The sequence below is a fragment of the Phlebotomus papatasi genome, chromosome 1, assembly GCF_024763615.1.
Source record: "Phlebotomus papatasi isolate M1 chromosome 1, Ppap_2.1, whole genome shotgun sequence".
NCBI lineage: Eukaryota > Metazoa > Arthropoda > Insecta > Diptera > Psychodidae > Phlebotomus > Phlebotomus papatasi.
In genome coordinates, this window is record NC_077222.1 from 110056410 (window position 1) to 110128498 (window position 72089).

At 34.6% G+C, this 72089-nt stretch overlaps 5 protein-coding genes across 7 annotated transcripts; 4 read left to right on the forward strand and 1 right to left on the reverse strand.

Moving 5' to 3' along the window:
- Positions 1-1802: 1802 nt before the first annotated feature.
- LOC129799249 (required for meiotic nuclear division protein 1 homolog) lies at positions 1803-3264 on the forward strand. The gene is made up of 2 exons (XM_055842968.1): positions 1803-2931; positions 2992-3264. Exons 1-2 carry the CDS (start codon positions 1960-1962, stop codon positions 3211-3213), a joined length of 1194 nt encoding a protein of 397 aa, XP_055698943.1. The 5' UTR covers positions 1803-1959; the 3' UTR covers positions 3214-3264.
- Position 3265: 1 nt separating this feature from the next.
- LOC129799247 (chromatin-remodeling complex ATPase chain Iswi-like) lies at positions 3266-8202 on the forward strand. The gene is made up of 4 exons (XM_055842963.1): positions 3266-3458; positions 3523-3668; positions 3737-5639; positions 7648-8202. The coding sequence occupies exons 1-4, from the start codon at positions 3360-3362 to the stop codon at positions 8065-8067; spliced, it is 2568 nt and encodes an 855-aa protein (XP_055698938.1). The 5' UTR covers positions 3266-3359; the 3' UTR covers positions 8068-8202.
- A 142-nt stretch (positions 8203-8344) lies between these two features.
- On the forward strand, positions 8345-13680 carry LOC129799246 (chromatin-remodeling complex ATPase chain Iswi-like). Its single transcript, XM_055842962.1, has 4 exons — positions 8345-8540; positions 8601-8746; positions 8821-10741; positions 13078-13680. Exons 1-4 carry the CDS (start codon positions 8433-8435, stop codon positions 13507-13509), a joined length of 2607 nt encoding a protein of 868 aa, XP_055698937.1. The 5' UTR covers positions 8345-8432; the 3' UTR covers positions 13510-13680.
- On the reverse strand, positions 13532-54899 carry LOC129799248 (proton-coupled amino acid transporter-like protein CG1139). Of its 3 annotated transcripts, XM_055842965.1 has the most exons (9): positions 54740-54899; positions 54582-54667; positions 32335-32405; positions 29698-29781; positions 26350-26500; positions 25771-25892; positions 18537-18863; positions 16888-17100; positions 13532-14561 (listed from the first exon to the last, which is right to left on the reverse strand). In XM_055842965.1, exons 2-9 carry the CDS (start codon positions 54588-54590, stop codon positions 14138-14140), a joined length of 1401 nt encoding a protein of 466 aa, XP_055698940.1. In that variant the 5' UTR covers positions 54591-54667; positions 54740-54899; the 3' UTR covers positions 13532-14137. The 3 variants fall into 3 exon arrangements, with proteins under 3 accessions (XP_055698940.1, XP_055698939.1, XP_055698941.1); XM_055842964.1 differs by having other exon boundaries at positions 54582-54899; XM_055842966.1 differs by lacking the exons at positions 54582-54667; positions 54740-54899 and adding an exon at positions 32487-33080.
- Positions 54900-58760: 3861 nt separating this feature from the next.
- LOC129799250 (proton-coupled zinc antiporter SLC30A9, mitochondrial) lies at positions 58761-68770 on the forward strand. The gene is made up of 7 exons (XM_055842969.1): positions 58761-58903; positions 59063-59249; positions 59323-59610; positions 59671-59938; positions 60009-60135; positions 63831-64755; positions 68465-68770. Exons 2-7 carry the CDS (start codon positions 59172-59174, stop codon positions 68507-68509), a joined length of 1731 nt encoding a protein of 576 aa, XP_055698944.1. The 5' UTR covers positions 58761-58903; positions 59063-59171; the 3' UTR covers positions 68510-68770.
- The last annotated feature ends 3319 nt before the right edge of the window (positions 68771-72089 follow it).

The following is a 72089-nucleotide window of genomic DNA, read 5'->3' on the forward strand; positions in this document are numbered from 1 at the left end:
ACTAAGTCGCCTCTTGGCTTAAGTCGTAAGTATGTCTAGGGCATAAGATTTCTACAGCAATTCTAGGACTTAGTAAATTTATTTTCCAATAAATATTTTCCAATTTTCTTGTAATTTTTATATAAATCTTGTGAAAATTGACAAGAAATGCCAAAGTGAATTTTTACAGATTTTCGTAGCAAAAAGCCAATTTCCATTGAATTTCCTTTTTCCCAGCAATTTGGCAAGGATTTTAAGACTCATATCAATATATTTCCCTCTTTTAAATTCTCATATATATTTTGCGTTTTATTTTTAAGAAAATTTTATGTGAAATTCCAACAGGAATTCGAAAAAGAAAAACAAGGCGTAAATTGTATTTTCACTTTATTTTTCTCCACAGTACCATTTAACAACAATTCCAGGTCTTATATTATTTAATTTTTAATCATTATTTAAACGTTTTCACGTATTTTTTGCGATTTTTTAAAATCGTGAGAAAACTCAAAAAATGTAACATTTTTTAACACTTAAAAACCCAAAGTGGCATTTTACTCCAATTTTGACTTCATAGCTTCATAGTAAGAATTCTATCCAATATCATGCTAAAGCGATAACACGAATGTATAAAGAATTTAATTAGCTTTCTTTTTGTGCAAAAAAATTGTTAATAACTGTTCTAAAAAATAAAAAAAAATTAGCCAAAAACCACAAAATCGGTCTAGAATACCAAATTGGTGTAAAATGCCATCTTATTTTTACATGGAGTTTGGCATCAGAATTGGACATTTGAATGGCTTATACCACATAACCTAAAATGTGTTAACTTTTATCGAGTTTTGTTATGATTTGAAAAAATCGCACAAAATACGCGAAAATGTAAAAATAATGAATAAATATTAAAAAATATTATGACTTACATAATTGTTCTAGAGTGGTATTGTAAAGATATATAAGGTGAGAATTAACTTTACGCATAGTTTTTCTTTTTCGCATTCCTTTTTGGAACTTCATATAAAAAATTTTCTAAAAAGAGCGCAAAATTATATAATAAAAATATAATTTTTTTTTACAGAAAAATATATTGATATAAGTCTTAAACTCTTGCCAAAATGCTAGGAAAAAGGGAAATTGATTGTAATTTGGCATTTTACAAGGCATTTTATTACGAAAACATGTGAAACTTATACAAGAATCACAAGAAAATAAGAAAATATTTACAGGAAAATAAATTTATGAGTCCTAGAACATCTGTAGAAGTCTTACGGAACGAAAAGCTATTGAAAAATTGCATTTTTGTTGAGAATATCTGCACTTGCATTTTATACCAATTTGGTGTTCTACGTGATTTTTTGGCTCGTGTTTTAAAAAGTGTTAAGTAATGTAATGTAAGCCTTAGAGAACTCTGAAGTTTTTAAAAGAGCGTCAATTTTACATATGCGGATGTCTCCGACTATTTTAGAAATTCTACAAATATCATTTCAAAAAATTATGAAAAATTGTGTAAAGCAGATAATACTATTTGAGTCTGAATTTACAAATTGGTTCTGTTGAAAGTAGTTTTCTTTTGTTTTTCAGACTATATAATCCAGATTCTGTTAATGAATTCTCAATTAGAAAACTTTTAAAAGCCCCAATTGCTTGCTCATATCGGAAAACTCAAACCAGTCTGACCAGGAAACAGCGAAATCTACATTTCTCTGATTGATAATAAATTACCCACTGCACTGGGTTACTTCTCTAATCAGGAAATGTAATAGAAACTAATTTCCAAACCACCAACCATTTCATGACATACATTTGTCAGCGATAGTGTCATGCATGAAGTAGCCACTGGGTAATCCCTTCACATGTTTTTGTTACACCTGTAAATGACTTTCGTGACCAGAATTTCCCAGTGATTTTCATAGTGTTCCAAGAAGTTTTCTGTGCATCTATGCAGTGAAACTGACGAACTGAACATAGTAGAACCAGGATACAATGAATACAGTAAAATTCTTACTTACCAAGTGCGTAATTTCGGGCATTTCCACGGGCTTGCATCAGCCGGCCAGGATAGCCGTTGCTGGACAATTTGTGAGATTCTCCTCAACACTTGCACCCAAAGTCAGTTCACTGAAGATTCCCACTATCCGGGCGGGAAGTATTTTGGGAAGTAAGTCCATCGGCAACATCTCCACGCTGCAGATGAAGAAGAGGCCAGTGCGAAAGAAGCGTCCGGAAGAGGCAGAAGTGAGTGAGGATGGGCATTTCACCGTGACAGCTTATGCTACAGCTGAGGAGTATGATCTGGAGAAGCTTCTCAGTGGATTGGTGCAGCAGGAACTGTACGAACCGAAGAAATTCATCTGCACAGATGACAACGGAGTGGAACCGGATGTTCTCTATGTTTCGGCCAAATACCAAGTGGACAAGGAGCCGAGAGATATTTTTTTCTTCAGAGAAGGCACAGTGATCCTGTGGAACATTGGGGAGCTGGAATGCAGCAATGTCCTGTCTTTCCTGAAGCAGTACGAGCAGGATAGCTACGATGAGAATGTCGTGACGGGAGAGAGTGAGCAGATGGTTTACAATTATGTTTCCACAGAGCAGGCTTCAGCTCACCTAAAGCGAGGGCTATTCTTGCTGACGAGAGATGAAGACAGCTACCTGGAAAAGTACACATTTTCCAATGCAATGTCCCTGTCTGTGAAGCTGGGCATTTGGGAAGCATCCCTGGATAAATATATCGAATCAATTGCTTTCGTGACGGACAATCTTAAGCGAGGGACAAAGATTAAAATATCCAGGGCGGATATGTTGCGCAAAACCGGTGAATTATTTGCTCTGAGGCATCTGATCAATCTCAGTTCGGATCTCTTGGACACTCCGGACTTCTACTGGGACAGGGAACACCTTGAAAATCTCTATGCTCAGACTTGTGGGTACTTCAGTATATCCCGGAGAACAAAGGTAAATTGATTTTAAACTCATCCATCAACCGGAAATCCTGAGAATTCTGCAATCTTTCAGGTGATGAATGAGAAGCTGAATCATTGCGTGGAACTGGCTGATTTGATCACGTCAAATCTCAATGATGCACATCATATACGGCTGGAATGGATGATCATCATCCTGATTATGGTGGAAGTTGTCTTTGAGTTCATTCACTACTTTGAAAGGTACATGGCTGCCCAGGAAACTGAGGCTCTTCCTGCCGTTTCAGCAATTGAAGTTATCCAATCGGTAGAGTGACCATAACCTCAATTATTTCAATAAAGTTTTGGCGCCTTTTTTTCCTCAAAACCCCGTTTTTTCTGAACAAAGCCCTTTGGAAAATTTTGTTGAGTACCTGTGGATATGTTTTCTCTGTGATTTTTCCAGTGATTTTGTTTGTGAAAATGGCAGAGGGCGGGTTTGAGATCATACCGGATCCAGAGAATAAAGAAAATGAAGTGCCAATTGAGATGGGGCCCAGTGAAAAAGAGCTGAAAAGACTGGTAAGTAAATTGCACAATTTTTTCTATTGTTTCCTTGGGCACTGGAAAGCCTACTTGTGTTCAGGAAAAAGCCCAGACTACGGCTCTGTTCAATGAAAATGCCACCCGGAACATGGAGAGGCGCTTGGAGTACCTCATCAAAGAGTCTCAGCTGTATGATCATTTCATCACAAACAGCAAGAGACGCGAAGGAAGAAGCCCAGACAAAAAGTAAGGTTATCTAATGTGGGGCTTTCTCCCTGAAATTTTGGTCAAATTTAGGGGTTTATGTATTTCAGTATGGATCTTCCCAAACGGAAGGCCAGGGAAACCAATGAGTCTAAAGATGTTTTCAAATTCCATTCCACTCCGGACTTCATCCAGAATGGAGTAATGAGGGATTATCAGATAGAGGGACTCAATTGGATGATATCTCTTTATGAGAATGGAATCAGTGGGATTCTTGCCGATGAGATGGGGCTGGGAAAAACCCTGCAGACAATTTCATTCCTGGGCTACCTTAAGCATACCAAGGAGCTGTCCTCGAAACTGAAGTATCTTGTAGTTGTCCCCAAGTCGACCATGCAGAACTGGCTGAATGAGTTTAAACGCTGGTGCCCGACTATTAAAGTCTTGGCTCTTCAGGGGGAGAAATATGCCCGAAAGAGGCTGATCAAGACGGTCCTCAAGAGAAAGCAGTGGGATGTCCTTTTGACATCTTATCAGATGGTTTTCATAGAGTTCAATGCCTTACTGAAAACCAAGTATCACACAGTTATCCTGGATGAGGGCCATTCGATTAAAAATGAGGAAAGTCTGACAGCCCGGCAGATCAGGAAGGTCAAAACGAATCATAAGATGATCCTCACAGGAACTCCCATTCACAACAAAATCCACGAATTTTGGGCCTTGATGAACTTCCTCATGCCGGATATCTTCAACAGTGGAGAGGACTTTGACAGATGGTTCGAAGACATGGAAGTTCTCAACAATGCCGAACTGACGGACCGTCTGAAGGCAATAATAAAGCCCTTCCTCCTGCGCAGAATTAAGTCGGATGTGGAAAAGGGACTGAAACCCAAACAAGAACTTAAAATTTACGTAGGAATGACGGATATGCAGGAGGAGTGGTACAGAAAGGTCCTCCTAAAGGATGTCGAATTAATAAATGAACAAGGCTACAAATACAAGATGAAAATCGATTACCTTATCATGCATCTCCGGAAAGTCACAAATCATCCCTATCTCTTCGAAGGAGCCGAAGAAGGGCCACCATTCATCGAGGGGGATCACGTGATCGAGAATAGCGCGAAAATGGTTGTCCTGGACAAACTTCTGTCTAAATTTAAGGCTGAAGGATCCAGAGTTCTGATCTTCAGTCAAATGACTCGAATGCTAGACATTATCGAGGATTACTGTCAATACCGGAAATATTCCTATTCCCGCCTGGATGGTTCTTTGTTGGGGGATGATCGAACGAAGCAAATTGATGATTTCTCGAAGAGTGGCAGCGATAAATTTATCTTCCTCCTGTCCACTAGAGCTGGAGGCCTGGGAATCAATCTGGCGTCAGCAGACATTGTCATCCTCTACGACAGCGACTGGAATCCTCAGATGGATCTCCAAGCGATGGACAGAGCTCACAGGATTGGCCAGACCAAGCAGGTAAAAGTGTTCCGGCTGATAGTGGAAAAGTCCGTGGATGAGAGAATTGTGGAGTGTGCCGAGATGAAATTTGCCCTGGACCAGAAATTGATCAAAGGTAATCATGGTGCAAGGTCAAATATGCTAAAAAGAATCGTCACCATGGATATGGAACAACACATTCAAGGGAAGGCTGTGAAACTGGTGGATGAGGATCTGGACACTCTGCTGACGCGCTGTCAAGAAAGGCAGAAGAAGGAGGATGCAGAAAAAGCTGATGTGATGGTTCTAAAGCACAAATATGAAAGTCTCTACAAATTCAACGGGGAGGATTACAAGGAGAAGAAGAAAATTCACCAAGCAACGAAAATTGTAGAAGATATTCCTCGCTGGACCAGACGTGCTCGATCTCTAACTATTGGTCCTTCTCTGAATGCTAATATTCCTCAACTTCCTTTTTATGTTCAAACGTATTACGCCTTCTGGTTCTTTCCCAAACCTCTCCAAGATTACATTCAGAGAGAAAAGTACTTTTACATGAAGGCGAAGGGCATTCAGGTGAGTTGTAAGTTTGGAATAACTCAGCTCGAAAAATTTGGTTAATTATGCTAACCTCGTCGCTACATATTCCGTCCGTTCTCCGTTCTTGATCTTGCGATATTGCTTCCTCTTTTTCTTTTATTATTTATTTACCTAAAATTGGGTGATTATTAATATCCCAGTCTCGTTGTCAATCCCAGGATTACATGGAGTTCGAAATGCACGTGTGTGTTCTGTTCTGTTTGGATTTTGTTCCAAGGACAAAATTGACATTTCCTTTTCCCGACTGAACTTACGACCTTTTCTCGAAACCCGGCAAACCTCATACAGTACCAATTTCTTTATTTCCTTAGGGGAAGTGCTGATAATTTTGGACAGCTTTTAATTTTGGACACTGAGGGTAGAATTGGACACTGAAAATAAATTGATCAAAATTATGGATTTTTATTCCAATATTTGATAAATAATGAATTTTATCTAAATATTTGTTATTTTTGAGTTAAAATTGTGAGCAGTTTCTTACGAGAAATATGACAGAACTTCGTGTTTACTTCAGTGTTTTTTAGCTGTTGCAGAGCACTAACAATTTTTTCTCGTTTTTTTTTTAGTGATATTATTTTATTAAATATTCATTGAATAATGTGTTAATTCACGTTAATAGTGATTTGTACATTTGACCTGAAGTGAGATTTGCTTTGTGAATTATGTTTTTTGTCTGAAAAATAGACAATGAAAAGTGATACTTGCTATTTTGTAACAGGTGTATTTTTCTCGAAATTTTGTAAAGTTTTAGCTTTTGTGATAACTATGTAGTAGAAATACCTGAAGAAACAAAGAAGCATCATCTCTATGCACGAGATGTAGTGAGAAAAACCTTGAAAGGCTCCCGAAAAGGCCAGGGAATGCGCGAATCCGCGCGCACTTGGAATGCCAAAGTCATCTCACTTTAATGAATTATATGGAAAGCCTGCTAAGATAGGCTCTTGAAATGGAGAACAATGGGAATCCTATATTCGAGGCTGATTATTAGTTGTCCAAAATTACAAGCAATGTGTCCAAAATTAGATTCAAAGTATTCTCTACAATCAAATAATTTTTAAACGTATTAAGATTAATTTTACTAAAAGAAAAGACGACAAATAGCTTGTCAAGTTTCCAAACAACATTTCTGAAAAGACAGTAACAAAAACTTGAATTTCTATTGAGAAATATTGCACTTAAAAGTTAGAACATTGGTGCTTATTTGCACCCTCCTGCCCCAATTATGAGCACTTCTCCTAGTGACCTGGTGGTTTTTGACGTTAGCTCGCTGTGCGAATGTCGAGGAACGTCCAGCCTCTACTCTACATAAATAACTATAAAGCTAGGGAGAAGAAGATATCACAGTACCGCCACGTTTTTGATTTTAAAGTAACATTTCGAAAAGTACCAAACACACCCAATTGTAAGATCATTTTCACCCATCACCACAGACTATGGTGCTATTCTCTGAACGGCAAATTTGATTTAAAAAAAAATCCCCGCTTAAATCATATCTTTTTGTGCGAATGAGCTTACTTCGGCTATTAAAGCGATGGAAAACAGGAAGGCTGCAAGCATTAATGCATTTTTACAGGTTAAAGACAAAGATCAGCCTGCGTCTATTTGAACTCATAATCCTCATTAATTTAATTTAATCCTTAAGTCGATGGCAGTGTTTATCTACTAAGGGTTATCAGTGGGTTTATGTCTGATACCCAGTCCTTACCATTAATGAATCTTTGAATAAATCTTTAAATTACATTGTGGGAAGTTAAAAGGAATCCTAAAAAATCATAATTCCGACTCTTTTGTGGAGTTTGTTTTAGTCGAATTGGATAAAAAACAAATTAGGATCAGACCGATCAGACACATTGGTTATCACAAAATAATAATTAAGACCCTACTTCAAAAGCATAATTTATTAAATTTTATCTATTCCTAAATTTACTATTTATTATTTATTAAATTTTATCTACTTCTTTTGCAAACTTTTATAAACTTTCAGTCATTCGACTTGAAGGAGAAAGAAGCAATAGATTCGGCAACGCCTTTGACGGATCAAGAACGTGTAGAGTACGAGGAACTCCTGAAGAATTCCTTCAAAGATTGGACTGTAAATCACTTTGAAGAATTCATAAGAGCTTCAGCTAAATTTGGGAGGGACAATATTGAAAAGATCCGTGATTATATGAGATTACAAGTCCTCAACAATCAATTGGAGGATTATTGCAAGGTATTCTGGGAGAGATACAGGGAGATACCGAATTATCAGAAATACATTCAGATCATTGAAGATGGTGAGTCTCGGCTCAATAAGGAGTCTCCACCGATGAAGAGGACGTTCAAGGGCATTTCTGTTGGGGATGAAGATGCAGATGAGATGCTGGTGGATTCTCCTTCTACAAAATATTTCAAAAATTCCTGATGCGATTTAATCTTCTCCATCTTTGTTTTTTTCTAATTTTTTCTAATTGTTTTGTTACCATTAATTTGATATTTTCTTTAAGGCAACATCTCTGTGTGATCTAATTTATAAAATAAAAAAATTAAAAAAAGGCAAGTTGGACTTGGTATTCTACAACTACTTTAACTGGATTTGCCCCGTACTCCTCTAAAAATCGGTACGCTTACCGGTAGAGTGACCATAACCTCAATTATTTTAATACTTTTGGCGCCTTTTCCTCAAATCGGTTTTCTAGACGTAGCATTCCGGCCGGGGAGTTTTGTTGATTAGCTGCGAATGTCCTGTCAGTGAATTTTGTGAGCTTCCCAGTGATTTTGTGCGTGAAAATGGCTGAAGGAGGTACGGAGAGCCTCCCAAGTTCGGAGGACAAGGAGAATAATGTGGAAAATGTGCCAATTGAGATGGGGCCCAGTGAAAGAGAGCTGAATAGACTGGTAAGTAATTTTACAATTTTTCTATTGTTTCCCGGCTCTGAAAAGCCTGATTTTGTTCAGGAAAAAGCCCAGACTACGGCTCTGTTCAATGAAAATGCCACCCGGAACATGGAGAGGCGCTTGGAGTACCTCATCAAAGAGTCTCAGCTGTATGATCATTTCATCACAAACAGCAAGAGACGAGAAGGCAGAGGCTCTCAAAAAAAGTAAGGTTATGTCTATGGGGCTCTTTCAGGGATTTTTTTAAAAAAGAGGAATTTTTGGGGCTATTTTCTTTCAGTAAGAAATTTGTCAAGGGGAAAGAGGGGAAAGCTCATAAAGCCGGGGAGAATAGTCAGGCTAAAGACGTGTTTAAATTCTATTCCACTCCGGACTTTATCCAGAATGGAGTGATGCGGGATTATCAGATAGAGGGACTCAATTGGATGATATCTCTTTATGAGAATGGTATCAGTGGGATTCTTGCCGATGAGATGGGGCTGGGAAAAACCCTGCAGACAATTTCATTCCTGGGTTACCTTAAGCATACCAAGGAGCTGTCCTCGAAGCTGAAGTATCTTGTAGTTGTCCCCAAGTCGACCATGCAGAACTGGCTGAATGAGTTTAAACGCTGGTGCCCGACTATTAAAGTCTTGGCTCTTCAGGGGGAGAAATATGCCCGAAAGAGGCTGATCAAGACGGTCCTCAAGAGAAAGCAGTGGGATGTCCTTTTGACATCTTATCAGATGGTTTTCATAGAGTTTAATGCCTTACTGAAAACCAAGTATCACACAATTATCCTGGATGAGGGTCATTCGATTAAAAATGAGCAAAGTCTGACAGCCCGGCAGATCAGGAAGGTCAAAACGAATCATAAGATGATCCTCACAGGAACTCCCATTCACAACAAAGTCCACGAATTTTGGGCCTTGATGAACTTCCTCATGCCGGACATCTTCAACAGTGGAGAGGACTTTGACAGATGGTTCGAAGACATGGAAGTCCTCAACAATGCTGAACTGACGGATCGTCTAAAGGCCATAATAAAGCCCTTCCTGCTGCGCAGAATAAAATCGGATGTGGAGAAGCAGCTGCTGCCGAAGCAGGAGCTCAAAGTTTATGTAGGCATGACGGATATGCAGGAGGAGTGGTACAGAAAGGTCCTCCTAAAGGATGTCGAATTAATAAATGAACAAGGCTACAAGTACAAGATGAAAATCGATTGCCTTATCATGCATCTCCGGAAAGTCACAAATCATCCCTATCTCTTCGAAGGAGCCGAAGAGGGACCACCATTCATCGAGGGGGATCACGTGATTGAGAATAGCGCGAAAATGGTTGTCCTGGACAAACTTCTGTCTAAATTTAAGGCTGAAGGATCAAGAGTTCTGATCTTCAGTCAAATGACTCGAATGCTAGACATTATCGAGGATTACTGTCAATACCGGAAATATTCCTATTCCCGCCTGGATGGTTCTTTGTTGGGGGATGATCGAACGAAGCAAATTGATGATTTCTCGAAGAGTGGCAGCGATAAATTTATCTTCCTCCTGTCCACCAGAGCTGGAGGCCTGGGAATCAATCTGGCCTCAGCAGACATCGTCATCCTCTACGACAGTGACTGGAATCCGCAGATGGATCTCCAAGCGATGGACAGAGCTCACAGGATTGGCCAGACCAAACAGGTAAAAGTGTTCCGGCTGATAGTGGAGAAGTCCGTGGATGAGAGAATTGTAGAATGTGCCGAGATGAAATTTGCCCTGGACCAGAAATTGATCAAAGGAAATCATGGTGCAAGGTCAAATATGCTAAAAAGAATCGTCACCATGGATATGGAACAACACATTCAAGGGAAGGCTGTGAAACTGGTGGATGAGGATCTGGACACTCTCCTGACGCGCTGTCAAGAAAGGCAGAAGAAGGAGGATGCAGAAAAAGCAGATGTGATGGTTCTAAAGCACAAATACGAGAGTCTCTACAAGTTCGACGGAGAGGATTACAAGGAGAAGCAGGAACAAATGCGTCAGAAAGTTCAGAACCAGACTGAAGATATTCCTCGCTGGACCAGACGGGCTCGAGCTGCTGGTCCTGCTTCTGGTCCATCTCTGGACGACCAACCATTCTATCTTCAGAAGTACTACGCCTTCTGGTTCTTTTCCAAGCCTCTCTTCGCATTCATTCAGAAAGAGAAGCTATTCTACATGAAAATTAAGGGCATTCAGGTGAGTTGCAAGGATTTTTACCATTTGGCCTTGTTTCAGAGATAAATTTTTCCGTGAAAATGAGTTATGGAAATTTGATGGAAACGGAAATTCGAATTGGTATGGATTCTTGTTTATCCTATCTTCTAAATCCTACTAAAGTTTCATTTCTTTCGAATCGAGCTCATACTTTGCCGAAATATATCTTGGAGATCCCTGAAATTGGAAGATGCCAGCTTGGTGGGTAGCCTGACACTTAGGACCGGTAATATTAAAGGAAAAACATTTCTTTATGGATCCGGCACACCTTTTAGATGCCAAGAGGTAATGATTAATAGAAGCAGTTGGAGGCATTAGTATTACAAGGCGAGAGCTGAAATTCGTAGAACCTCGTAAAACTGACTTAAGCGAAAGTATTTGCCAAGGATGTTTTCATTAATCAAGAACGAAAGTTAGAGGATCGAAGGCAATCAGATACCGCCCTAGTTCTAACCAAAAACAATGCCAGCTTGCAATTGAATATAGCTACTTATTTCAGGCTCATTGAGTCGCTTTCCGGAAAACCAAAGCTTTTGGCCCCGGGAGAAGTGTGGTTGTAAAGTTGAAACTTAAAGGAATTGACGAAAATGTTACCAGATCCGAACATAAATGAGTAAGACACCTTTTAGATCAGGAAAATTTCATAAAGTAAAAATTCACTTCTATTCCTCAAAAGATTTGCATAAGCCTATCCCACTCTCTTGGTCTCAAAATTGTACTGAACTAAATTAAATGTGGTGTGATGTTCAAGAGAAGAAGAAGAGTGAGAAAGAGTAGGATAGACTAAATGCAAACAATTTGAAATGGATCAGGAAAATTTCGCAAATCAAAATTCGCATTGCTTTCTTTTTCGAGCGTTCTGTATATATCTGTTCTATTCTTTCGCACTCTTCTTCTTTCGAACGTCACAACAAATTCAATTTAGCTTAATCAAATTTGTGTGGGATAGATATTATGAAAAAATTCTGAGGAAGAAAATGATGGGAATTTTGATTTTATGAAACTTTCCTAATCTAAAAGATGTTTCAGGTGCAGAAATCTGTAATTTCGATCAATAATAATATTAAATCCAATTTTGTCAGGGAGAATTCTATGACCAAAAATATCGAATTTGTTCAATGATGGTTTCGGCAAAACTGTTAGATCAGTTAAGTTTCGTGAAATTAAAATTCACATCCTTTTCCCTCTGGAAAATTTTGCTTATGTCCTGTCAATCTCACTCTGTCCCACTCAAAAATGGATTGAACTAAATTTCATTTGGCGTTATGTTCAAAAGAGGAAGAGGAATGCTCATGAGGGGTAAACATTTTCTTGATCTAAAATGTGTGCCGAGGCTTAAAATTCAATTTTGGTCTGTTATGCCTCTGACACACCTTTCAAATCAGGAAAATTTCGTGAAACCAAAATTTACATCCCTTTCTCTAACAAACGATTCTCATGTATCTATGCCCTATCGCATTCAAAAATAGATTAAACTCAATTGAACTTTGAATTGAACATTATTCAATTGAATAATGTTCAAAAGAAAAAGAGAACATTCTAAAAGACTGGAATAGACACATTCAAAACGTTCGAGAAAGAAAGGAATTCTAATTTCGATTACATGAAATTTTCCTGATCTAAAAGATGTGCCAAATCCATTATCAATTAAATTCTGATAAAGAAAACGTTTTTGTTTTTTAATCAAAATCCTGATTTCAATTAATATGAAAATCGATTTTGGTTAGAAACAGTATTAAATTTGTGCAGTAAACTTATATTTTGGTCAATAATAAGATACAATAGTGAGCATTCCATTCGAGCTTTCGCTTCGGACTGAAAAAGGTCGAGACTGACGCAGGCAGACTGAGAAATGCTTGGAATTTGAGCCGAAAGCTTTGGAAATAAATCGTCTTTTTTTTAAGCTACCCCATCCCCGACGCTCATCGGTTTCCTATTATTGAACTTACGTTGTATGTACAACTTTTCTCTCCAACGACTTCTGTTACTCCCGGTGTTTTTCACCAAGATGACTGTTTCACATTGTTTGTCACATTAATTCGCCTAATGCCACAAGCTTATCTAGCCAAGCTCAAAATGGCTGTTTGATAGCAGATCCCTTCAGCCTCATAATTACTATTTCCGGTTCTAGGTGATAAAATGTCATATTCTAGAATCGCAAATGACAGGTTCCACAAAGTAACCTCGTAGAAAAAAAATATATCAGCCTCGTAGGATTAACGCTAGGGGCGCTTAGGATGCCAAAATCAATTTCCATAACTCATAACCTCAAATATATCGTCTCTACCGGTTAACCGGATAAAATAACAAATTTCTAGGGACGCAATGCGAATGAGAGAACAGCGATTGAATCGGCAAAGTGTTTGACTCATACAGAGCGTCTGGAGTACGAGAAACTCCTAAGGTCTTCTTTTAAGGATTGGACCGTAACTCACTTTGAAAAATTCATAAAAGCTTCAGCTAAATTTGGGAGGAACGAAATTGATAAGATCCGTGATTATATGAGAGTACAAGTCCTCAACAATCAATTGGAGGATTATGCTAAGGTATTCTGGGAGAGGTACAAGGAGATACCGAACTACCAGAAATACATTAAGATCGTTGAAGACGGTGAGGCTCGACTCAATGGGACTCAGCCGATAAAGAGGACTGTGGAGATCTCGTCTGATGATGATGATGTCGTACTGGTAAGTCCTCCGCCCGCAAAAATTCAACGAACTGATGCGATTGAGACAATTGATCTTACTTAAAATTCAGCAATATCCAAAATTATTGCAATTATTCATTTATAAATTTTATTTTCATGAATTCAAAAATTTGTCACTATCTCATCACTTTGTGTTCTCATTCTCAAAAAATTTCACTTAAAGCTATTCCATTTTTTTTGTATTCTATAAATTAAATTAAAAATTACAAAAAAATCTAGTATTTTTTTCTTAAGGATAATAACAAAGGTTTTGAAAAAACGGTCACTTTATAAAAGTTTTTCTTACAATACATTCTCCTGTTTTTTTTTTTATTATTATTTTTATTATTAAATATGTACACAACAGTGACGCTCAATGGCGTCATTTAAGTCCTGTATTTTTTCGGGGAAGGCTGTTCTTTTAGTCCTTAGGAGGATTTTATGGAGTCTGCACAATAACTTTTGTCTTGTAAACATATTTTTGAAATTGAAAATGAACGAATTCCGTTGGAAATGTCAAAAGTGTCAAACACATGTTTACAAGTTTGACATTTCTTCTGTGCACAAATTTTCAAAAATTTAGTTTAGAAACATGTTTACACAACTTAAGTGATTGCGCGTAGGCCATTAGTCTGGGGTAGGTTTATTTTGAGTTTGACTCTAGCCTAGCTCTCTAGGCTAGATTTGAGGCTCTAGTGTTCCTCACCTCGGTAGATTTCAACAATTTCCGAAATACTGACAATTGATCCGGAAACAAGGGCAAAAATGGCAAAAATTCCGACAATAATGTTCTTAACGAGGATTAGTTTTAAGGGTCCAAGGTTGTCTGGCCACTTGAAGATGGTCTCGACGACAGCTGGAACCAAAAGTCCGAGTGTGGAGAAGAACAGAGCACCCACGAGACCGATGAAGGGCTCAAGATTGGGTACAGCAGCTGCAACAGCTGAGCAAATTAAGATGATTCCTGTGCGAATGGCAATCTGAGAGATGTTGTGCTTCTCTTTGGGGATCCTGTGCTCCAGCTTTCGCCACAGAATGTCCATGGGGACGTAAAACTGAAGGCCAAAGGTGAACAGAATGGCCAAAGCGATGAGAATTTGAGCTGTTTGAGCGAGTCTGTGGGAAAGAAACATAGAAAATTTGAAAGACCCAATTCCAAACGGGCAAACGGTTGTAGATATCAACTTAGAGGCCCTCCTCAGCTTAGATGCATCTAACTAAAATCTCATAGATGGAGCTTAGTAAGATCGAAAATAAGAAACACTTCATAAAGGTATTTACCTAGACCTAATGTTCTTAATCAGTAAACTAAGTTTTGAGTAATACAATCAATGCTAAAATGGTGTAGAATCAATTGAATGAAGTAGTAGAACTAATCCCATTCACGTCTTTTGAAAATCAACTTCTGAATGATATAGAATTAATTTCAAAATCAATTTTTAAATAAAATAAATTTAAAGATTTAAATAAAATCAATCGCAAAATGATACTGAGTTCGAAATTTGCTTGAAAAACAATTGGAATTGAAGTCAGTCAATGCCACAACTTGATAGAATCAATCCCAAAATGTTATTGAATTTGATTGCGAGATGGGATTGAAGTCCTTTTAATCTCACATAGAATCAATCAATCCCAAAGCGGTATCAGACTCCATTGTAAGATGGAATTGGAGCTCTTTCAATCCCACAACTTAATGGAATCAATCCCAAAACGGTATTAGGTTGCATTACAACATGGAAATGAATCCCTTTCAGTCCCACAATGGGATAGAGTCAATCCCAAAGTGTTTTATTGAAAAATGTTGTTACAAAATGGAATTGGACCTATTTCAATCCCACAATGGGACAGATTGAATCAATACCAAAACGTTCTTGTGTATAATTAGAAAATGGGATTGGAGCTCTTTCAATCCCACAACTCGATAGAAGCAATCCCAAAACGTTAATGGGTTGCATTACAACATGAGATTGAATACTTTTCGATCCCACAATACGATATAAAGCCAATAGCAAAATTTTATTACAAAATGGAATTGAAAGTGTTCGATAAGGGCACCTTCAATTCCATCAATTACACAATGTTATTGAGTTCCATTACAAAATAGGATTGCTGGATTGGAGCTGTTTGAATCCCACAACGAACGGCGTCAATACCAAAATGTTAATGAATTCTATTGCAAATTTAGATTGAAGTCCTTTCAATCTCACAATTGGGTTAGAATCAATCAATCCCAAAATGTTATTCGTCTAAATTACAATATGCGATTGAAGCTCTTTTAATCCCAGAATGAGACAGAATCAATCATAAAATGTTATTTAATTCAATTTCAAAATGGAATTAATGCTATTTGTGCTATTTCAATCCCACAATGGATAGAGTTAATCCCAGAATGTTATTACAAAGTGGAATTGGAACAAGGGGAGAGATTGAATCAATCCCACAACGTTATTGGGTTCCATTGCAAGATGAGATTGAAGCCCTTTGGATCCCATAATTTGATAATAACAATCCCAAAACGTTATTGGTTTCCATTACAAGATGAAATGGGACCTGTTACAGTCCCACATATTGATAAGAGTCAATCCCAAAATGGGATTAAACTCTATTATAAAATGAAGTTGAAATCCTTTAAATTCTACGATAAGATAGTCAGTCCCAAAATGTCATTATATTTGATTTGAAGATGGGATTGAAGTTCGTTCAATCCCACAATCGGATAGAATTAATCAATATCAAAACGTTATTGGGTTCCATTACGAGATGGGATTGGAGCTCTTTCAATCTCACAACTCGATAGAGTCAATCCCAAAACGTTAGTTGTTTCCATTGCAGCATGGAATTGTCAATCTCATCAATCCCACAATGGAGCATAATCAATCCCAAAATGTTGTTTAATTCAATTTCAAAAAGAAATTGGAGCCATATAATTATTACAGTGGATAGAACCAATCCAAAATGTTATTACAAAATGGATTTGGATCTGTTTCAATCCCACAATGGGACAGATTCAATCAATCCCAGAAAGTTTTTGGATACCATTACAAAATGGGATTGGAGCTCTTTCAATCCTGCAATGGGACAGATTTAATCAATCCCAAAACGTTATTGGGTACCATTACTAAATGGGATTGGACTCATTTCAATCCCAGAATGTTATTTAATTCAATTGCAATGTGGGATTGAATTCCTTTCAATCCTACAATCCCACCATGATATTTAATTCAATTAGAATGTGGGATTGGAGCTCCATCAGTCCCACAATGGGATATTCTTAATCTTATTCTTACCACCTTATTCTTCTTAATGGGATTGAAGTCCCTTGAATACCAAAAATAGATCTGACCAAATTGACCAAAGTTTATCGAATTCTGCAAATTATTACTAAGCCCTTTTGAGTGATTAATCTAATCCCAAATTGAGTATAGTTTTGCAAAATACTTACGGTTCTGTCTGGGGCAAATTCAGCGTTATACTGCCCTCAACAATATCACCAAATCGTACGTAGCCAAAGAATCCCATCACAGCGTACAGGACAATCACAGTTATCATAGCAGTGTTCAGGACTCCTGGACAGCCAAGGAAATGCTGGGGTTTCTTCATGGAATTCTCCACTGGCATCACAACGCCAATTCCTTCCATTGCAAAGATCACAGTGCTGCAGAAGAGATTTCACACAGTATTAGAGCCAAGAAAAAAAAAGAGCACTCTCAATAAGGCTTCTAGAGCCATATCCAATTATTCAATAATATCGCCTTCATGGTCAATATGTCAATGGGCGAATGGGATTTCTTCGGTGAAAAGCAACATAAAATGCTTCGGATCAGTACTTTTCCATTCATTTATAATTCACAGGCCGAGATGTGATCGAGATCATTTCTTCACTATCATTTTCTTAATGTTGCACTCTTAATTCGTTAAAGTGTTGCACAGTATCGGTTTTTTCTGCATTTCAAATACTCTTGCGATTTCTATGTACATTGCATTACAATGTTGCAAGGGACTGAATTAATTGGATTTTATCTAAGCATGACAGAAAGCTTTAGAACATTGATGAGTTTTTAATTTAGAAATAGGCAGTATTTCCCTGTTCGTCTTTTGCCTGGAAATTTGTCATGTTTTAATGATCATTAATATTTATAGAATTTTTCGCTAAAACTACGTCAATTGATTTGTTGAAAAAGGTACTAAGGTAAATTGGTTTGTGTCTTGGTGTTGCAATTCTTTATTGTTTTATTGTTAATGATCTTAGAACAGATATACAGCGATATATAAAATTCAGAAGTCGAGTTATGTCAAGAAAGGGGTAGCAAGGCGTCCCAGGCTTTGCAAAGTGTTCGAACTCGTGATTTCGATGCTATCCCTCAAAAGTACTTTGGCATCATTTACTGTTTACCGGTCCTCAACCGATTTAAATCGATTCAAAATTTACTCAAAAGATCCCCCGAAATAGTTTTAAGAGTAATGGAGTTGATTTTCTGAAGAAAATTACTTATCGGTTCATTACCGGTTCAGAACCGATTTGAACCGATTTATAAATCACTTGAAACATTGCCCAAAATACACATCTGAAGTAATGTAATTGAATTTCGAATAAAAATTAATTATCGGTTATGAACCGGTTCATTACCGATTCAAGACTGATTGGAACCGGTGCAGTTTTATCGGGTATTTCAAAACCTTTTCAACGAGCCCAAACCATACCATTTGGTTGAGTAATACGCTTTCTAGAGCCTTTTTAACTTTTGACCTTGAATAACCGTTATTAGAAATGATTCAACCAAATGATCGCCCGATACTTCAGGAAGATGTTCGGGTTTGATCCCAAAGCGATTCAAGACAAGGTTCTGAATTTGATTCACCCACCTTGTCCTAGGTCTGCCCTGGGTTCGAGGTCTGGCGAATCTTGTACATAATGCCACCTTTATTAAATTCAAACTTGTCAAATTCAGTTGCTAACGGTTTCCAAAAAGGGCGTGGCTTAAAGTTAGCCTTAATTAGAACTTTTAAAAAAATCTCGTTCGTGATAGTGAGACCCAAAAGAGGAATATAGCACAGATTGAGGGAAATGTAAAATAAAAACTTTTGTCATACCTGAAGAAGAGTGGCAGCTGGCCAAAGCTAGAGAAGAGTGGTTTATCGTGAAATTCGAGCTCCACGTTGAACATGTAGTAGAGAGTGACGGCAAAGGTGACGATGATGAAGAGATTAGCGATGGCAGAGAAGGGTACAAGGTACTTAAGTATCCTGATTTGTCCCATGATCAAGACTGGAATGAAGATTAGTGCAATGTAGATGCGAACGTCCCAGTCGAGCTCTAGCTCAAAATTGATGACTTTGGCGAAGGACGTCGCGATGAAGACAATGTAGACACAGGCAGCACTATAGTACGTCGCCATGAGTGCGTAGTCGACAAAGAGTCTGCAAGAGAGATTCACGTGAATGAAATGATTGCGTCAGCTTGCATTCCAGTGTGTCACTTAATCGGAACGACATTCAGTGCGGTCAGAGGCTTTTTGTCGCCAATTTTGCGCACCTTTTCTTACTGCCCTCACACCCACAATTCACTTTTTTTTTTGTATTCAGCATGAATTGATGCGGAACATCCCCAGAGGGGCTCATCATTCTAACAAGAATAGCTCGTATCCCATTTATGAAATCTGGCTTATTTATTGATACTCTGTCTTGGAGGGTTTGAGGCTTCGCACACACTCTGACTTCGAACACTTTATATTTTTCCCATATTCCTTTAGGGAATTTGACCTATTTTGGAAAAATATGAAATGTTCGAAGCCTAAGAGGCTTCTACAAGTGAAAACCAGGAACTCGGACCACTTGTTTATGCTCTTTAATTCTACGTTATTTAACCAATGCTTCGATCCTAGATGGGATCTTCCTTAGGCCATCAAAATACCAAGGAATTGACACGAAGAACCGTACTTTCCTATTCTTACTCTGTGTGATTGACAATTGTTCTCCTTGGTGTGCCCTAAAGAAGATCCTAATCAGGATCGAAACGTTAGCTAAATAAAGGAGAATTGCAGAGCATAAACTAGATCAAATTCCCGCCTTTGTGTTCTTTGCTACGTTAAATGATTCAAATGTAGGGGAAAATGCCCAGTTTAGTCATTACGAAGCCTGGTATCGTACGAAGCATGGGCACTTTCCCTTTTGTCTCGGAGGTTGAATTCAACGCTGAGACAGCGATGGCAGCATAGAAAGGAGATAAAATATAAAATAAGATTTTAATTATCCCAAAACTATGTTTTGTGGATGCGTCTGCCGCCGTCTTACCATTACCGGCCTCACCAGGTAAATGCCTGACACCCTGAGTCAGGAGGCCGTATATGCCAACTCATGCAATCGAGTGCAGACCGAATTATGAAAATGATAAATTGAAATAACTATTAAGATCGGCCTCGGAAAGAGTAAATATTTAGACAAACGCAACACGGATTTTGTTACTACACAAACGACGTTTCGGAACTTTATGGCTCCTTCCTCAGGCTCCTTCCGAAACGTCGTTTGTGTAGTAATAAAGGAGGATAAGTCCAGGTCAAAATCCGTGTTCCCTTTGTCCAAAGTTCAACTCTTGTCCGATTCCTAAGCGTAAATATTTAGGTGTTTTAGTTTCGGAAAATTCGATTCCGGAAAAAATGGTACGTGATACAGCATTCTTTTGCAGTGCTCTGATAATCTTTTTTAAACCAATTTTAAAATAAAAGATACGATGAATAAAAATAAGCAGCAAAATAAAAAATACTCTACAGAGGAAAACAAGGTTTTCCGGAAATTTTCAGGAAAATTTGCGATAAAATGTAAGAAAAAATGTCCAGAAATGTATGAAAATTTTTTTTGACACAGTAATCTTGTTTAAAGTAACATTCTTGATAAAATGTACAAACGTTAGGAAAAGTTCGTTTTGAAGCTTTTGGAAAACAAGTTTCGGAATATTTCCGGAAAATCTGTATACATTATACGGTTGAAGCAAGTATTCTGTGCAATACAGTCAAGTTCCTCAAATACCCAACGAATAATAATAATCCATAGGAAAAGACGTAGAAATATTCGTCGGAAAAGTACATGGAAACTCACGGACATTTCTTATTAGACGGTCCTATGCAGAGTTCCGCAAACGTCCATGGAACACTAGGAAGAAATTTAGCGTCAAATTCCGCCTTGGAAGCCCACCCTGATTTTGAGCGGTGAAATCCAGGAAACTCCGCGGATTTTTACCGGTAAAATCTGCGAACATGGCAGAAAAGACTGCTGGAAATCCAGTGGAATTGCCGCGGCTATTAGCAATAGGGTGTGCACGTGCACGTGTTCAGATTTCAGATACCTACGTCGACAATGTGCTATTTTTATAATAAATTCGAAAAGATAATATTTAGACTTTCCGGTTCCTGAAATATTTAGTTCCGGAAAAAAGTTGTTATCTTAAGACTCTAGGATCCACGGTAAAAATATCATACACTAAATTTTATCTATCTGGCGAGTCTTTTATAATAAATTTATGTAAAAACATGAATTTTACTTGGTAGATTTACGTATCATTTGTCCGAAGAATTATTCGTTTTTCGTTGAATTTCTAAAAAAATTTCGGAATAATATGTTTTGACGAAAGTTTTTTCTGAATATATCCCGTCTCCTGGTTTTTGACATCCAGTGTGTTACTATTCATCGTTAATTTTACTATAAAATTTAGTTAAGAGAAGGCTGTGTGGATGTTGACAGAACGTCCGGCCTAAAAAATTAAAAAGAAGAAGAAGAAGAAGAAGTAGTTAAAAGATTTGGTACATCATTCTAACGTAAGAATGCTTTTACGCAATTTCCGGAATTCCGAAAGAATCTAAGTTTTCAGTGAGAGGATCTGCTGTTGCGTCATTCTTAACGAAAGGGAAGGAATGACGTTATAAAATCACAACAAATCACTAGAATTTATTTCATTCAGCATATTTTCCATCTACAATTTCCTTTCTCTGAAAAAAATTACTTAATCATTCTCTTCTCAAATGCAATCACACAATTTATCAAGTTGATTCTTTCAGCATTTTGTTTGCTTCTGTAATTCAAGAAAATGACTCCATCAGTATAAATTACTGCTAATAGCATGCATGAAACTGCTAGTTAATTAGCAAAATAGTAATTTTATGCATTTCTGCGAGAGATTCTATTTGAGTTCCAATTAATTGAGAGTTAGTATCAATCACTCTCTCACGAAGGACAACATCAAATTCGCTGAGATTAATAAGCAGTTTATTTGTGATTATGCTACTCTAAAAATAGATGAATTGCTTGGGAGATCATTTGAATATTTTTGCCATTATACCGAATTTGTAGGAGCTTTATGGCCTATTCTAATGTATTGGAATTTTTCCAATTTGCTTACCCTTTTTTCGAGATGGAATTTTCAATTTTAGCTGTCGAGACTTGGAAAAAAGCTGATGAAAATATTATCTATAAAAAATGACCATTGACATTAAATTTGTGTCCCGACAAATTGAGTTGCTTAGCAATTATTGTTCGGAGTGTAACTTTTTGTTCGTGTCAGTAATAACTCGAAATTATTTACATTGTCGCAATTTTGTATAACAATTTTATCCATTTCTCATGGTTATGGATTTTAAAAATTGAAGATGGCCTAGATCTTGACAGGAATTATATTCTTAGATAAATTCGCGTCCCTTTCTTCCTGAAAATATTTGTATCTATCCTATTCTTTCGCGTTCAAAAAAAAATAGATTAAACTAAATTGAAGTAGTTATGACGTTCAAAAGAAGAAGAAGAGTCCAAAAGACTGGGATAGACATATGCATAATATTTGAGAAGGAAAGGGATGTGAAATGAAAAACTGTGCCAGGGCCATTAGGCTATAAATTTAATCTCATTTTAATTTTCCCAAAATTTTCTCATTGATCGTTCTAATGGAAGTTGTGATAAGTTCCACAAAGAATGCGCTTGAACTTGTATTTAATCAACTACTTGTTATCGCTTCTTGTAGTGAATTTAATGAGCTTTCAATAGATCAAATGAAGTCGCTAAAAGGGTAAATTTGTGCGATATAATTAAATTCAACCTTGAATGGAATTCCCACATGGGATTGAGTATTGAAAGGAATATCGATATGAGATTAAACTCTATCAATGTGATATTTTTTTCAAACTAAATACCTCCCAAGCCACCCAATGTGCCATGGAGAATCTGCAATCGAAAGCCTCTGAGACACTTTAATTGTCTAATCTTATCAACAATGAAATTTCCTACAAACAATCTTCAAGTGGACAGTGAAAATCTCTTAATGCCGAGCTAAATACTCTAAAGTTGTTCAAACTTCCATCATAAATTACACGGTATTTTTTGGGGCTATCTACCAGCCCCCTTGGCTAACGTCATTGATCACCCCTTGATCATCAATCACACTCCTACCGATTATGGGCCTCCACAGAGATGATTTACAGCCCAATTTAATCAATTTTTAGCATTACAATTCACCTCGCTTTTTATTGTTATATGAGCTCTGACTTCTTAGGCCATTATTGCCAATAAACTCATAATTCCTTCTGGTTGTAGTAAATTAATAAAAGTCGGGATTGTTTGTTCAAAAGAATAAACTATTTGTTCTTGAAATTTTTTCTTACTACAACCCTTAAGACTTATCTATATGGAAGCGTAATTTAAAAATGCCGTAACGCTATTTCTAAACTATTTTTTATTCATCTAAGCCATCTAAGTAAGCTCAGTCTAATGATTTTAGGCCACGCTCCCTTCTGATTTTTCTTTATTAACTAGAATTTAAGTATTATACCTTTTAATGTTTTTATGAAAATACATATATAATACAACCAGGGAAGTACTTTCCACCATTTTCACTTAGGTGGTTGGTCATCAACGCTAAGACGGCGATGGCAGCAAAACGCAATTGCTTGAAAGGACTAGAGCGTAATACAGAAATTAAGTGTGGACGGAGTATGAAATTAGATTAGATTCATTAAAAGAATATGGAAAAAATATGAAGTTTTCAGTTCAATGAGCACAGTTAGCTGAATAAGGCAGTGTTTTCAGCGTATTTTTGCTGAGTTGATCACCAAAAATATGCTAACCGGTCAGCAGTTCTCGAATAGAAAGTGCTGACCAAATATGGAAATGGCACTGCCTCGCGAGTATCCTTTGAAGGTTAGCAAAATTCAGCTAAAAACATACATCTTTTCAGCTGAATTGAAATCGGTTAGCATGCTCACTGGTATAATCGCCATGCAATTGTTCCCAATTTCGCCGCGTCTGTTCCCAATTTCGCCGCGTCTGTTCTCAATTTCGCTGCACGCTTCTTTCCGATTCCCCACCTGAGTTATTCGCAGCTTCACACTTTAGGACACAAATAACCTCAGGCTAATCCCTATAACAATTTAGACAGTAAAATTTGTCACTACTGTCTCCGTCGCATCTTTATTGTGTTATCACACTTGCACATTAAAATTTTAATATGATTCACATTAATTGTCGCTGGTGAGAGTCCAAATATGTAATTTGTGTGTTTGAATCATTTTATATTCAAAAATTGATCTATTTGTTGATAAAAAGGTAGACTTGGCCCGCAAAATTTGATATAAATTGATTTATAGCATTAATGCGAAAAATTAATGCGATTTTCTCTTTAATTTTTTAATGTGAAAAATATTTATGCTTTAGGTAAATTTAAACTTATTTTTGCAGGCCAAATCCACTTCTTTATCAATAAATAGAAAAACCCCAAATATTAAGTGACTCAAAGACACAAATAACATATTTGGACGTTCACACGCGACAATTAATGTGAATCACATTAAAATTTTAATGTGCAAGTGTGATAACGCCGTTAAGCTCAGAAAAATATCAAGAAATCAAAATTCGCATTACTTTCTTTCTCAAACATTTTGAATATGTCGATCCCGGTGTCTCGCACCTAAAATAAGATTGAACTAAATTGAATTGCAATGTTTAAAAAAAGAAGAAGAAGAAGAAAGTGACGTGAATTTTGATTTCATGAAATTTTCCTGATCTAGAAGGTGTGCTGCAGCCATAAACAATCAGGTAAAGGAAATTTATGCAAGAAACCTGTTGTCCCTGATCATAAACTCAAGTTCAGTGTACAGGGAGTCCCGGGATTATGCATATCGGAATTATGTATAAACAAAACAAAGAGAACTTAAAGATATTTAACATTTTCATTTCAGTCTTGTTATGACGAACTTTTTACAGGCTTTCTTTAAAAACTTCTTTCTTTTATAGACTGTCATTAAAGACCGATTTTAAGTCTTAAAGTTTAAAGATTTATCTCAGACCTGAGGGGTAAATTTATTATTCTTTAAGGACAAGTGGATCACAGGTGATCCAAAAACAAAAACAATTTTTTGACTAGAGCAAGTTGTCTTCCGTGTTGATTTAGAAAAAAAAAATGTTTTTTTAAGATCACCGGTGATTAACTGGCCTTTAAAGTGTTATAAGGCACTTTAAAAAACATTTCAGAAAACGTGTAAATGTCTTAGAGTAGTTTTGGAACACTTTTCAACAATTTTAAAATGACGTAGGATCTGAAGGCATGGAATGCTAACCTAGATATTCTAATGCAGCAATATTTCCATTAAAGAAAAGCGATTATGAAAGTCTTTAACCCTTTAAGGACGAGAGGGTCAAAAATCGGGAGTCAGAAAATATCACTTTTTCTGCCTTTTTAGAACAATACACAACTTTAGATGACCGTAAGGAAAATTTCATTTTTGGGTCACCGATGACCCAATTGTCCTTAAAGGGTTAAGGGGGCGTAGCTAATTGTTTATGGATCGGGACTTTTAGTATCTCAATCATAATTAAATTTGCAGAAGTCGTATTTCCCTGTTATACTAAAATATGTTCTCGGTAAACTCTGAAAATTCAACTATTTTTAAGTCCGTTTATCCTTGAGCATAATTTCTTAAAAGAGGCATGACCTAATTTTTTTTGTATAAGTCTAAATTTCTTCAAAAAAATGGCATTTTGAAGAAGTTTAAATCTCTCAGAATGATTCATAGCCCTGATCAATTTTCTCTGATAGCCCCAAAGTGTTACAATATGGCATTAAGCAATTAATCCGCGATACTTGAGTGGCATGGAATCGCAAAAATATTTTGCTATTGAAAAGTGACCACTAAACAATTAAAGTGGTTTGTTTTCTGTGGATAATTCACCATAAAATTCCCATAGTGTGTATTTGTCACAGTCCAATAAAAATTCCCATTGAAAATTGATAATTGCAGGAAGCACACTAGCTGCTGTCGAAAGATTACAATGTTTATGAATTTATTGAACTCACTTGGAAGCATTTGCAAATTTCTGAATTGGCTGAGGTCCCAGTGCGAAGACTTTTTCCACAGTTTCTGCAAATCCTAATGAGGGTACTCGGCCTTTTTTGCAAACATCGTGTGACGTTTTCACCTGCAAAAATGCATTTCCTGTTTAGTGTTTTTTTTTCTAGTTTAAAAAATATCAAATGAGATGATCTTCAGAGATAGACTCGTGCAAATCCGGAAATTGACTGTTTAATAAGCAAAATATCACTTATTGTTCTCATTCTTAGCACGTCCCACAAAAAAAGCACCTCAAACCCTCGCAATATATTAAAATTTGTATAACAATTGAAGGTATGTGTCCATAAATTCAGGGCCGTAGAGTCGTCAATTTCCCAGAAAATCTTCTCATGGACAGTGCAAAATGGCATAGAATTAAAATTCATCGCAAATCCGTGCTTTAATTCGCAATGTCGGCAAACTTTTGTTGATTCCCAAATGACAAATCGCGCAGGGAAAATCCCACTCAAGAGACGATCTTGAGGTGATCATGTGGCGGAAGTACGGTTATCAAATTATTAGGAAGTATAAATAAAATTACTCACCAGAATATGAACACAGTATGTACAGAGAATTCCTACTACAATTGTTCCAATTCCACCAAAGAGGAGACCGGCATTTTTGAAAGCCATTGGCATGGCCAGGATTCCTGTTCCCAAGGAACTTTTCAGTAAATGCGCCAGAGCTCCTCCAGTCCTTTAAGAAAATAAACGAGAACTTTGAAAAAACAAATCAAAAATCCAATAAGCTTTAAAAAATAAAAATTTAATTTTTTGTATGCTTAACGCGATTTTTAAAATGTGCGTAAAAATAATAACTTCACATTTTTTAAACAAATTTTGTATTTAGAGGTTACCTAGGCGGACATTTCGTCCATCGGTTTTTCAAAGCTAAAGATTCGAAAGGCTCTAGAAAGCGTATTTCTTAACCTAATAGGGCATGTTTCTACTAATTGCAAAGGTCTTGGAATTCTTGATAAGGCTGAACCGATTCTAATCGGTTTATTATTAATCTTATCAGAATACTTGTTACAGTGTAATTATGTTATGTTGCTGTTGTATTCTGTGATGGAAGAATCTGGTAAGTCCATGTAGACCTGGGTAGATCGGCTAACCCGGGAACGCCTTACCCGTAATGTGGATGCTTCTTCCATGCTCCCGAAGTTTTTTGGGCAGAGGCGTGCATTATTACGTTTTATCCCAGTTAAAATGTCTTTTCCTGACATTCAGTTGCTTGCACCGGGCGGGATTCGAACTTACAACTTTTAGAGTCGAGTCAGAGATCTCATCCGCCCAAGACCCGATGGTTTTACACGGGCTTCATGACCATGTCACATATAAGATTAATACTAAGATTAATATTTTCTGAACTGCGAGAATGCCAAAAAAAACGATAGCAAGTGTTTTATCTTGCCTCTCTTTCGCGTTTTGCTCGAAAACTGACCGAATCACATTTGGAACGCTTGGAAAATTGCTCGAATTGGCTGTAATACGATTCAGAAAGCAATTAATATGAACAGTAATATTTTACTCATCGTATTACTCCACTAGAGTGTACTCTTTCTAACACACATGATTTTCCATTTGAATTTTGAATACTATATACCTCTCTCTCCGGGTTTTCTTAATATTAATATTAATCTTATATATCTGACACCGCGGTCAGACCTAAGGCTTAGCCATATGGATTAACTTCTCTAATTTTTTATCAATCACAATTTTTTTGAAACATTTAACTTAGGATTGAATTATTAAAGATAAATGACCTATTAGGCTCTTAAAAAGCAATTAATTTGCCTGCTATTTAGGATTGTGAGACCTTCGGGAACTGGGCTAAACCTGTAGTCTGAAAACCGCTTTACCTATTGAGCCACTGAGATACCCTCTAGTCGGTTATGAACCAGTAACGAACCGGTTTTTAACCAATAAGTAATTTTTGGCCGAAAGTCAATTTTGTTATTTCTCAGCTATTTTTGGGGATCTTTTTCAGTGATTTATGAATCGGTTCAAATCGTGTTTGAATTGGTAACGATTATCCGCCATGACCTTTTTTGTTCGAGAGGTTTACTTGGCCCATAATTTCCCAAAACAAAGTACGATCGATTGGATCAGCAATCATCGCAACTTGACCGCTAAATTATATTTCGAAAGGGATACTAGCTAAATAAGCTTATGATTTAATTTTTAATTCATAAGTACAGTAGAACCCCGCTATAGGCCATCGCTCTATAGTCCACAATTTATCGACCGTTGATTTCAAAACACTGATTTTAAGTTAGGTTATGTTTTTTAGTACGCGACATGTAATGTTGTCATAATTAGTTTAATATTTTTGGCAAACTTTATTGAGTAGTTGTGATAATTGTGATCCATAATGAAGAGAGCGAGGACAATCGCAAAGAAAGTGGAAGCCGTCGAGCAATTTCAATACTAAAAGTCGTTGATAATTTTAAAAAATGACATGGACTATAGTGCGACCCAAGTGTCAAATCTGGAACCAAATACAGTAGAGTCTCTCAAATCTGAATCTCTCAAATTCGAACGACGTTTGGATTCAAAATGTCAATTGTGAGGTTATGTTAGAAAATTCGTATTCTTGATGAATGAAAATCATATTTATGTGCTTCTTCCTGAATGTTTACATACATTATGGTCGTGTAAAATGAAAAGGAAGTATGTTACCACTAAGACTTGCGAGAAAGTACGGGAATTTGATTCAAAGTACAATTTAATCTCACACAAATTTCGTTAATTTTGAAAAAATCGTTCGAATTTGGGAGGTGAGAAATGTCAAAAATACCCCCCGAGCGTTCGAATTTAAGAGACTCTACTGTATAGACTATAGCGAGGCTCTACTGTAAGTACCGTAGATGCAGATGACTTTGTACTCTTGCTTTTCACAAGCTTTGCTTTAATTTTAGGTCTTAAGGTTAGTGGAGTGACCAAAATGTTAGTTGAGAATGGTCTAAAGATCATCCTTAAGTGCTTTGACCCCTTCCTGTTCGTATACTGTTGAGAGAAATCCGAAAAAGTTAAAATAACATTCCGGAAATGTTAATTTTACCCTGCAGTATTGATCCGAAATCGGTGTAAATATTACCTTTTTTTAGGTGTATTAGGAGTTAAAGTTACGCTTTTTCATGTTAATTTTACACTTAAAAAGGTGTAAAATTAACATTAAAAAATTTTGATATATTTTTACACCTAAAAAGTGTTAAAGTTATGAGGAAAAAATGTTAATCGCACCCTCTTTTTTTCTCAGTGTAAGCTGTTATTTAATTCTAATATTTAAAAACGATCGTTAGTGATCAGACATGGTAGACCGGATCAGTTAAGATCATGCTTAAGTACTAGAAGCAAAGAAGAGCTTACGAATAGAAGGGGGTCAAAGTCTCCCGCACTTAAACGGGTTTCAGACATGAGGGTTAGACTGGCTTCAGACCTAAGGTTTAGCCCAGTTCCCGATGATCCCGAAATTCAAAACAGCAACCAATTTAATTGGTTTTTCAAAATTTAATGGATCACTTGCCCATGTTGTCCAATCTTAAGTGATAATTCTCCAAAAAATCTTGATCGATAAGAAATTAGAGAAGTTAAGCCATATGGTTAAGCCTTAGTTCTGAAGCCCGTATTAGCCATATGGCTTAACTTCTCTAATTTCTCGTGAATTATTTTTTTTTTTTTGAAACTTAAGATAAGATACTCACTTAAGATTGGACAACATGGGAAAGTGATACATTACATTTTAGAAAACTAATAAAATAAATTGCTATTTTCAATTTTGAGACCATCGGGAATTGGGCTTAATCTTAGGTCTGAAGCAGGTCTTAAAGTAACAACAATAATGATCCAATTGACCGAATTTAAATTGCAAAAAAAGATCTTGATACTCACGAATTGGGCTTCTCCACAACTCGATGCACAAAGGGATTGTAGTCTTCCTCATCTTCGAGCTTCTGCTTTTCCGTGAGGATTGTTCTGGAAATAAAATTTAACATAAATTAAACAATTCAAGAAGTAACGTAGAAATTATTAATCAACTTTTAGAACTCCTTATCAAATCTCGCGATATCCCCCCGTTTTTGACTCGCTTAAATTCGCAATCACAGATAAAGCAATTTGTTAAAAATTTAGAAGAGGAAAAAGGTGAAAATTTCACTATTCGCCAGGTGAACAATGCAAGACCAAACAAACCGTTATTCCAACGCAACTCTTTCCTCGATAATTCAAAACAAAATCACGTGTTTGGACTCACAACTTTATCAATTTGTTGCAACAGATTTACGTTGTTCTTATAAATCACACCGATATATTAAACCACGTTGCACAAGGGCTTCTTAATTAAATTTTCTGGCCTTAGTGGGAGTTGTGAGGAAAAAAATTGGGCCACGAGTTGCTTATCAAATTAAGTTAAATCTCGCTGTCTTGGAACCTCGAGAACCATTAAGGCGTGCATTTGAAGTATGGAAAAATTTGTGGAAATCTTTTTTTTGGTGTCTCTTGTGGCTTTTCATCTGAAACCAATTGATTTTTGCAGCAAATGCAAATTGCAAGATATTTATTCTTAATTCACATTGTCACGTTCTCGATTAATGGCTTTTTTTTGAGCAACTTTATGAGAAAATTTCACGATGAATTATTTGAGAATGACTTGCAGAAATTTCTGATTTTCCACACAAAATTTTATTACTAAAATATTATTTGCAAATTAACTGCAAATATTTCACTTTTATTGGTGGAAAATCCCAACATTCATTGGGTTTGTTTCTGGAGAGTGAGGATTATTTTGGAGGCAAGTGAATTTCGATACACCTAGAGAGCAGTGGCGTAGTCAGCCAATTTAAATGCACCTTAAGTATTATCTTATCGGAAAAATTAGAGCAGAATCATACTGACTGACTAAATCTTACCCTCAGCATGAAAGTCTTACCGTTCTTCTCAAACTTAACCCTTTTATTGTTATTTTTTGGCACAAATTTAAAATTAATAAGCTTGCTTATCTTATTTTATAAAGTTTTATATGAATAAAAATATTAGAAATTTGCCAAATTTTAAATAAGCCGGTGAATAAGCCGGTTTGTTTCTTGGCTAAACTGTACCGTTCTAATGCGTGGTGTTTCTGCTAAACCGTTTTTCAGAAAATATAATGAAAGTCTTGCACTCCTAAAGTTCGGGATCAAATCCCGACGCCTGCACTTCAAAACAAATTTTTTATTGTGCTTAATTTTTTTCTAATAGAAAAAATCCATTTTGTCCTAAATAGTTTGGTCAGGGTCGAAAAAAGTAACTAAGAGAAAGAAAAATCTCGATAAAGCTTAATTTTTTGTACGAAAAGTAATAAAAATTTAATATGTCAAAGATATACTAGAAAGCCAAGGAATTTAGAACCAATTTTCAAAAAAAAAATAAAATAAAACTGAGTTTTCCAAAACACAAAATATCACCAAAATCCCCAAAAACATCATTTTCGTTACCGTTACGGTGTTAAATAAATTAAAACTTCATAACAGGGCTAAGTTACGGCGCTATCACACTTGCACATTAAAATTTTAATGTGATTCACATTAATTGTCGCTTGTAAGCGTCCAAATATGTTATTTGTGTCTTTAAGTCACTTAATATTTGGGGTTTTTCTATTTATTGATAAAGAAGTGGACTTGGCCTGCAAAAGTAAGTTTAAATTTACCTAAAGCATAAATATTTTTCACATTAAAAAATTAAAGAGAAAATCGCATTAATTTTTCGCATTAATGCTATAAACCAATTTATATCAAATTTTGCGGGCCAAGTGACCTTTTTATCAACAAATACATCAAATTTTGACTATAAAATGATTCAAACACACAAATTACACATTTGGACTCTCACCAGCGACAATTAATGCGAATCATATTAAAATTTTAATATGCAAGTGTGATAACACAGTTAGGCAAAGTTCTTTATATTCACCAAAAATTTAAAAAAAGCCAATCATAATCAATATCAAAAACCAATCATAATCATAATATTCTCTGTCATTTTTTTCCTAATTTTCAAAACTTCAAACCATGTAAGAGGGGCGGACCCTATTGGTATTGATTGAAATAAATAATAATAATAATAATAATAATAAACGAAGGGAAAATTTTCTGATGATCTAAAGGTGATTCGAACCCGGGACACTAGCATTGTAAAGCAAGCGGTCATGCCATACTCTTCTAGTCAAGTCCCTATCAAGTTGACTTTTTTATATGGAGCTATTTTAAGCCAACTCATAAGTTAGTCTCGGATTCAGCTCACAGTGCTCAGAAGGAAAACATATTTAAACAAGAACCTAGTGTATTTATCCCTTTACACAGTACCCGACGTTATTACGAAAGAACTTTTCACTTCTAAGATATTTTCAACTCCGTAGGCCACTTGGCAAGGGCTTCCTTCTGGTACACTTATTGAGCAAGAAAGTACTTAGAAAAGGGTGACCAATACGATCTACCCTCGCCCCTATAACTACGCCCCTGACCCAGACAAAAGATAAAAATTAATAAAACTTACGTGGAATTGAATTCACTGAGATTGAATCCAATTGGTTTCTCTTCACTTGGAGGTGCTGAGGGAGTCTTTTCCTGCAAAATGAAAGATCACAATGGCACTTGTTAGTCACTTCTTGGAAAATAAATTTGCAAAATTGAGGGGATTTTTCTAACCGCCATGGTGACAATTTAAAATTCACAGTGAGTCGCAAAGACAAGTTTAAAGCACAATAAGACGGTTCAACTGTGATCTCTGAGCACACCAGAGGATCAGACCAAGACGAGTGTGTTTCAGGAGCCCACCCAATTGACACTGAAATTCCCAGTACAATGAATGAGAGTCCAATTGCTTGGGTCTAAGGCACTTTATCAATTGGCGGATCAAATGGTGATATACGCCCCGGTGAGACTGAGGCAAGCCGATAGTGTTAACAAGTGGTCAGAATCTTCAGTTGATATCGAGTGGCACATGTCCAAGAGTATTTATGTAATTTGTCTCAACGACTGGTGTGTGGTATCTTTTGTAATCCCTCCATACTGCAATTGGGAATTCCTTGAGCAATTTTTCAACTTTTCATTCATCCATTTATCGTCACCTTAACAACTTGCGCGCGCAAAATGTCTCCAAAACGGATGAATTCATTGCTGAATTAGAGACCACTTGAAATGTAATTGAATTATCTTGAGCTGCGGGAATGTCTCTCGTGAGGAATTGACGCGCAATCGATCGTATCGAGAGATTTGAGACAAATCTCTTTAAAAAATGCAAAACACGCATGTGATTACAATTGTTATCTAAAATCCATCCGTCATTTGTTCGATTTTCATAGTTACTAAGGATTTACCGGATTTCCGACAAGCGTCACTACATTGAGATGCTTCTTCCGTACTGCCTTTGACCAAATCATGTTGTATAGGCTTGCAATTTACACGTCCCGCAGTTTTAGATTAAATCTATCAATTTATTACCCGATTTTGGAATCTTAAAGTATCCAAGATAAATAATTTGCTGATACCAACGCTAAGACAGCGGTGGACATATAAATCGGATAGGGGAAAGTACTCTCCTTTCGAAAGTTAACGCCTTCGAATAATGTGAATTTTCCTCTATTTATCTCAAAAGATTTACAAATTTCTATTAAATATTAGTTAGCCTATCATCAATTATCATGATAATTACATGATAATTGTATGTAAGCCTCTTAGGAAAAATAAAAGAAAATTCACATTATTCAAATGCATGAATGTTCGAAGGTAGAGTACTTTACCCTACTAAGAAAAAACAGTTAGGGGAATGGTGGCAAGGTTCGCACAGAGTGAACCTTCAAACAAAGCAAATTTTCTCTTTGTTTGCAAAGAACTAGTTCGTCATTTCTTAGTCATAAGATAGATCTTTATTAAGTTCATGAAACGAGATGAGAAATGGTAGGTCAGCTCTTTGCAAACAAAGAGAAAATTCGAATCGTTTGAAGGTTCACTCTGTGCGAACCATGCCTACATTCCTCTATTTAAAGATTTCAGTTTAAATATCTGCTATTTAAAAATAGTACAGTATTATAAATTGCATGCTCAATCAAAAAATATGCAACTAATAACAATTATAAATCAAAAAGAAAAAATAATTAGGTCTTTAAAACAATTAGTTTTAACCACAATAATTATAGGGGAAAGCGTGCTACCTTCGGGCAACTGAAGCTTCGCACAATTTATGTTTTTCAGTGTGTTTTAAATTAGTTTGTGCTGTTGTAATATTACATTTTAATAGGTGATACAATGCCTCAAATTTCCAGAAAAGAGCCGTGTGTAAAATCCATTAAAAACATAATAATAATAAGTTGTCCGATGCTTAAGTCGTCCAAAGGTAGCGTGTTTTTCCCTACGGACTTTAGATTTAAAGATCTAGGGGCTACAAAACCTAAAAAGCCATCGTATCTTCTTTAAATGTTTTTTTCTCAATTTAATAAAAAAGAGATGGCAAAACGTCGCAGTTTTACGGAGTGCTCGAAGTCACTAGAAGACTTATTCATAAATTAAACAAAAAACCATTACGAAAGAAAAAGATTGCTTAAGAAAAGCACCTTTTGCAATTTTAGAATGAGTAACAAGAGAATTGATAAACGAAAAAAGTAAATTCAAGAAAGGTATAGGGTAAAGTGGTACAAGTTGGACAGTAGTACAAGTTGGACAATGGTATAATTTGGACAGGGCTTTTTGTCTTGATAAATTTAGTACTTCATTTTTATTTGTATATTCTTAATGCTTTAGTTTTATAATTTGGTTTCATGTGCTTAAAACAAATTTTGTACTGTATTTATCAAGAACAAAGCCATGTCCTACTTGTACCGGCGAATTGCCTAACTTGTAACACTAATTCCAAATTATATCACTTTACCCTATATCATTTACGGATACTTTATTGATTAAGTCGGATGCAGCCGGATTCGAAATTCACAAATTTTACAAGAAAACCAAATTTAAGCAAAATGATTGAAAAAGGCCTTTCAAAGTGATTTTACTTTGACCTTCAAGAATTCGATATCGAAATATTTTTCTAAGTTATGGGTTTACGGACGAGGCTCCGATCAGTATAATAATGTTTTGAAGAGACAAAGCCCACTCCAAAGCCAAGCCTATTCGAAAATTTACCGAAAGCCTAAAGTGCAAGTTCACGTACTCACCGCTTTAGCGTTGATTGTTTTGCCATTTCGAATTTCGATATTCTTGACGCTTCAATCGTCAACTACAGTGAATTTTGTATAGTTTTGTGGAATTGCCGGATGGCAAATTGCATGAATTTATTTTAATAAAATTTCAATTTCATTAAAATAAATGCCCTTTTGATAAAATTGCACACTCTTGTGTAACACTTCGGTTTAAACGTTCAAACTTCCAACGGATTTTTAGAGAAGTTCTCTCTGATATACCTTCGAATCGGTACAGAAAAAATCTCAACCGTAGAGAGCTCTCAACTCGCGAAGGTTATTATTTGAACGGCAGAAATACTCACCTTGATTATCTCCAAAATATATTCGAAAATGAAAAAATCCAAAATCCGTTTTCGAATTGAATGGAATAGTGGAATGAAGAAGTAAAAAGATTGTCCCAGATAATATTGACTTATTGGGGGGTCATCGAAGACCTAAAGTTGATATCTCTTACCGTTTTGGCGTCTAGCCGTGTCACAAGTTGAAAAAAAAATGAATTATATAACTGCTGTTTCTTTGAGCTCGAGCTGTAAAATTAATTCGAACTCCTGAGAACATAAAAATACAAAATTTAAGTTTAATCAAAATAATGAATAGATTACATTCACATCTATTTCCCACTAAGTCGTCTCGGGCATCTAAATCTTGATCTTTCATATGAGCAAGAAGAAAAAGAAGACCACGAAAAAGTACGATCCCTATATTTGAAAGCACTACTTCTTAGTCTTTTGTATTATTACAATTTAGGATCGATTCTAAATTACCCTATTATCGTAATTAAAATATTTGAGAAAGCTTTCCAAAAGCTTTTTCTGACGGGGTTTTTCACAAAACCAGGATTGACGTTGGAATTAATCCCAAAATATTCCCATTGTTAGTACAACGTTAAACCAAGCTATCAGTTTTATTTATCCGAAATCCCCAATAATGGAGCATAATTCCAACATTATCGTTCAATGGAAGCACATCTATTGGCTCATTCACTAAGCGATCATTTCCGTACAACTCTGCTTTAATTGTATGCAATTATCCAATGAAATAATACCACAATTCATGTGATCTCAAAAACTTTATCACGCAATCAGCACATTGCAAATATACTATGAAAGTCAAGAATTCTCCGGTTTTTATTTACAACTCCACTAGCCGCATCATATTTTTACAGTACTGCTGGATTTTCACTGGAATGCTCTTTTCCAATTTTCCGGAAAATCATTTGTGAATCATTTCTAAATTGTTTGTTGACTTTTCCCGCGTTTTCCAAAGCACTTGCTTTGCACATTCCAGAAAAATTATCTTTTTAGCAGGAGAATATCCTCTTGCATATGGTTGCCGAGGGGCTATACATATTCGTTAAAATTCTCTAAAACTTCTCTTAATGAATTTCTTTGAGAAAATGAAACTTGACATGCTTGTCCGATTCTGGAGAAATATGATCAGAATATATTAAAAGTAGAAAAGTGTGTTTCATAACTATGATCTTTTAAGGGGAAAATGTCAAATAAATTGTAACGGTTGCGTGTAGTAACTGTCATGACGTATGAATTCAAAATATTGACAGCTAACGTCATTAAAGAGTGCTCAATGCCGTTCCGAGTATTGAAGATCATGGCAATTCAAATTAATTTGATGGAACAAATTCTTCAGTCGTGCAATCATACAATAAATTTCTGCACTTCATAATGTGACAGTATCTTATATGAATTTCTCAAATTCTAACGACACTGTTGAACCCTGAGTCTAAAATGAGGTTTTGCTGAAAAAAAAAATCATATTGGGGATCATTGAGAACCATATTTTTCTGTATTGTTTCCTGAATGTTAAGAAGCATTTCATAATTTTTGGAAAATATCTTTAATTTGGGAAGTGTAAAATGTCATTTACACAAATTTGAGAAACTCTATTGTAATTGTCAAAAATCGTTAATCACGTCGTATCGCATCGCTATGTTGTGAACAGTCTCTAACTATTACACGAAAAGTTCACAAGACCCTCAATGGAGTACTTCCCAAGTTTATCAAAAAATATGTACTACATAGGCAAAAGTTTGGGTCATTCTCCTGCACATAGCTACTATCACTTTCGCTATATTAAATAAGTGATAAGATACAGTACATTTCACATAATATTTGACGCTACTGATGCCACTCAATCGATAATCCCACACAATGTTATCATCCTGAGTGGCGAGCAATTGCCAATTAATTCAATAACACCTGATTTCTGGGTAAATTCCCGATTAAGGGCTGATTATATGAGACTACAATAGTAAACTTACAAGCTAATCATTCAACAAATTGTTAACTAAAAATATGTGTCTATTATTTCTGGAAGGTCATTCTGACTGCTTTTCACACAATTCAACATAGAAAAAAAAATAAATGTTAGAACTAATGCATTGAATTCTTGATCAGTGTGACGCAAATGTGGTGATGATCATCCCCCGTGAATAACATATTCCGTCATTTTTCTCGGGCAATTTGTATTAAAAAAGAATTCTTTTTGCTGTGAATTTACCTTTTCTCGGTCGAATGGACACAAAAGAGTGCATGAGAGGGAATGAATTCGATTCGTACAGATTGTTTTATATAGTCCTCAAGGTTTTATTAGAATGTTGTTAGACTTTTTTTTCCCGCAACAAGAGCTATTGTTACGTAAAATATTGGCAGTTGCGAAAAAGAAAGGGAGGGCAAAGTATAACCCAAACTTTGCGAAATACTCGAAATTATATCTTCGATTATGTTCAAATGCGTCCGGCATACCTTTTAGATCGATAAAATTTTATAAAATCGAAATTAGCATTCCTTTGTCAAAAGATTTGTATGTTTATGGCTCTGGCACACCTTTTAGATCAGTAAAATTTCATGAAATCAAAATTTACATCCCTTTCTTTCTTAAAAGTTTTGCATATGTCTATCTTATTCCCTCGCACTTGAAATTCGTTTAAGCTGAATTTAATTTGTTATGATGTTTAAAATAAGAAGAAGAGTGCAAAAGAGTGAGATAGACATATGCAATAGTTTTGAGAAAGAAAGGGATGCGAATTTCGACTTTATGAAATTTTCCAGATCAAAAAGGTTTGCCGGAGCCATTATCCCACTCTTTCGGACTCAAAATTGGATTGAACTAAATTTAATTTGGTGTAATGTTCAAAAAAAAGAAGAAGAGTGCAAAAGAGTATAGGATAGACCTACAGTAGAGTCTCGCTATAGTCCGTATTTGGTTTCAAATTTGACACTTGGGTCGCACTATAGCACATGTAATTTTTTTAAAATTATCAACGGTTTTTAGTATTGAAATTGCTCGACGGCTTCCACTTTCTTTGCGATTGTGGTACTTGTCCTTGCTCTCTTCATTATGAATCACAATTATCACAACTACTTAATAAAGTTTGCCAAAAATATTAAAATAATTATGAATTTCGCATACTAAAAAACATAACCTAACTTAAAATCAGTGTTTTGAAATCAACGGTCGATAAATTGTGGACTATAGAGCGATGGCCTATAGCGAGACTTTACTGTATGCTAAACTTTTAAGAAAGGGATGTGATTTTTATTAAGAACCGTTTTAATTAATGTTTCAGTGAAGTTGTAAAGCGGTCTAATTCACGACGCCAAATCTGTTATTCGCAGATATCCTTCTCCCAGGGAAAAGTAATTAGAATATTGATTTCGAAATCCGAAAATTTAGCCAGTTTTACATTAATTGCGATGGCGACTTGTTTGTGTTCGAATTTCGAAGAATCTTAAGTATGAACGACTTTTATCTCCATCTAGTCTGAAAATTAAGTTGAATTTCGAACATCAACGAAATTATTGTCTAAATAAAATGTTATCTATCTTTCTAGCCAAGACACTTTCAAGTTAGAAAAATGAAAAATTATACCTTTAATTATACAAAAAGCGTCGTACACACGAGTTTCAGTTTTTTGAAAAGTTTTTCACTTATTAGTCATTTTAACTTTTACTTTTTTACAAATCACTTAAACAAAATCATAAATAGCCACAAAAAAATGACACATATTAATTTTCAACAAAGGAAATTATTGGAACTAATCTGGAATTTTCCTGGAATTGAAAACCTTTCAAATGAATTTTGACTTTTTCTAATCGGTTAAGAAGAACGTTTTATATAGCTTTTTTTATTCTTTGAACTTGAAAAATATCATTAACGCTCAGGGACGAAATGTCCTGCAAGATAAACTGCAAAACAGTATGGCCATTAATGTGTAAGGTTCCCGTCTTAAATATTTATTGTTTTTCCTCAGTATTTGGGAGATATTTTAATTTTATAGATTGATGATTTTGGTATATATTTTTGTGGATGTATTTGGTTTTTAAAGGATTTTCACCACAGGATACTGGTCAAAATAGGCCTAAAGGCCTAAGACCTTGGTAAGAGGGGACAGGTAAGGGAGGAAACAAAAAAAATAAATAAACATAGGCATATGAATCGAAGATAGATTAATATGATCCCAAGTCATTATCTCTAACCGTTTAATCTCTAGATCAGGGATGAGCAAGAACCGTTTGAAACCGAATACACGTCAAAATAAGTTTGTGCAGGTAGCTTTTTGACCATTGACTACAATTTTCATTTGACGTTTGTTCGGTTTCAAACGGTTCTTGCTCGTCTGTGTTGTAGACCTAGACTTGATAACGGATAGAGAGACATCTCTATCCCTTAAATTAACCTTCTCACAGAAACAGATTCGCAAAATTTTATCAAAATCGAAAACAAATTGCGGTTTTCGTCCGTTTTTGACCGTTATTTTTAGAAATCCATGTTTTAACTTGATAATTCTTTCTCAATTATAATGTACAGATAGGCGTTCCTAATTATTTTTGGTCCTTCTGTCCTTAATGTCCTTAATGTCAAAATCACCAATTTTTAAAGATAGCATTCAGTGATATATATTCGTCGTAGGTCTCAAAAAGAAGTCTGGCCTAGCATGTAGAGTAGACTATTATGTTTTTTACGTTTTTGAAAATTGATATAGTATAGGAACCATACCATATCCTATTTGATGCCACAACTAAAAAAAATTACATATTTTTTTCAATATTTTGACAACGCAAAATCAAAGTTAAAATGAGAGATATTATGATATAATGGGATTATAGCTCTTTCCAAGGAGGTCGAGCAATAAAAACCTCACAATAACTTAGGAAAAATTAGCAATAGCAAAAGCAACTATTGTTATGCTGATCATTATGGCATGTGCTTAGAGTAAATTTCCTCAGATATTTTCCGCACTTCTCCAGACTTTTGTCATACAATCTCTTCATACGCAAATTATTACATTGTGTTCCTGTGCTCATTTCGCATGTCCGGAGGAGGGTTTATGACACTGAGATACCGTGTACAAGATCGCGAGATCATTTAGCGATCATTTGTCTGATTGACAAGCGTGATAGTGTGTGTGTGTTTTGCAAAAGAGCGAAAAATGCAAAAAAGAGAAAAATTAACAATCAAGTGGAAAAAAGTGGAATATCTCACTTATATAATGATTGAGGCTTGTCAAAAATTTTTTTTGGGTCATACGAGAGATCAATAATTCGTGAAAGATCACAGGTTTTAGCTGTTTCACCTACGCGAATGAGATCGGACAGAAAGTGCTTCTTGGGTTGGAACACAGGGTCTGCGTGAGAGTGGAAAAGATCATACGATGATGTGCGAATCTTATCAACTGGTTTTCAGCACAGAAGTTAAGTTTTTTTTTCTTTGGTCCAACTCGATCACCTGGACAGAGTTGCAGAAGACCCATAATTTATGATTGCGATTGATGGTGCAAAAGATACGGAGGAGATGATCAATTTCACGTTACATGAGGATCAATTTACTCAAGATGATCAATCTTTAACCATTCACTGAATTCATTGATCTCTTGGCGCGCGCGATCGTACATTATGCATGCGATTCTTTCAGCATCATACAACCGATATAGGAGGAATCTTGTCTATTAAAACACACATTTCACATTTATGTCAACTTCTCTTCATTCACTCTCTTGCACCTCCATAGTGATGATCGCGGCATAAAACGTGAATGTCGCGCGATCGCCTCGATGTCTACGGCGAAAAGGAACATGTTTTTATTGCTCGTACTCCAAGAGAGAGTAATACATACTATCGATTGAAATGGCATCACACTGTTCATTCTTTAGAGGAATTCTGTTTAAATTTGAATTGATGTTTCTGTTTACCATTTTGGTAAACATAGGGTTTACCAAAATGGTTTAATTACTAGAACTCTGAAATAAACAAGAGTATTGGGAAAACTTTGACTTTAGATTGAATATTAAAGGGATTTGATCGCACAGATTCTGAAAAATCACTGCAATTGCTTGTTTTTTTCGAAATGTTGACGGACTAAACCTCTAGTCTGAAGGTAGCTTAACCACTACTGTAGCAATGCCATATGGCAAAATGCTTTCGAATCGCAGAAGAACTGGTAAAAGTAAAAAGATCAAATTGATATAAATTTGATCCTTTTTCAAAGGATGGATCAAATTTCAAACTATAAATGCACATTTATCTAGAACATGTTAATTTGATCCATCCTTTGCAAAAGGATCAAATTTGCATCAATTTGATCGTTTTATTTTTACCAGTGAAAACGTTTTCGAAAATGCGATGCTGTAGCTATGACAATGTCACATTGCCATCTCAGTTCATGTGTCATTGTCAGAAGTCACATATTTGACATGTCTGACTGTATTTAGTAAAAGGATTCCATTTAAAAAAAATCATTAAATTGCATTTTCGAACTCATGTAATATGAGAAAAACTAAATTGGCATTGTCAGGTTTCGAACTCACGTGAGAAAATGTCTAAAAATGATAGAATTCCCTTATTCGTTTAATAAGCAAACGGTAACATAGAATTCTAATAGGAAGTTATTTATCCATCAGGAAGATTTAACAAGAAATAAAAGCATATTTTCTGTAGATTTCGAATGCAATCCTCAAAAACCTTCTTTCAGAAAAATAACTCCTGTGAATAATAGGATTGGCTTCTTTTAGAAAAACTTCTGGTGTCTTACTAAGTGTATTTCGAAAGCAGTGCACCGATAGTTTCGAAAAATCTTCCCTAGTGGTTTGTTCTTTTGGTTAATTTTCTGGTCAAACCCTCATAATCTCTGAAGTGTGTCTTAGCTAAAATAGAAAGTCTAGCAGACTTTATTATTTTGAAACGCTTCAAAATCGAATGTGTTTAATAAACAAAAATTGAAATGGGTAAAGTGGAATAAATATCACCAGTGACGATCGTTTTAGAAGAAAGATGGGGATAAAGCACATATCCTCTGAATAAAGCATACTTCAGCGAAGAATTCTATAAATGCCAACATTTTCGCTAATGGCCTCTACACATTGGGAGCAATTTTTGTCAAAAATTGCTTTTTTGAAGGAAATTCCCTGCAGCCTTGTAGGTGGAAACGTCAAATTTCTGTCAAAAACGCAATTTTTGACGAAAATTGCTCTCAATGTGTAGACACCCTAAGATAAGAAAATGTCGTAAGTTTTTTTAATTGTAACATTTATTAATTTTTTTATGAGTAATCTAACTTCATTCCTACAAAAGCAAATTTCCTACTAACTAGTGCAACTGCACTATATTTCGCCCAGCTTACAATTTCGGCCACTTCTTTGTTTTTCATATTTCCATGAATTTTTAGTTTTTGCATACTCTACGATCGAGATGATGTGAAAAAGATATTGGAAGAATTCCGGAAGGACAAGGAACTAATGAGAATCAAGGTGGCCGAAATATTACTCAAAGCTATGTCTATATTTTTATTCATTTTAAAATGTTTTAAGAATGATCTTAGAGAAATAAAGATGATAAACAATCTACAAGGTTCCAAGCAACATTCCCTAAAAAGAAGTAACAAAAAAAATTAATTTATGTTAAAAATATTACATTCGATATGTAAGACTTTGGTGCTTGCATGCAACAATGCCGAAATTTGGTACAGTTATACGGGTTAGCAATGTGGTTTAAATTCTCTAATTCCTTCTTATGTAAGATTTTTGAGGAAATTGTTGCTTCGGATTGAATATTAAGGGCAAATTATCCACTAGATTTTGAAAAATTAACAAAATTGTTTGTTATTTAGATTTTTGAGGCCTTCGGGAACTGGGCTAAGTCACCTGTCTGAAGCTCTATATAGGTATTACCCTATATCCCCTAAATATTCATAACTGAAGAACTTGACTGTAATAAAATCTTGTCGCATCTCTTCTCGTGTCCGTCAGAGAATTCGTTTCTTTTCAAATTAAAATACTTCAAATTTCTCGAAAAAATCGATATAAAATTCGAAACTGTCAGAAAAGTTTTCGACTTCGAAAACTTAATTTGAAAAGAAAAGAATTTTCTGCCGAACACCAGAAGAGCTACGACTATATAGAATTCCTTCAGATACATAATCCAAAGTAATAAAATCATTTAAAGGCATGGATTTTCTGAAAAGCTTTAATGTCGAAATATTCGAACAAGTCAATGCAGAGCTTTCGAAGGAGGAGATTGTGTAAAAGATAAACAAGGTCACATTGACCTAAAGTTTAGTCACAGATTTTTATTTCGAAATGGATATTTTGAATCAAATTCTCCGTATTTTGATGCTCTCTCGATATTCGAAGATGAAACGGAAACTTAAACCTATTCGAAAATACACCGATGAAGTTATAAGTTAAGGGTTTGTCGGTTGGAAGTTTTTCGATCGAATACATGTTCAAAAGAAACAGACCTCACTTTGAGTCTGTCTCTTTCGAACAAAATAAGGTTCTTTTCAGGTAAATTTGGGGCATTAGACTAGCTATTAAAATATATTATCATAAGGTTAAATCAATTAAAAACATATTGAAAATAACCAGTTATTCGAAGCTGGGGTCGTCCGATGGTAGCGCGCTTTCCTCTACTATCAGCGCTAAACGGAGGATACTATAACTTCACTTTAATTTTCGTATGATCTCCGAAAAGAATTTCGAAAGATTTAAGCTCTTATACAATTACTTGTATATAAAATCAATTACGTATGTTCTTAATTATTTTTTCTAATATTATTTTGAGTTATACGTAGTATTGTTGTAAATATTGCATTATCTTTTTACTGAAATCAAGTACATTAACGTATATATAATAATAATGTTACGTGCTCAAGCATTCATTTTGCACAAGGACATGATTCATTGAAAATATAAATAAAAAGAAGTCGAACCGCTTATAAACTTGTAATTTTATTTGCAACGAAAACTTAATTTTGGTTATCGAAACAATTTCATTCATAACAGAAGGCGTCAAAGACTTCGCCGATTACTCGAAATCATTAAGTGACATATATCAGGATAAGGCATCTTATTACCAATTTCGAGCATTTTGCGAAGTTTTATAGCCACTTCGCCTCTTTTTTTGCAAAATTGTTTTTTGATCAACAAGACTTAATATGGAACATTGATCTCTCTTATTAATTGTCCAATTTCAAGAGATTTTATCGCGATCGAGGCTTGAGATGAATTAATCACTGAATATGTTGATCACCAGAGAAAATCATTGCATTGTTTATCTTTGCAATTAAAACTTTGCTAATTCAATGACCAGCAATTACCACGTACTAAAGATAAATCAAATTAAATCTAACTAATCTAAATGAATCTCCTGCACTGACTAATATTATGCAATAACCCTTCTATCGATAAAAGCTGAAAATATGCTGGGAAAAAAATACTCAAATTAAACAACAGAAAATTGTTAAATATGCACTTTTAATGGTGTTTCTTTTAATTACACAACTTTCATCTTTTTCATGCTTGATCGCAATTCCCCATTTTAAGAAATTTCTTGTTTTCATCTTCGACCATCTGCACATTTTTTTTTCAATAGCTTGTAGTGCCATCCAAGTCTTTTTGGACAACACGAGCTGGTTTTGGTCATCTTTGGAGTATTTACTCGTCATTTGAGCAAGATTGTCAATAAGATGATCGGTGAGACAGGTGGAAATGTTACATGTGATTCGTTTTGTGTGAATTTTTCCCATTAACTCTATTTTGCTTCTTGCAAATTCCATCGGCATTCCATCTCTCGGGTGTTTTATGGTAATCCCCGCCAATGCTTTGTACTCCATAGACAACCTGACGTCGAGCCTAACTCTCACCGCAAAATGTTCGCATAATCTAATAGAGATCATAGGAAATCCCCAAAGATTTCAAATAATGCCTTCCGTAGGATTTTTTGTCATACAAAAAAAAAACTACTGGAAAAATTTATAAATACATTTATCCTATATGACTTTTAGGTTATTCATTTCATTTTTTAGGTTATGTTGGGCTTGATTCCTAAACTGGGGTACGTTCTTTCAGTAGAAGCGAAAATTCGAAAAATATATCATTGGCATTGGGAGACAATATGACAGATGTTCGCTTCGTAATCCGGATAGATTTTTTGAATTTGTTCAACGTCTCTAAAACATAATACAAGATTTTTCGTAGATTTAGTATAAAAGTTATAAAGAAGATTAAAAAGACATAATTAGAGAATTCTATGCTATTATACTTCATTTATTAAACAAAAACTTCACAAGATAATTCATTTTCATTGGCGAACAGACATGCATACATAACCTCAAAATTATTTTATATGTAACCATCGAGAACTCGTCCGGATTACGCCGATCCGGATTAGAGAGCAGGCACTGTAGTTTCATAATAACATCGGGGATCCGTTCTATTTTTCAAGAAATACGTTATTTTAAAATTTGAGGTTATATTGATAAAAATCTAAAACAAAAATTTCTTGTGGTCTTAATTATTTCAAGGGTATCACGTTCTTACAGACGTAAATTTGTATGAAGTAGAGTTTGTGAGGTACACATTTTTTGCACATTGACAGTATTCCAGAAATTCTAACCTTCAAAATTTTCTTGGTACAGTAGACTCTCGCTCAATCGGCTCTTTCTCAATCGGGCGACAAATATTGTTGACAATTTTTACGTTTAATTATGACGCTAATTCGATCAAATTCGGTGCAGTTCTTCCTATTTTATCGTGATTCTTTATAATTGAGCGCTTTTTGTGGAATTTACAAAAGCTTTGATGCTCAATTCTATCGCTAAACCGGATGACATTTTTCCCCATATTCCCGATTTGGAGAGAGTCTACTGTAATTTGCTAATGATCTTAAAAAAAGGGCGGTCTTTTACTGAAAATTGCTCTAAAAATACCAGATATGTTTGATACAGTCATATTCTTGAAATATGATCATTTGAGGAATATAGATGACATTTCTCAGTTCTTAAATTTGAACAATAAATTAAGAAAAGTTGGTTTCAGAGAATGTATCAACATAATTTATTCATAAATAAATGGAATTTGTTGAGGAAGATAATATAATGCGATAAAATTAAGGAAACACCAGAGAAAAATGGTTCTAATTCAGACTCCATGCAAAACTTTCTTCACATAACCTCAAATTTTACATTTTACATTGAAGCGGCCGTCGTTCATATTTGAAAAACTTGATTGTACCCAGCGAGCACCAAATACTAACCCACTTCAATTCAGCTGAGAATATATATATTTTCAGCTGTGTTTTGCTAACTTTAAAACTACACTCACGAGGCAGCTCCATTCCCATATATTTGGTTAGCAATTTTTGTTCGAGAACTGCTGACCGGTCAGCATTATTTTTGCTGATAGCCTCAGCAAAAAAATATGCTGAAAACGCTGTTTTTTTTCAGCTAACTGTGCTCACTAGATATTTAAAATATTTTTGATTTTAAAGTGTTTATTGTAACATAACCTCAAAACATATGAATGTTGAACATAACTCCACAAAATGTTGCTCCTTTCTATTTATTCAACACAAAAAAATTAAAGTTTCTAAGTGAATGTGTCATCCCTGATTGCATTCAACGAGATCTATATAAACTTTCTATCAAATACAAAGGTTATATAAATATTATAACAAGAAACTAACTCCGTTTCGGTTAGAATTTTTATCTTTTATTTAATCTCAAAAATATAGTAAATACGACGAATTTTTGTCTATATATCAAATGTACCAAATGATAAAACTTTAGCAATATAATTCAGTAGAGAGATCGAACATATTTGGATTTGTTTTAGTATCCAAATGCGATTAGCATATTTTGAGGTTATGTCGAATATAACCTCATATAAAAAAAGATGAATAGAAAATAAAATTGTATCGATAGGGAAAATTTTAGAGTTATGCCGCCTATTTAAAATACTCTTTTGGTTTATTTTTATTCAAAGCCCAACACAACCTCACATTTCATTAAATAACCTCAAATCCAAATAAGAAAATGAGCGACATTGACTTTCTCAGTGATGATTATGATGACTATCACCTACGATCACCGTTTAAGATACCGTAAAATGTAAATAAATAACTGACATTTGAATAAGATTGTTATGGTGAAAGATCATTTGAAGAGAACTGGTTGTCCTTGAAAATCTAATTTAAGACTGCAATGAAAAAGAAATGTTTTGTTTCCCTTTCAAATGATAATTTCCGTTTGTTTACAAATGGAGCATCCACGCGGTTAATTCTACTTTGAACAATCTAATGTGCATGTTTTGATTTAACTATTGCGCTAAATTACTTAATTTGATGAAATTCAGTCTATTTGATAAGACATTTAGAAAAATATTCATAAAGGAAATAGCATAAGACACTTTTCACAGAAATGATCGCAATTGTGTGTTGACCGTGTTGACTGAATATGATTAAATGTTTATTTTACGATTTGTGTGTCTTAAGAAGATCTACGTAGTTCTTAAGAATTTTTCAGTTTCTTTTTAATACTCTTTGCCATCTTCAGGGTTCTCGATCGCGATCCTCTGAGACGATCGTGACACATTTATCGAGTCATCATGCAATTTTGGTGATTTGCAAATTCAAGAATGGTTTTTTGAATGAGATTTTTTACATCTCTAATATTTGTGGTTCATTGTGAACCCCATTTTATCTAATTGGTCTTAAACTTTTTGGAAATATGATTTAAGATTTATAGTGAGTTTTAAAATATATGTTGTATTTTTCTTCGCATACTTACACTCAAATAGAAAAATAACTAAATCAATTAAAAAATTAATATTATTAAATAATTAATGTCTTTACAATGCATTACGTAGAAGGACATTGAATCATGATGGCTCAAAGACAAAACTTTAAAACCCTATATCTCAGAAATTTATTAATCGAATTTAATCAATGAATACTTAATCGAAAGGTCTCGAAAAATCCTACAAAATGACGGTATAGATAAGTTCACAAGTCAACCGCAAGGGGCGCTACAAGTTATCAAAGTTTTCAAGTAGTTTTAAGTTTCGAAACTATTCAACCGATTTTAATGATCTTATAATATGTGTTTTCTGTGATCTTATAACATTTCCTTGAAGGTTAGATATTCTGTTAATCAGAAGTCAGCTACATTTTTTTAAACCTATGTATTTCCATTGTTCCTCAACCAATCTTGGTCAATGTAGGCTTATATGAAGGGTATACGATTAGTTGGACTGTATAAAATAGTTGTACATCTTCATAAAAAGTTAATATACATTTTCTGGATATTTCTAATGGGTTATAGACAGAGATATAGCCCTTCATCAATTTCGATGGAATCATTGGAATCATTACATATCTTGGCTTATTTTTGTAACTGTGATTTATTTATTTTCTTTTGGAATCATAATTAGGTTTTATATAAACTGAATAGCTTTCCATAAACCTAGATACCATGCCAAGTTTCAACTTTTTACCTTTTCTCAGAGAGGAGTTATAGTGGAAAAAGTCCTCATTTTGTATGGGAACTGCTGGAAAGAGTGATAGAGGTAAACGTATATATACACGGTCAAAGAGCCTTCCATTACCCTTGATCCTACGCTAAGTTTCTGATTTATATTTCTCCTCACAGAAGAGTTATTATGGAAAATATCATTATTTTGTATGAGGGCTACAAGAAGGAGTGAAGAGGAGAAGAGTCTATAAACAGTTAAATATAGCATTTTTCTATAAACCTAGCACTTGATAAACCTAGATCCCATGCCAAGTTTCAGCTTTTTACTTCTTCTCAGAGAAAAGTTATAGTGAAAAATGGCCACATTTTGTATGGGGGCTCCTGGAAGGAGAGGTAGGGGAATGGGGTAATATCCACGGATAAATAACTTAAGTCATACACTGACCCCATACCGAATTTCATCATAATCGGTTTAGCCGATCTTGTATAATTCGATTCCAAAATAGTATTTTTTTTCGAAAGGATAAAGTCGTTTTTACAAGAACTCCCAGCGAATCTAGTCCTGAGTCTCGGCAGTTTTTTATGCTTTATCATTACGTATAAAATGCGCCTAGTCATTTCAATGTAATTTTAGGGGAAACTCCATTCGAACAATCAATAATTAACGATAAAAATAAAAAGATGTAAGTCTCTTAGGAAAAAGAAAAGAAAATTAACATTATTCGAACGCATGAACGTTCGAAGGGAAAGTTTTCCCCTTAATATTTTAAAATTGAAATCAAGGCCTTTCCAACGGTATGCCTCACTCTTCCCTCAGTTTATCCTGATCCGAGCTGCAAACGATTCAAATTCATAATTTGGTTGAATACAAAAGTTGCTCGAAAAGAATCTCAGGTTCTTTATACCCATTTGGGCTTATCACTGGTCATTTTAGTCTGCATTATTCGGCATGTCTGGAAATCCTGAGGCATCTCTCAAAAAAGAGAATGTGAATTTTTGTGTGGTTTTTGAAACACAAAAAAAAATTCACGTGATCGGTGATCAATCAGTGATCGGAATCGCGAGTGTATTTATTTTATCTCTGAGGTGATTTTTGACATGAAAAAAAAATCATATACTTATCTTGTGGGCAAATTGTTGCAAATGAATTATAAGCTTGATAATGCGAATTTGGAGTGGATGATAGGAAATACCATCAATCTCACTCCAAGCGATTGATGCTTTGGAATTTTGTCTCACCTGCATCTCGGTGGGAGATAAGATGCGGGGTGACAGGGCAAAATTAAAAGCACCCACTTGGAGATACTGCAGGTGAGGCAGATAATCGACTGATAGTGTCTCTTTTGATGCAATATTTAATCATATTGATATGACTTATGCAAACTCTCACGCTAATCGATCATTGTCTCTCAACTTGAGAATTTCCCAAGAACAGGGTGGAGTTGAAGGCCCTGGTGCAACTCATTGAGAATTCATTTTGGGTGACTCTTGCTAATTTGATCCATCAATAAAACTAGCATCGCCTACATCTTGCCTATATAAACCAAGATTCTTCATGGTCATCGAGGATCACTTTCGCTTTTTTCCCTCGCCCATTCAATTGCTTTTCTGTGCAAAAATTTAGTTCATTGACATAATTCCTTATTAAATCACTTTACATTTCACCTACACCTACAATTTTTCTGTTTTGATGGGTTTTTCTTTGGCAAAATATTGCGATATTTAATCACATAGATCCTATCATTAATTTCGATGGAAAGGTAAATTGTGTGATTCACATATTTGGACAAACTGAAACACTGAAATCCCTCCGCAAACAAAATCTTGGACTTAAAACTTACGTAAAAATGACGAAGATTTATAAGCTAAATCACACAAGGGTGTCAAGATGAGAGATAAAGCAGAGGTGAGGAGTCTTTGCAGACAGCTCGAACTTTGATGTGAAGCGCTGTGTACTTATTTTGCAATGTTTTTTTTGTACATTTTGTAAGTAAACTTAACATAAGTGATATGATATCGTCTGTGTTTGAATACCTTTCAGTACGGAGTTCAAGTGCTTATCAGATCTTGAAGCTATTTAAACTCCCATTTATTTTTAGGGCAACCTAAAAGAATTTCTAGTATTTTTCTATTATCTCTAATGGACTCTACACATTGGGAGCAGATTTCGTCAAAAAACACTTTTTCGGAAGGAATTTCCTGCAATGCTGTAGGTGGAAATGTCAAAATTCCATCAAAAATGCAATTTTTGATGAAAATGTCTCCCAGTGTGTAGAGGCCTTAAAAGAAATTTGCCAGGTTCGAAAGATATTTGGCAAATCGAAATTATGTTTAATAACGTTAAAATTTTAACGCTATTTATTGAATTAGCTTTTTTGTAAACACTTTGAGGTTAAATAAAGTGAGGTTATGTCGTAATATTAAACAAATTAATTTGATTAGCGAGAAACTAGAAATAGTTTTTACTATCAGTTATAACTAAAACACAAGAAAAATTTACAGTTGATTCTATGTCAGCCTTTTGGATGGTGAACATCTCCGTGAAAAATAGTGAAAAAGTTCAAGTGAAGTGCATCAGTAAATTTTCCCACCTGTACGTGATTTTTCCTCTAATTCGAAACCTGATGAAGAGGACATTCATCCTCGAAACGTCGTCGTGAAGAATTAAAGAATAAAAATCAAGAGAGGTCTATTTTTCCGTCCCCTATCTTTTACAGTTTAGGCTCAAAAATAGATTATATCGGTTACTTTTATTATAAGGGAAAGTTGGGCACCTTTTGAATAGGAGCAGCTTTAAAATTGGGCTTTCTGCTTATATTTTTAAAAGGAATTGAAGCTTTTCATAATGTAATTTAGTTTCACAATTTTACGCAGCTAAAATATAGTATAGTAGCGGAAAGTGGAGCTACTTTGAGGTGTAGAGCTAGATTGACATACGAGTTTTTTTCGTATATTTCTAAATGAACTTAAAATAATAATATAAGGTAAGGTCCAGTTTTCCTTAGAAATATGCGAAAAAATCGAATATTAATGTAACTCCATAGCTCAAAGTAGCCCCACCTCCCCTTAAGGTTCAACTCCATTTAAAAATATGAGAAAAAAGCCCTATTTCGAAGGTACCCCAATTTAAAGGTGCCCTATTTTCCCATATAATGCCTATATTTTCAATCATAAAAAAACACGATTTTTCTTGGTGAAATATAATTCTGGCGCACTTGCAGACTAAAAATAGTTTCCAAGGGTCGGAAGAATATTTCCCTATCTCCCCAAGTAACAAAAAAGGAAAAAAAATTATTCGTACGTCGTCGGTGAAAAGACAAGGGGACTTGGTTCTTTTGAAAGATATAATAAGGATTTCGTAACAGTAACTCTATTCTTAAAAAATAACACTTACCTAAAAGGTCAGTTCATTTACGAAAATCTTACGTTAGTTTGACATTTGTGGTACCATGGTCCCACATTAGTTTTGTATCACCCAGATTTTTTTCTACGAATTGGAAGTTTACTTGCGAAAATCTAGAAAACAAAACTCTTTTCCAATTAACTCTAACACTGACACTTCGTCACCTAAATCAACAATTGTGTGAACTAAATTATTTTAGTATTTATTTTATGTTCTTTTGATAGAAAAAGTGCAAGATAAGGTCAAAAAAAATTTGTTTATTTGTGAAGAAATCTTCGGAGATTGCATAAAATGAAAATAAGGAAAATGTAAATGCCGTAGATGTCAGTGATTTTGCCGCTCTGCTATTCGTAATCTATTCCTTAATTCTAGCACGTAAGGATGATTTTCACCGATCTCAATTACCGTATCTGAATGCAAGAGGCCATCCTTAATTGCTAGAATTAAGAAAAGCTTACGAACAGCACCTGCAATTATTGTAAGTTATAAGTAAGACTTGCATTATTACTGTAATAAAATTCGTTGCTTAGATCAGCAATTGTCGTAAATTCACGTCCCTGTCTTTTTCAAATATTTTGCGTATGTGTGTGCCACCCTTTTTAGTCCTCTTCTTTTTCTTTTGAACATCACAACAAATTTAATTTAGTTCAATCAAATTTCCAGTGCGAAAAGATGAAAAAGACATATCAAATAAGTTTGACAAAAAAAGGATGTGAATTTTATCTAAAAGATATGTAGGAGGCTTAAAATATTGATTTATAAAGTGATAAAAAATTATATTTTGCAAAATGAACTTTAAATTAATAAGAAATACATTATTTATTTATTTATTCATATCTCGGTACGATTTAGGTGCATCATGGGACTGTGCTAATTACAATAAAGAACCATTTTTATCCTATTTAAGTTTATTTCAACCTATTTTTGTAAACCTATTCCGAATTTTTTATTTGGAAAATTATCAAAATATAACAAAATTATCTATTACAACTCAAGAATTACACTTTTAAAGCATATTGGCTATGATTAGTGTAAATTATCTTAAAATATATTATGATAATTCCCTAAGCAGAGTTACCTCTCTAGAAGGTAATTCTATTAACTTGAAAATTATGTTTTCATTACGATAATTTTATATTTTAGTTAAAAAAGTTACTAGACTTCAATGGTTTGTTATTTTTTTTTTTAAGTTCGGGGAGATGGGGGGGGATAAGGGCTACATTGAAAACGTATTTTTCGCATATTTCCCATATTTCATGACATTGATCGTAAATTTAAAGTGAATTCCTACTGGGTCTTACAAAGTGTTTGTAAACAGTGTAATCAACTAAAGAGTTCGTAAAAGTTTAGACTATCATCTCAAACATTGTTCGTAAAATGAACACTCAACGATCATTTTTATTCTTTTAAGTATTTATTCGTAAGTGTTCGTAAACGCACAGGTAATGTTAGTAAAATTTTGTCATTCGTTTGTAAAGTTTCGTCAGACAAACAAAAATGTAGGAATAAATGTTTGATTTACTTTTACAAACTTTTACTAACTTTTTAATGGATTATACGATTTACGAGCATTTTGTAAGTCCCCAGTGAAAATTCATAATCTTTTACGAAAGGAACAAATTTTTGTTATATTTTTCCCGTGTAAAAGAAGCTGGATCTAGCCATAATTTAATTTAGATCTACAGTTGTTTTGTAAATCTAAATGTGAAGCTTCCTTATTGAATTTAGACACAAACTGATGTAATTTTTTTTTCTAAAAGTACCTCTTGAAGATGTTTAAAATTGATCAATTACACTATTCCTTTGCATTTAATATCCCTGAGCGAGTTCCAGCAATGTATTCTAAATCTATCCGAGGAAATATCTAAGATTTAGCTCAAAAATTTTCCTTTTAGAACTTTATGGAGTAAAATCTGGAAAAGGTCAATGTCACAGCTGAAGTTTAAGTCGCAAATTGAAAGATTTTCATTTCATTTTCCCTGCCTGTTTATATTGCTTACCTAATGGTTTCTTTCGAGTGTATACAATTTCATTTGGAGAGTTCGAGCATGAGGTGAATACGAAAAAAAAATTGCCTCGATGGCGGATCTTCTCGGTAATACAAATTGTGCCCTAAGTGAATCCAATATCATATTGTCCATCGCAATATTTCATAATAACAAAATTGTGAAGATATTTTTGCTGCGATCACTGTTTTTGTCAAGTCGCGTGGTGTAGCAGAAAAAAGATCTTTTGGTATTGGGTGGCAAATTAGAAAGCATCGATGGTGTCTGGATGAAAAATCAATGTCCAAGAATGGTTTTCTTTCCTTTGATTGTGATCTCATGGGGTTTAAATTGACCATGGAGGAGGAGTTTTCAACTTGACACACTTTTTCTCTGCACAAGGGACAACACTCACCTTTGTCATGATTGCTGCAAAAAAGTGGTTCGGTCCAGAAGAGACCCAGAGGTGCCGAAGGGAAAAAAAGGCGGGAAAAAGTCAGACTACGGAGAAAGTATGGCTGGTGGTAGATTCTACGCGGGAATTTTGAGCACCATTCACAAAAATTCACTCACGTGCACTTTATTGCAAATTTTTTCTGTTGTCCACGCAGCTCCTCGGACAGACATTAATAAAACACTTTTGTGCTCCAAATACTCAATGAGCAAAACACAGAAAAGAAAATCCTGGGGCTTGCAATGTGCGACTGCTTCCGTCGAGGTGCAAACATCAACTGAATGCAAGCACCCGGGCTCACAGGTGAGCTTTCCTATCAAGCTCGACACACTCGCGCATATTTCTCTCTCGCGCGTGCAAAACTCTCTCAATCATTTTCCCACTGCAAATGCTAAACAAAATACTTTAACAAATTACTTTTCAAGTTCATTATTTTCTTTTTATTGTGTCTCCCAAAGACAATCTCACGCCCAGTTTGTCTGGCTGACTGCCCTCGAGTTTTCCCGCCAAAACTTCGATGCAGCTAAAAGGGTTTCAGTTTAGCAAGTTAGCTCTGTGTAGGGCGTATTCTGGTTGTCCCAAAAAACCATCACCTAAATGCCTATTAATCACGTAGCATTGCTGAGGGCATGTCGTTGCACATACTAAAGATTTATTTGGTGCGATAGAAGACGAACCTGCCCCAGCAGATTGGCCAGATACAGGTGAACTTTTTCGATATAACCAGTTGACAATGACTCAATTTACGCATTGTTTCGTGAAAACGAAGCGCATTCTGAATATTTTTCCATTACGTATTTTGTGTTTGTTAGTCTAGTTATGGCCAAAATTGCTCGCTATGGAAATACAAACTCTGATAGCAAGGTCTTTAGCACCTTTGTTGCACTCGAACTTTACCCGAAATAAAGGTGGGGAAAGTGAAACTGTGTTGATTAAATTCCTAAACATTATAGGTCAAAATTGTCAAATTATGATTGGGCATTGATTCTTCTGAAATGCTCAAAAAGTCCAATCCATAAAATCTTAAAGAATTTGAGCTTTTTGATGCGAAAATGCTAGAAAAACTATAATAATAACTAAAATATCTATACTAAATAATACTAAATATCTTTGGGAAATTCAATCAGTAGGGGGAAGTGGGGCACCTTTAAAAGTGGGGCACCTTTGAAACTGGGATTTTTCTCCTCGGTTTAAGTGAAACTGAGTCATATCATAATGTAATTTAGCTTCTTAATCTATTTGTGCACCTAAATTATATCACGATAAGGCTCAATTTTATTTAAAAATAGGTAAAAAGTCCCAATTTCAAAGGTGCCCCACTTCCCCCTACAGGGGAAAGGCATTTAGGATTCAGGCTTCGCACATACTATGGCTTCGAACACTTCATACTTTCTCCATATTCCTTTAATGAATCTGACCTAAGACAATATAATTTTAATAGCTAGTATCATGAGAACTGTACCAAATTGCGGCCAGTTTGCAATTTCGGACACTTCTTGTGTTCCTCAAATTTCAGTGAATTTTTAGATTTTGCATACTCTAGAGATTGTGCAATGCAAAAAACCAAAAATGTCGAATCGACGTACAAGATGATGTGAAAAAGACTTTAGAAGAATTCCAGAAGAGCAAGAAACCTAGAGAATCAAGGTGGCCGAAATACAACTCAAAGCTATGTCTATATTTTTTTTAAATTTTAATATGTATTAAGAATGACTTTAGAGAAAACAAAGACGATTGAGGCAAAATTATGTTTTACCCGAATGACATTCACTTACTGCACTTGACTCCAGTTCGCCTTTTCTGCTCTATCTAAGCCTTTACAATGGAATGATTTAAAAACATATTTCTCGCTAAGATAGCGATAAAAAGTCTTCAATAACTATTTAAATTTCTGATAGAATTATCTCAACTGGATATTTTCCCAATCACGAGTGCCCATTATAAAAGGAACCAGAATGTCACAATTTACCCCACGCGTGCTAATATCAGGCCCATCATTTTTTAAAAGTAAAAAATCATAGAAAGAAGATGAAAATGCACATATCTTTCGTGATAGAGAAAAATCATTTTCTCGAATATCACATTTACAGTGAAAATTAATGATTTCTACAAAGTCTAAAAATACATTTTAACTTGGAAAGTCCAACTCAAAGTTCTTTGTTTTAGCACTTTGACGCAGTTTGTCGGTGCGATGGGGAGCAGCCTGAGCTTTGTAGGTTATCAAACCGATCAAACCATTTCTTAGGTTATCAAACCTCTTATTTAGATTTTTGTGATTATTGTCATTTTTTAATCTTTGCATACTCTTCATCATTTTGCAATTACTCAGTCAAAAATAAAAAAATCCAAAACTAACTACTATTAACTTCATGTCACGTGAATAGGAAATTTTTTCGTGCACACGCTTTACATATTGTTCCGTGGTCAAGATTTCTCATAGTATATTCATCTGACGTCAAAAAACTAAATATTTCCTGTAAGCTGATGAGTTAAACCCGTTACTTGAATGTTATAATTTTTTTTTACGAAATTTGGATTTGTGGCAGAATTTTGTATGAAAAAAAATCAGTTTCGGCGTACAGTAGACTCTCTCTCAATCGGGAATATGGAGCGAAATGTCATTCGGTTTAGCGATAGAATTGAGCGTAAAATCCTTTGTAAATTCCACAAAAAGTGCTCAATTATAAAAAATCAAGATAAAATAGGAAGAACTACAGCGAATTTGAGCGAATTAGCTTCATAATTAAACGTAAAAATTGTCAACAAAATTTGTCGCCCGATTGAAAAAGAGCCGATTGAGTGAGAGTCTACTGTATTTTACACCGTATTTTGGTATAAAAAAGGTTAAAAAAATTCTACCGATTATATAACTCATCAGCTTACAGGAAATATTTAGTTTTTTTTTTAATTTCTGATGAATAGACTCTGGGAAATTTTATCCACAGAAAAGTATGTTTTTTCATAAACTGCCACCAAAAATTAGGTAGCATCGGCTAAATATTATTTTTAAATTTTAAATTGAAAATTTCAGAAAATAGTTAAAATATTATATCTCTATATGCTAAGACCTCGAATCATCTACTTTTTTTATATGTTGAAAATTTTTCGAGAACTTTCAGGTTATCTTATTCAAATGAAATTACTTTTTCGCAACTATTTTAGCCCTGTAAGTCACTTTTTTTAAGTAAATTTAAATTTAGTTGACGAATAAATATTTCAACTCGTTAGAATAGAAGAAAATAATTGGATAAAATGATAGTCATATTGTAGTCATACCGACTCATAAATGTTTAGATTTTGTGACCTTATTTTAGGCGTCTTAGGTGCCCAAAAGGCCTTACGTCGCGGTCTATAAAATCAAATTTGCAAATTGATTTAGTAATATTTCACTTATAGAATTCTATTTCTTACGGCGTTATCACACTTGCACATTAAAATTTTAATGTGATTCACATTAATTGTCGCTTGTGAGCGTTCAAATATGTTATTTGTGGCTTTGAGTCACTTAATATTTGGGGTTTTTCTATTTATTGATAAAGAAGTGGACTTGGCCTGCAAAAGTAAGTTTAAATTTACATAAAGCATAAATATTTTTCACATTAAAAAATTAAAGAGAAAATCGCATTAATTTTTCGCATTAATGCTATAAATCAATTTATATCAAATTTTGCGGGTCAAGTTTACCTTTTTATCAACAAATAGATCAAATTTTGAATATAAAATGATTCAAACACACAAATTACACATTTGGACTCTCACCAGCGACAATTAATGTGAATCATATTAAAATTTTAATGTGCAAGTGTGATAACACAGTTAGAATAGAAGAAAATAATTGGATAAAATGATAGTCATATTGTAGTCATACCGACTAATAAATGTTTAGGTTTTGTTACCTTATTTTAGGGGTCTTAGGTGTCCAAAAGGCCTTACATCGCAGTCTATAAAATCAAATTTGCAAATTGATTCAGTAATATTTCACTTAATAGAGTTCTATTTCTTAGGGTAAGAAAATGCTTCTTGGGTACAAAGGCAGGAGTTTGAGGAAAAGCGCGGGATATTTTCGCGGGCTTGACGGTAACGCCCTCTATCTTCAAATAGTATAAGAGCAGAAGATAAATCCACCCCTGCCTTGTCGCTGAGTTTGTTTGACGCGTTTGACAGCGCAAAAGTGCGGAGCTGTCGCTAGAAGTACACAAAAACGTATCATAAATTAATTGCAACGCTAATTGTAGTCATTTATCACAATGATTCGTAAGATTAGACAACGTCTGGTAATCTAGGTAATTCAATTTACTATCTCTGCCCAAATTCCCATTGAATTACTTGAGATTTCTGCCAATTATCGCACTTGAAACATCTTCCCTGCGAATGATTGTGTTCAGGTGATGCAAGAAAAAGTCCAATTTTTACCTTTCATCTCTTCTCTGGCCACTTTTCAGGTATTTCAGAGTATTGGACAGAGCGCCTGCTAAAAGACCGTGACAATAGTATTGTGATTCTTTAGTGATTTTGCGGTGAAAATATTCCCTTTCCCTGACGTCCTGCAGCATGGCCCGTTTATGGGATGCTGGACGGATCATTCGGATTTCCCACAAAATATTCCTGACTCCCCTCACCAAGGACACTGTAAGTAATCCTCTGGGGTGGTTTTTGTGGGGCTGGAGGATGAGATAAAGTGGGATTTTGTGGGATTTTGCAGCCAAACAAGAGATATTTCCGGAAATTCTCCACAGCTTTACTCACATTCCCCCAAATCTCCCCCAATGTCCGGAGCCTGAGCACCGGGAAGGGCTTCAGGGTGAAGTCTGAAGAGAGTCCTGATCAAAAATCCACCCTGGAGATCAACACCAAGGGCGGGAAGCTCGTGGTGACGACATCTCTGGACGAAGAAGCTCTCAAGAGTGTGACCATTGAGAAGGCCAAAGAGGATGGGAATGCAACACAGGGACCAGCAAATGCCTCAGAGGATCCCACATGGCCTCTCAAGGTGCTCCCACTGAAATTCAATGTGATTTCTCTTGTTAATTCCAAAAGCATCTCTTTTCAGAAACGAATCCGGGTCGATTTCAATCGGTCTTCGCTGGAGCGGAACTTCATTACGCCCAGTCGAGCCATGTCGGACTTTCTGCTAAAGCCCACGGATCTGGAATCATTGGTAAAGACACGGCGGAGATCTCCGCATGCAGCAGAGCCGCCCATAACAGTTTACTGGCGCAAGGACGTCGAAGCCAAAGCCATCGAAGTCTGGGGATCCCGGGAGAATCTCCTCCGGGAATGCCTGAAGCGAGAGATTGAGAAGAAGACCCATCAGCAGAGTAAGTCTCTCTCTCAGCTCCATTCACTCTTCGCAGCATTCATTTCTTCCCTTTCCCAATTCCTCTGCAGATGTCTTTACGGTCAAACGACGGCTCCGGGACTACCGCAGGGAGATTGGCAGCCGGACGAGCGTGATAGAAAGTGAAACGGGCCTGTTTGGCACCTCCGGGAAGGTTGTCTTGACAGCCGTTGGAATGTAAGTTACCATTCACAATTTTTTTTCTCTTCAAAGCTTATCTTCTCACGACACTTTTAATTTACAATCTTTCCATGATTTTGTTCTGATGGAAAAAATGGCAAAAAAATTTACATAATTTCACAGATAATAAGTTAGAGCAATTGATAAGAAAAGGTTCTTGTGCATAAGATTCAGGCAAAAAATTAATGACACTTTTTTTCTGAAGAGAAAATTATTCCATTCGGTTTCATTCAGTTTTAATTGAAATTTACAGAGTTGAAATCATTCCAGATGAAAGATTTTATTGAAATAATTTTTACTTGAATTTTTATTATTTGCATTTGCACATTGTCTTTGGATGTAAATAGTCCCGTAAAGACTCAGTTTTCTGTATTGTCCTTCATGGCGCTGCGATCGCTTTTTTCGCAGGTGTATTTTTTTTACCCCTTCCCGTAAACGATATTTCCGAATGCAAATTGAAGTGACAATGGGTTTGAAGTAAAAATTTGAATGGAATGTAGGCCTCAATTCTGAGACCAAAATCAAAATCAAGATCAAGATGACCAATTTGTCAAGTGTATTGGAATTTTGAGATCAAAGAAACAAACTAGTTATAGATAATTTACTAGTTATAGATAATTTTGCCTCTGCTTAAAGAAGAAAAAGAGTCTCGGATTAATCCAAAATGGAGTATTGTACGAGATGATAGGTTTCGGCCATGGCTAAATTTACGATTAACTCGGCAATCGGCAATCGAAATACAGGGAGTTCCGCTTTCAAAGACGTAGTTGAAGTTAGCCGAAATCCACCTCACTAACGGAAAAAAATCATTTTTCCGTTAATCTTAGCGACACCCGAAAAATTTCGGGCGCTGATCTCAGCGACTCACCCGACGAGAAAATTCATTTCCAGTAAAAAAAAATATTCTAATATATTTTTCCACATGGAATTACAGTTAAATTAATTTTTTTTATTAAAAATTTCACTTTTCATTTAATTTCTTTACAATTCAAGTGCGTTTCCGTTAAAATTCCCTTTTCCGTTAATCTAAGCGACTCTCGAAAAATTCTGTCGCTGATCTCAGCGACACACCCGAAAAAAGGTTGTTGTCTTGACTATCTGTCGCTGATCACAGCGATGCACCCGAAAAAATTATTTCAACTGAAAAAATTATTCTAATGCATTAGGTACAAAGAATTACATTAGAATTAATTCTTTTGATTAAAAATATTATTTCCTAGTTAATTTCTTTCCAATCCAAGTGCGTTTGCAATTTATTTGATGAAAAATCATTTTGTAGCTGATCCCAACGACACCTGAAAAATTTCGGTTGTTAATCTTAGCGACACTTGAAAAAAATCATTTTCAATGAAAAAAATATTCCAATGCATTTTTCGAAAAGAAATTATCTTAGAAAAAATTCTTTTTGTTAAAAATATCACTTTTCAATCAATTTCTTTGAAATTTAAGCGCGTTTTCACTTTTATTTCTTCAGAGTTGCTCTGACCCGACGAAAGATTTGAATATTTTTAACGGAAAACACGTTCCATTGCAATTTTGTATTAAAATAATTATTCTAATGCATTGTTCTGTACAGAATAGCATTAGAAAACTTTTCCTTTGTTGAAAGTATGATTTTTTCATTTTTTTATTTTCTTTAAATTGAACTTATTTCTATTTCTTGATTGAGAATTCACTTCCACCATCCAAAAAAAAGATACTTTTGTACTTCGTGATAATTAAACAAGGAGGATGAGGTATATCCTTTTCAAATTTCGAAGTGCTCAAGTGCTAAAATGTGACGATCTTCACATTGTTGTGAGGAAAAAAATAGAACAACGACGTTTGATGTTCTTGCTCCAGTATTTAATCACTCCATAATCACTGAGTAACTCTTGCGATCTTTTTAGTGTAATATTTGATAAATTTTCCCCAACTTGTTCGAAAATTCAGTATGAAAATTCGAAATTGATTTTGAATTCTTCGAACTTCAACGACTTTTTGTGCAAATAGAGTTCCATTTACCTTTCATCCAAGACAGTATTGAAGAATCAAAATCTACTTCTGTTTGGGCTCAGTAACTCTTTTGGCAGCTTTTTAGTGGGATATTTTATAAATTTTTCCCACCTTGTTCGAAAATTTAGTATGAAAATTCGAAATTGAATTTCAATTCTTCGTTATAGAGTTCCATTTACCTTTTATCCAAGACACTGTTAGAGAATCAAAATCTACTTCTGTTTGGGCTCACTTTCTCTTTTCTTCAAATAAAATTTGTTTTTTTGTTGAAAAGGCATTTTCAACAAAAATTCGGGTGTAAAGACACAAACCTAAATGAACCGAAATCCAGCCGAAATTGTGTCTTGGATAATATTAACGAAAAAAATCATTAATTTATTTCATTGTTCAAATGCTTTATTTTGCACAGAATGCATTAGAATTTTTTTTATCATTCATCCATCTTTTGGCATTGTACTTGCAATTGGAACGCATTATTGTTTTGCCTTTTTCCTGAGAAATAGTTTGGCTAGTTTTTATCGATTCCAGCTGAGAATGTGTCTTGGATAATCCAGACGGAGAAAAACTTTTAAAATGTTATTCTTTCATTATTTAATTCTTTATTCTATTCAGAATAGAATTAGAATTATTTTGAATTAAGTACACTTTTTTTTAACATTGTGCTGCAAATTGTAGCCGAATTTTATTTATTGAGAAGTCATTGGGCTAGCTTCAGTTAGCTATTGCAAGCTGAGGCGAGAAGAACTTCGCGTATCGAAATATTATCGAAATAGATAAAACAGATCTACATGATTTCTTCCCAGGTTACCAGTAAAGAATCTCAGTTGCTATAAACTTATAGGGTAAGTGTGCCAAATTCCGGCCAGCTTGCAATTCCGGCCACATTTTTTGTTCCTCAAACTTCAATGAATTTTTAGTTTTTGCATCCTCTAGAGATTATACAATGCAAAAGAATAACAAAAAATATCGCTTTGACGTGCAAGGTGATCTGAAAAATGCATTGGAAGAATTCCGGAAAGGCAAGAAACTATGAGAATGAAGGTGGCCGGAATAGCCCACCAATGCTTTGTCTACATTTTTATTTATTTTAAAATGTATTAAGAATGTTTTTTTTGATAAAATAAAGACGATAAACTGTCTTCAAGGTTCTAAGCAACACTCCTTTTAAAAAACTAACAAAAAAAAACCAATTTGTATTAAAAATGCTACATTTCAAACTTAAAACTTTGGCACTTGCATGCAACTATGCCGAAATTTGGCACACTTACCCTATAGATTTTTTAAAGTCAAAGATTAAAAAAGCTCTAGAGAATGTATTTCTCAACCGATTGGAAAAAAATGAGATTCACTTGAAAGGTCTTTGAATTCCTGAGAATTCTAAATCGGTGTAAACCGGTAAAAATGGTGAGAAGTGGGAAAAAATTCTCAATATAGATTTTATTTCTCAACCGATCTGGTTCAGATTGGATTAAAAAGGTCTTAACAGTCTGAATTGGTAGAATATCAAACTGTATTAGTAGAAAATACAATAAGCCTTTCATGATAACTGAACTCAAAGTTTTGCCTGAACCGTTAATCAATCGGTAATGAACCGGGAAATATTGTGAAATTTCTTTCTGTTCTTCATTTTAAATTGATTTTCCACAAAGAAAATATAAGAAAATATTTCCTTCTTGTCTCTCTCTTTGGCCTGATAGAAATGCCACAAACTTCCTCTTCAAACTCTTTGCCTGGGTTTACACGGGCTCCAACAGTATGTTTGCCGAGTGTATTCACTCTCTGGCAGACACGATCAATCAGTTGATCCTGGCCTATGGAATCCACAAATCCAACCAAATTGCCGACTCTGACCATCCTTACGGCTATGCCAACATGAAGTATGTTTCCTCGCTGATCTCTGGCGTTGGAATTTTCTGTGTTGGGGCTGGATTGTCCTTCTATCACGGGATCATGGGCCTGGTGCATCCGGAAGCGATGCATGATTTCTCCATGGCATTCCTGATTCTGGCTGGGTCTCTGGTGTCCGAGGGAGCGACTCTTATGGTGGCTTTCAATGCCATCCGGAACTCGGCCAAGGCTTCCCAGATGAGCTTCCGGGAATATGTGGTCAGAGGGCATGATCCCTGCGTGAATGTCGTGCTGACGGAGGACACAGCCGCTGTTGCGGGAGTAATTGTGGCAGGGAGTTGCATGGGACTGTCGGCCCTGCTTCAGTCTCCGATTCCTGATGCCGTGGGATCTCTGCTCGTGGGAGGGATTCTCGGTGGAGTGGCTCTGTTTATCATTCATACGAATGTCAATGCACTCGTGGGGAGATCCATCCGTCAGAATAATCTCAATCAAATCAACACGGAACTGGAGAGTGATGTGATGATCAGGGCAATTCACGATGTCAAGGGGATTGACATGGGGAATTCTCTGGTGAGGTATAAAGCTGAAGTGGATTTCGATGGACGGGAACTCACGAGATCCTACCTCGATAAGCTCGATCTCAATTCAATGCTCGAAGAAGTGAAGTCTTTCACGACAATTGACGAAGTGGAGTCCTTCATGCTGAAGCATGGGGAGAATATTGTGGACCTCATGGGCGGAGAAATAGACAGGATTGAACTGAAACTGAGGGTAAGTACTGATTTTTTTTAATTCAAATTTTCAGAATATTTTTTTTAACAATTTTCCATCATCTGATTAATTCCAAATTTTGCATATTATTTTATTTTTCAAATTGTTTTTTTTTTTTAATTATATCTTCTTCATTTTATAAAACAAAAATTTTGGAAAATTTGATTGCTCGATTTTTACAAAGGGAAGGGGTCATCGATACCGGAAGTCAATATTTTTTCTTCGTCTTCTTTTTTCCGTCTTGGCTATAAGACTCATTTAGGTTCATTTTGTTCCTTCCTTCACCTCTTTTCTCCTTTGAACTTTTTGCAGTAAAAAGTCAAATTTCGTCAGCAAAAAAAAAATCGAAATGATCAGTAAAAAATAAAAAAAGCAGTAAAAAGTTAAAAAGACAAGTAAAAAATTAAGGCTGCGACTTTTTGGTCAGTAAAAAATTAAATTTGGTTAGTAAAAAATAAAATTCGATCAGTAAAAATTAAATTTGGTCAATAAAAAATTAAATTTGGTCAGTAAAACATTAAATGTGGTCAAGTAAAAATAAAATATGGTCAGTAAAATATTAAATATGGTCAGTAAAAAACTTAAAAAAATTAAATTTGGTCAGTAAAAAGTCAAATTTGGTCAGTAAAAAATCAAATACGGTCAGTAAAAAATAAAATTCGATCAGTAAAAAATTAAATGTGGTCAGTTAAAAATAAAATATCGTCAGTAAAATATTATAGTCAGTAAAGAACTTAAAAAAAATTAAATTTGGTCAGTAAAAAGTCAAATTTGGTCAGTAAGAAATCAAATACGGCCAGTAAAAAATAAAATTTGGTCAGTAAAAAATCAAATTCGGTCGGAGAAAAGTCAAATTTGGTCGGTAAAAAGTCAAATTTGGTCAGCAAAAAATCAAATTTGGTCAGTGAATAATCAAAATTGATCAGTAAAAAATGAAATTGATCGGTAAAATATAAAAAATGGTCAGTAAAAAAAATAAAGAACCTAGTCAGTAAAAAATCAAATTTTCTGTGCTTCGGAAAGTAATTTGTACCGCGTGTTGAGGCAAAGGGAAATTTTCTGTGTTTTGGAAAGTTATCAGTAGCACCTGTTTATTTTTGTACAAAATTTAGGAAAGACGAAATATAAAATACGAAATGGTAAAATACGAAATGTACTAAAATACGAAGTTTCCGCAATACGAAATGTGTAATACTTTTTATCCAGATATGCAAAGTTTTAACTTTTATTGATTTCCTTTTAGTTTTTTATTGACTAAATTATTATTCACTGATCATACTTAATTTTCCACTGATTAAATTTCACATTTTACTGATTTAAAAAAAAATGACTGACCAAATTTGACTTTTCTCCGACCGAATTTGATTTTTTACTGACCAAATTTTTATTTTATACTGACCAAATTTTATTTATTACTGACCAAATTTAATTTTTTACTGATCAAATTTGACTTTTCACCTACAAAATTTAATTTTTTCCGATTTTTAAAAAAATTTAAACTGACCATATTTAATTTTTTACTGACCAAATTTGATTTTTCACTGACAAAATTTGACTTTTTACCTACCATATTTAATTTTTTACTGACCAAATTTGATTTTTTACTGACCAAATATGACTTTTTATCTACCATATTTAATTTTTTTAATGATTTTTTTTAAAAGTTTTTTACTGACCATATTTAATTTTTTGCTGACCATATTTTATTTTTTACTGACCGAATTTGATTTTTTACTGACCAATATTTTATTTTTTACTGACCAATTTGAATTTTTTACTGACCAAAAATATTTTGTCAAAAATTAAAACAGCAGTATTTTATTAAAAGCGGTCAGTAAAAGATTAAAAGCGATCAGGAAAAAGTGAAACATGATCACTGAAAAATAAAGCATGATCGGTAAAAAGTAAAAGATGATCAGTAAAAAATGAAAAGTGGTTAGTAAAAAATAAAAAAATGGTCAGTAAAATTTAAAAATGAGCCGTAAAAATATACAATTTGGTCAGCAAAAAATTAAAAATGAGCAGTAGAAATATTCGAGTTGATCAGTGAAAAATTAAAAAGTGAACAGTAAAAAATTTAAAGTCAGCAGTGAAAAATAAAAATTGGTCAATAAAAAATAAAAAGTGGTCAGTAAAAAATTAAAAACGAGCAGTGGAAATATTCGAAATAATCAGTAAAAAATTAAAAAGTGATCAGTAAAGAATTAAAAAATGAGCGGTAAAAATTAAAAAATTGTCAGCAAAAAAGTAAAATGATCAGCAAAAAATTAAAAAAGAGCAGTAAAAAATAAAATGTGGTCAGTAAAAAATTAAAAAAAGACCAGTAAAAAATAAAAATTGGTCAGCAAAAAATTAAAAGTGAGCAGTAAAATATAAATAGGTGTGATTATGAAGGAATCACACCTAAAAGCGGTCCGTAAAAAATAAAAATTGGTCAGTAAAAAATAAAAGTGGTCAATGAAAAATGAAAAGTGATCCGTAAAAATTAAGAATGACCAATAAAAAATAAAAATGACCAGTAAAAAATAAAATGTGGTCAGCATAATACAAAATGCAGTCAGTAAAAAATAAAAAAGTGGTCAGTAAAAAAATATACATTAATCAGTAAACATTTAAGCCAGTGATAAGCCTAGATCAGCATATAGAGGTGCCATTCCTTCATAGCAAATTTGGATTGTGGCAAAACCCGAATGGCTGATTATTATTTTTTTGCTGACCAATTTTTATTTTTTACTGACAACTTTTGTTTTTTTACTGACCACTTTTAATTTTTTACTGACCACTTTTAATTTGTTATTGACCACATTTTTTTGCTGACCACTTTTTATTTTTTACGAACCACTTTTAATTTTTTACTGCCCACTTTTAATTTTTTATTGACCACATTTTATTTTTTGCTGACCATTTTTTATTTTTTACTGACCACTTTTAATTTTTAACTGACAGAATTTTATTTTTTACTGCTCATTTTTAAGTTTCTGCTAATCTTTTTAAAGTTTAAAGTTCTTTTTTTGCTCTTTTTAAAGTTTCACTGATCAATTCGAATATTTCTACTCATCAGTTTTAATTTTTTACAGACCACTTTTTATTTTTACTGCTAATTTTTAATTTATTGCTGCAAATTTTTAATTGTTTTACTGCTCGTTTTTATTTTTTTATTTTTTTTTTTTGCTTATCAACTCGATTATTTCTGCTGTTCATTTTTAATATTTTACTGACCGTATTTTTTTTACTAATCATTTTTAATTTTTTGCTGATTACTTTCTAATTTTTTACTGATCAACTCAAATATTTCTACTGATCGATTCGAAGTTTTTACTGACCAAATTTTACTTTTAACTTTTTACTGATCATTTATTTTTTCCCGTTTAAAAATTTATTTTCTCAATTTTTCTTTTGAATTTTTGTCCTTTTATGAAGAAAATAATATTCCGGAAATGTTAATTTTACCCTGCATTATTGATCCGAAATCGGTGTAAATATTATGCTTTTTAGGTGTATAAGGGGTTAAAGTTTCCCTTTTTAATGTTAATTTTACCCTTAAGAAGGTGTAAAATTAACATTTTTTGATATTTGTTGATATATTTTTACACCTAAAAAGTGTTAGTTATGAAGAGAAAAAGTTAATCGCACCCCGTTTTTTCTCAGTGATCACTCTTCTAGCATTTGGTTAAATTTAAATTCCTTTCTTTTGTGATTTTTCTTGCAGAAAAAATTCCCAGAAATACGACACTGTGACTTAGAGATTCTCTAGAGTAGGAGGGGGAAGAAATCAAAACCATCGTAGTTCAGCTAATTTATTTTCTAATTGTTAATTTTTTCGTCTCAACTCTAATCCACAATGCAATCTGCTGCCTGTTCAATTTAATGTGGTTCTAGTGCAAAAAAAAAGTGTCTCTTACATTGGAGATTTTTCTCTCGATGGAGGAAAAACCATCCAGTCCAACACTGAGAGCAGAAAATAGCTGTTGTTCATTGTTGAAGTTAATAAAGTGCGAAGAAAAAAAAAGGTAAATAACCATATTTTATTAATTATGTTTTTCCTTCATTATTTAATGTTTGTTTCAATGAGAAGGTCAATTTCCTTTGGGTGAGCAAAAAAAACAGTGAATTTTTGAATGTCCCCAGGGGTCATGTTGCCCAAAAAACTTTGGAAAATTCCGTGCAAAAAGATAATTTTGTCCGTTATGTTATCAGTTTTTCACTGCGAGAGGTGAATATTCTCAAAAACATCCGAGATTGTCTCACTTTCACTCACTTCCTCGGCGTTGTTTTGCTTCCAGGCTTTGTTATTTGTTTTTTTAAAGAGCATCATTATTTCACGCTTATCGCTATCGTGCAACATTTGCACAACGCTTTGTTGATGGGTGTAACACTTTTATCGACAGATGGATTTCGTGGGCAATGTTTTTGGGTCAATTGTCTCGGAGGAGGATTTTATCTGTCCCTCTGTAAATTCCTTATCAATTGCGATATTAACAGTGACCAAATTTTCAAAATGAACTCATTTCGTTCGATTGATTATTTCTTTGCAATTTGAGATTGACGAATCCTAATAAACTGAAATACCTTTAAGCTTGAAACATATTAAGTAAATATTTGATCGAGCTAAATTGAAACATATCGTAAAAAAATATCTAAACATTTCATAACACTACGCAAATATAGATTTTGAGGGCAAGTTCTCATTTTATTTGATTCTTCGTAGGGAGAGTGCAATCATTGCCGAAATGCTTAGAATCGTTGATAGTTATTCCTTTTGCGCCCGTGATCTAGGCAAAATCGATTTTTGCATTTTTTGGCACTTAGTTGATCGTAGACATATTCAAAATTATTATGCGCGACATATGGACAAATTAGAGAAAATACAGTAAAGTTCCTCAAATTCGAATGATCGACATTATTTTTTTTTCTAATTTATAAAAAAAACAGTAGGGGAAAGTCGTCTGCCTTCAAACGAAAAATGGAGTTCCAAATTTAAGATTTTTTTCTGAAGAATCCACAAAATGGATTTTATTTTCTACTACACCAAAAAATTCTCTTGTTCATTCGGCGTATATGATTACCTCATTTAGCACTCGCAAGTCCTCAGTTTTTCCTTCTGAGGAAATTAAAAAAGTGATGTCGATTTGTATGAAGGCAGCTGGCATAGTCTGCCTTCAAACGCGACGCAGCTGCCTTTAAATGTTTTTTTTTTCACTGAGAATATTGAATCAATAAAACTAAATGGGTTATAAATGATTAGGTTAAAGCCTAACGCACTCACTAAAATCATCACTGCAGTCAAAAGACATTACAAAATAACTTTTCTTCACATTTTTCTGAAGCACTGTTTTGCACATGAAAATTTGGAAGAAAAAGCCATTGAAGTTGAAAATTGTCAACTTGAAACATCCCGGCCGGAGCAAGATAGCAGGTTATAAGTATTTGTATGATATTCGTCAGACCAAAGTAGGAGTTCGATTTCACATGTTTTGATGTATGGAAAGATAGGATTTAAAGGCACACGACATTAGCATTTAAAGGCTGCTGCAGGGTGATATTTGCAAATTTTTGCCACCCACAAAAATTGTGTCATCTGAACCAAAAAGTATTAACAGAAATATTAAGCCTGATTAACCTTCTATGTGTCACAATGGAAGATTTATTTGTAAAATGATTTTTACTATGAAAAATCACATGATTTGTGGAACATCAAAATTACAGTTTAGAGCTCATTTTCATTTTTTTTTGATCTAGCATCTAGGAAATAGGAGCTAGGCTCTCCATTTTTTGATGATTTGTGAGGATGATGGATAGCTACCTAATAGTTAATAGAATATAATTTATGCTTTTGAGAACAACGAAAAAATCGCAACATTTGAAGGCTGCTGCATTTAAAGGCAGACGACTTTCCCCTACATCGATAATCAGTTACTTCAGAATTGATCAAATACACCAGAAATCCCAGAAATACTTCAAGTGAATAGAAGTTGTTATCTTTCTAAAATTAAAATTTGGCAATAATAATATTCTTACTAATTTTAAATGGCACCTGTATAAATGAGCAGTAAAAAGTTAAAATTGAACAGTAACAAAAAAATTTGAAAGAGTGATATTATCGTCCAAATTTTGGCAAAGGGAAATTAAAAGGGCTTTTTATTCTAACTGCAACCATTTTAAATGTTAAATATATAAATTAGACCTAATTTTATAAAGATTTAACTTTTTTACTGGCCATAATTAGATATTTTACTGCCCATTTTGAATTTATTACTGATCGTTTGTTTTTTGCCATTTTAAATTAGTTTTTTTCTGGCTTGATCAAAGATTACTCTGTACAGAACAAATTGGAAGATCCTGTTATGCAAAATGCATCTTGAATTTATTAGGTTAGATTTCACATAACCTAAAAATTGTCGAACTAACCTATTGACCAAACAAAATAATGATTCTCCTAACCTGAAATTTATAACTGACCGCTTTTCCGAAAACAAGACAGAATGCATTTTGTATTGCGCCTAATTCTGTAAATAATTACCGAATTAAGTTTGTGAGGTTATGCTTAACATAACCTTAAAAAACTAAAGTTTGAATTGAATAAACTTAAAAATTCTTTGAACTTTAGAAACAATCAATATCCAGATTTTATTTTAATAAATCCTTCTCAAAATCTATAAATTCATTTAGAAAAGCTTCCTCAAAGTCCAATAAAAGTTTTTCCACAGTGTAATGTTTAATGTCGATGACGTGATGGGATTTATCTGAATGAATCTGAAGTGATCTCAATGTGGATTATTGTGTCTGCGCGAGAAGAACTTCAATTGACACCCATTGACCAGTTTTTTTTGGCTTGGTGCCTCTTTTGTTCAATTTCGCATGTTAATTGTTCGTCAATTGGAATTCTAATCAAATACTTCAAGCTCACTGGATCTCCTCCCTCGCAAAATCCAACTTCGATCCGTGTGAAAAAATGCAAATGAGCAATTGAGGTGTCATGGTTTTTTAGGCATTTTGGCGCGCAGAATTTGGTCATTTTGGCGGAATTTCCCGGTGAAATCTTGGCACGTTTGCAAAATGAGGGATAAAAATGCAAGAAATAACTCTCATTCCCGTTAAAGTCACCCACAAAAATCTCACTGGGACGAGATTATTTTCTAGGCTAGGAAATGGCTTGAGAGACTGTGCAAAACGTCTCTCTCCAGGTGGCAAAAAGTACGTTAGTGCTGATCTTGAAAGACACCTGGTGGGTCAAATGCTGAATTTGAATAACAAATCGACGCCTCTTCACAATCTCCTCTCAAGTCTGGGACTTCTCCAGTGCGCACTGATAAGATCTAGAGGAGGCCTGAATA

Coding starts and splice junctions, on each gene's coding strand:
- LOC129799249 (XM_055842968.1), top strand. CDS start 1,960: ATGAATACAGTAAAATTCTTACTTACCAAGTGCGTAATTTCGGGCATT. Junction 2,932..2,991: donor GTATATCCCGGAGAACAAAG/GTAAATTGATTT, acceptor GCAATCTTTCAG/GTGATGAATGAGAAGCTGAA.
- LOC129799247 (XM_055842963.1), top strand. CDS start 3,360: ATGGCAGAGGGCGGGTTTGAGATCATACCGGATCCAGAGAATAAAGAA. Junction 3,459..3,522: donor AAAAAGAGCTGAAAAGACTG/GTAAGTAAATTG, acceptor ACTTGTGTTCAG/GAAAAAGCCCAGACTACGGC. Junction 5,640..7,647: donor TGAAGGCGAAGGGCATTCAG/GTGAGTTGTAAG, acceptor ATAAACTTTCAG/TCATTCGACTTGAAGGAGAA.
- LOC129799246 (XM_055842962.1), top strand. CDS start 8,433: ATGGCTGAAGGAGGTACGGAGAGCCTCCCAAGTTCGGAGGACAAGGAG. Junction 8,747..8,820: donor GGCAGAGGCTCTCAAAAAAA/GTAAGGTTATGT, acceptor ATTTTCTTTCAG/TAAGAAATTTGTCAAGGGGA. Junction 10,742..13,077: donor TGAAAATTAAGGGCATTCAG/GTGAGTTGCAAG, acceptor ACAAATTTCTAG/GGACGCAATGCGAATGAGAG.
- LOC129799248 (XM_055842965.1), bottom strand. Junction 18,864..25,770: donor AAATTTGCAAATGCTTCCAA/GTGAGTTCAATA, acceptor TCTCTCTTGCAG/ACTCTTTGTCGACTACGCAC. Junction 17,101..18,536: donor CAGCTGCCACTCTTCTTCAG/GTATGACAAAAG, acceptor TCTCTTCTGCAG/CACTGTGATCTTTGCAATGG.
- LOC129799250 (XM_055842969.1), top strand. CDS start 59,172: ATGGCCCGTTTATGGGATGCTGGACGGATCATTCGGATTTCCCACAAA. Junction 59,250..59,322: donor CTCCCCTCACCAAGGACACT/GTAAGTAATCCT, acceptor GGGATTTTGCAG/CCAAACAAGAGATATTTCCG. Junction 59,939..60,008: donor GAAGAAGACCCATCAGCAGA/GTAAGTCTCTCT, acceptor ATTCCTCTGCAG/ATGTCTTTACGGTCAAACGA.